At 34.8% G+C, this 72,089-nt stretch overlaps 3 protein-coding genes across 7 annotated transcripts; all 3 read left to right on the plus strand.

Moving 5' to 3' along the window:
• Positions 1-4,779: 4,779 nt before the first annotated feature.
• On the plus strand, positions 4,780-15,579 carry LOC132185455 (lupeol synthase). The gene is made up of 19 exons (XM_059599227.2): positions 4,780-4,892; positions 5,083-5,280; positions 9,894-10,079; positions 10,725-10,814; positions 10,926-11,123; positions 11,680-11,764; positions 11,877-12,043; positions 12,142-12,330; positions 12,441-12,554; positions 12,820-12,939; positions 13,044-13,166; positions 13,253-13,351; positions 13,838-13,894; positions 13,974-14,020; positions 14,112-14,255; positions 14,352-14,529; positions 14,693-14,773; positions 15,025-15,108; positions 15,469-15,579. Exons 2-19 carry the CDS (start codon positions 5,086-5,088, stop codon positions 15,577-15,579), a joined length of 2,268 nt encoding a protein of 755 aa, XP_059455210.2. The 5' UTR covers positions 4,780-4,892; positions 5,083-5,085.
• A 7,988-nt stretch (positions 15,580-23,567) lies between these two features.
• Positions 23,568-45,550, plus strand: LOC132184115 (lupeol synthase-like). Of its 5 annotated transcripts, none has more exons than XM_088518018.1 (19): positions 23,568-23,784; positions 26,079-26,081; positions 29,076-29,261; positions 29,887-29,976; positions 30,086-30,292; positions 41,635-41,719; positions 41,832-41,998; positions 42,097-42,285; positions 42,413-42,526; positions 42,791-42,910; positions 43,007-43,129; positions 43,216-43,314; positions 43,802-43,858; positions 43,938-43,984; positions 44,076-44,219; positions 44,315-44,492; positions 44,656-44,736; positions 44,990-45,073; positions 45,440-45,550. In XM_088518018.1, the coding sequence occupies exons 1-19, from the start codon at positions 23,590-23,592 to the stop codon at positions 45,548-45,550; spliced, it is 2,280 nt and encodes a 759-aa protein (XP_088374144.1). In that variant the 5' UTR covers positions 23,568-23,589. The 5 variants fall into 5 exon arrangements, with proteins under 5 accessions (XP_088374144.1, XP_088374145.1, XP_088374143.1 ...); XM_088518019.1 differs by lacking the exon at positions 26,079-26,081 and adding an exon at positions 26,342-26,344; XM_088518017.1 differs by lacking the exon at positions 26,079-26,081 and adding an exon at positions 28,278-28,323 and having other exon boundaries at positions 29,116-29,261.
• Positions 45,551-57,496: 11,946 nt separating this feature from the next.
• Positions 57,497-63,788, plus strand: LOC132184114 (lupeol synthase-like). The gene is made up of 18 exons (XM_088517989.1): positions 57,497-57,691; positions 58,355-58,540; positions 58,674-58,763; positions 58,882-59,079; positions 59,279-59,363; positions 59,480-59,646; positions 59,732-59,920; positions 60,037-60,150; positions 60,418-60,537; positions 60,627-60,749; positions 60,851-60,949; positions 61,119-61,175; positions 61,264-61,310; positions 61,401-61,544; positions 61,868-62,045; positions 62,787-62,867; positions 63,147-63,230; positions 63,678-63,788. Exons 1-18 carry the CDS (start codon positions 57,497-57,499, stop codon positions 63,786-63,788), a joined length of 2,268 nt encoding a protein of 755 aa, XP_088374115.1.
• The last annotated feature ends 8,301 nt before the right edge of the window (positions 63,789-72,089 follow it).

Consider the following 72,089-nt stretch of genomic DNA (forward strand, 5'->3'; position numbering starts at 1 on the left):
TTTTAGTTTGTTTTATGTCTGTTATTGGAGAGTCTACCTTTTTTTCGGTTTTAAAATTACTCGCTCTTTCTTTCTTTTAAATCAGAAGTGGTAAGTATCTTCTCTATAGCCATTTTTTTATTCAATTAAAAAAAAAAAAAAGGTGAGCTCCAAGGTCCATCCATAAAGAGTCAAAGAACCATCCATCAAATAATAAAAGCTCATAAAAAGTTAAATAAAAAAAAAAAAAAAAGAAAAAAGAAAAAAAGGAACTCATCAACCATCATACTGTCTCTATCTCTCTCCGTCAAACACATGATTTGACAGTGAAAAAGAGACAAAATAAAGAAGGATCAGAATGCTTTGTCTTTGTCTCTATCCTCTCTATATCTTCCCCAATAGTCAGAGCTGTGGTTCAGAAATATATATATATATATATGGTTAGCTGGATTTGTTGAATTCTTTGAGTTTGGTTCTTAATAAATTTCTTATTCATTAAAAAAAAGAAAAAAATTGCTCGAAGAGAAACCAAGGACCAATGTTTCCATTCTCATTAAGGGCATACTTGACTGTGCGTTTGGGGGTCATTTAAAAGTGCATTTAATACTTAACAAGTTCGTTTGAAGAAAAAAATACCCGCTTGATAAAAAAAAAAAAAAAACACTTTTAAAGGTCCAAAAAATTTAAAAATGACCAAAACACACTTTTGAGCATTTGGCAAATGCTTAAAAATAAAGCTTTTGTCAAAAAAATATTTTTTGACTTAAAAATTCTATTTCTTAAACACAATCTAAAACATGCTTTAATTTTATCCCAACATCATTGAGAGAGAGAGGGACTTGGTTGCATTTTACTTATTAATTTTTTATTTTTTATTTAAAAAAAAATTAAAGGACCGATAAGCACTATTGTCACCTCAACCAAGATAAATGTGATCTTAAAAAAAAAGAAAAAAAAAAAAAGAAAAAAAGAAAGAAAAGATAAATGTGTAATATTTGGCATTATTCTGTAAATTATATTGATGACTTGGGCATGATTTTTGGATAAAATTGTTGTTGATGCGTGGTACGTGTATGTCTACCTTGAACATAGAGTATATTAGCTCATGTGAATACCTTAGATTTACTTTAAAACATCCTAAGCCAAGTGCAAATGATAATTAGGGTTTAAATGAATTTCTAAGACCAATTACATGTAGTAACCCCAAATTAATTAATTAATTTGAGATGCTGCCATTACTAATTAATTTACTACCACATTATTCTTTTCCACTATATTACCATTAGCCATGGCCACCATATCACATACCCACCATTGATTTATTCTTGTCGGATACTGAAACTACAACCTTGTAACCCTTTTTATAAAGGGATTAGGAACCTAATTAATTAATTATATCTTGATTAGATGTTCTACAATCAATCTAATCTAAGATGATATGTGCTACCACCATGACTTGAGTCACAAGCTTCTTAATTTTATTTTATATAGGAAATGGAGAGTTAATTTGTCAACTTGAAATGACCATAAATCATTGAATTGGGACAATGATACAAGGCTTTCCACTTCCAAATGAATTGTAATGAAAATTCAAGCACCGCTTGTACTCATCTAATTGGTAGATTAATTTGTCTTATGGGTCCTAGCTAGATTATTTGTCTCCTTCACACCATTTACAAGCCTTTATTACTTTTTCTAACCTACTAACTTTAGTGTAACTTACTGGCTACCGACGGCTAAGCAATCATGATGGATGATAATTAAGATATTTTATCATTGGATCTGTGAGGTTTATATGTGGGACTTATATAAGTCCCACAAATTTAATAGTAATTTTGGATTGATTCTACGATATAAATTACCCAATTAAGTCAACAAAATCATAATCAACTAATTTGGAGTGTTCTTGATGTAGCCTTCTCCCTACGAATAAAACAACTGTGTTTGTTCCCATGCATGGATCATGCAAGTGAACTCGGTTGATATTTTGGGGCCTTCATCAGAATAATTGGAAGGATACAAGACCTAATTTCTAGGTCCATTGTGGAGCCGGGGTACAGCTATTATTTTAAGTGTTAGAATATATTAACTGAATAATTAATTTACAATCTTTTTTATAAACTTGAGAGTTTTTTTTGAAAAAACTGATGATTTAACATGATATTATAACAATAATCTTAAGTTCGAACTATGTAATTCTAATTCACTTTCCATCTTTTACTAGTTTCTATGAGCTTAAACATTTGAATAATAACCAATTACCTTAAAACGTTCTCGAAATTATTTTTATTTTTATGTCATGTCATAATATTTTTTGGGTTAAATATATTTTAGTCTTCTCAATTAATGATCTTTTTTTATAAAGCCTTACGAATTGACATGTGTGACACTTAGATCCATCAAACTACTATTCTATTTTAATTAAGCTCATTCTTTAGTGTTGACCATCTGCTTGGATGGAAAATCAATATTTGACCAAAGTATTCTTAAAATTATGATCTAGTGTTGACACTTTAAAAACCAAGAAAAAAAAGCAATTATGGTTAAAACTTAAAACCTAGTTTGTAGTTACAAGCTAAATTGAATTGTAAATATACTTTGAATTTACTGAATGTAACTATAAAAAAAACTAAAAACTGACTTAAATTATTTTCAAAATCGTATAAAATAGATAGTAATAAAGACCCAAAAAAGCCCCATTAACCACAATAACCGACCCAAACAACTGCATTTAATATCACAATAACCACGCCAATGCAAATATCTAAAATTGATTTTCATATCCGTAGCGTGGGCCGCCAAGAATTCATACTAAATGACACGTAACCGATGATTGGGTACATCCGGTTACCTATATACAGAATTGTGTGTAAAAACACAGTGCACCAGTGCAATAAGACAGGACAGAAAATGTGTGAGAAAATCTGGTAGCAGTGTGTGGTCGTGAAATACTTATACAACCCTCTGTATCTGGTTTTTTCAGTGTGCAAGGCAACAAGTCAAAGACAAAGAAAATGGGTGTGAAAAAATCTGGTATCGGTGTCTGGTCGGGTTTTCTCGGTGTGTACGGCACTTAGACTGGCGAATCAGGACCGAAAGCACGTGGAAAAACTGCATAAAATCCAATTTCCGTGCATACGAGGTATCCAATATTCTGTTCCTGTGATTTTTTTTTTTCGAGGATTGATAATTCCCATCACTACCGTGCATCTGCCATGTCAGCATTTCGCCGGCAGCAGATGAACCGCCGGAGTGGCGGCAGATGGCCTGCTGTGTGCAGCCTGAGCCTCGAGCATGCACCACCGTGGTGTCGCGCGGCCCTGAGCCGCAGAGAAGCGCGCGGCGGTGAGCTCCGGTGGGTTTCTTAACTGAATTAGCTCGGGCTGAACGGGCTTGCGGGCTGACCCAAGTGATTCGGCCCAGACCATGCTATTGGACTGGACCCATGAGGTCAGCCCACTCTGGACCCAACTGTCTTCTCTAACAATAAAAAGTGGGGTGGGGAGTTGTCGGTTGTCCTGTCTAAACTATCAAAACCAAATGTCAATGTCCTTCAATAACAAAAGTATCCTTTATAAACTTAAAAAATTCTTAAAATTATATATAAAAAAAATATAAAGAATAAAAAAAAAAATCTATAGGGTATTTTTTTTTTCTTTTCCTAACTTTGAAGAAGACGTTGTTAATTAAATAGTAGTTTAAGGGTATATAGAAAAAGAAAAGGCACTCATATATATGAAGGTGTGAGATTTATTCTCTAGTCACTCAATTTTAGTGTGTAGATATGAGATTTATTCCACTTGACTAAGAATAACAAGTAAATTGTAACCACCTTTCATAATTGACAACTACGATTATTCTATGTATATATATATATATATATATATATATATGATGAAATTTTTTTTTAAAAAAAGTATGGCCATTTTGTGTACCCATTTATGTTGGATAAATCTTAGATGATCAGATAAAATTCCGACTTTGCCGGTAGTCATAGCGCCAAAAAATTATTTGCACCTAAAAAAATAGGAACCGCATATTTGACGAGGATGCCACCACGATTAAGGCTTGATCTTGCGGCAACCCTTGGATTTAATTTTACTTGACAATGACAGCCTAGAACAAAAAAAGGTTTACATTAATTAACTAAATGCTAGTACTCGTGCCTTTGATTCTTTCAATTTTAGCTTTCTTGTTTTTTTTTTCTCAAGTTGCCACTAGAAAAGTTGATAAAAAAAAAAAAAAAAATCATAATAATTCTGACGACATGGTGATATGATCGAGAGTGGTCTCGTAGTAATTCTACTCTTAAATAATTTGACAGAAGAATGTCAAAAAAGCAAACAGGAGATGGTCAGGTGGGTTAGGTGGATATCAATAATCTATATATATATATATATTAAGTTCCAAAAATACGTACAATTTGATTAAAATGAAAGTGAAAAAGAGATTAAAATAATAATAATAATAAAAAAAGCCAATTATATCCGGCCAGAATAGTTTTGCAAAGTCAGTCAACTTTCTTATTGTTGAGCCAGTAGGCCAGGGGAGCTAGATTGCTTCATCACACAATCTCTTCTCCGGAGGCGAAACCACCTTAGCCCTTGGGGTCTGTAGTCCCCCAAGCCTAAGGTGGTCCTAAAACAAATTTATTTAAAAAAATAAATAAATTATTTTTTATAAAATAGACCTTAAAAATTATTTGTCCCTGCAATTATTATTATTATTATTTAAATTTTGTTCTTCAAACTAAAACTTCTAGTTCTGCCCGTGCAGTTCTCTGCTCCCCTCTCTCCTTATATATATACGCACACGGGAGACTCTTCTGCCTATCTTTCATCTCAGCGAAGTGTTCTTTTCTCTATACGTATCCACCCTTTTGTTTCTCTCGGGGGAACAAACTCACTTTCAAGGTACTTCTCTAACTCTAAGGCTAACTTCTTTTACCATGTTTTTTTGTTTGCTGCAAATGATCTCTTGTTTCATATATATATATATATATATATATATATATATATATATATGTATATATATATACTTGAAAATCATGTTGCATGTCTGAGTAGTAGTGTCGGTTAATATTTGTTACATTAATATATATAGAGGATGTGGAAGTTGAAGATAGCCGAAGGAGGGCCAGGGCTTGTCAGCTTAAACAACTTCGTCGGCCGGCAACACTGGGAATTCGACCCTGACGCCGGAACTCCTGAAGAACTTGCTCAAGTTGAAAAGGCCCGCCACGACTTCAAGAATAATCGGTTTTTGATGAAACAAAGCGCTGATCTTTTGATGAGAATGCAGGTACGTACATACCTTTATATATATATAGTTTCTCTTCTCTTCTTTTCTCGTATAGTTTATTTGAGAACCATGAGAGGACGGTTAATGTGCCACAAAAGTTACCGTTGGTGGTTACTTTTTTATTTAGGTGGTGTTTTTGTTAACTTTGGTTTGTTGTGGGTTAAACAAAACAAAAAAACCACTAAAAACAGGACGGAATTAGCGTGGCCGGTATAGGCAATGGCCTCAATCCAAGGAAAAAGAAATTTTATAAAGTAATTTATATTTATATTTTTTTACTTTTTATTGGCCTTTACTCACTAAAACTTTTGGCCTTACCCTCTGCCCATTCCAAACTCGAGTCTAAGAATAGCGACAACAGTCGCAACAAGACATGCATCAATAATAACAGCATTGTCAATGAAAATAAAGAAATGCTATGCATCTTAAATTTTTTTTTTTTTTTTTTTTTTTTAAAGTTGGTTCTCAAATGATATTTCACTATTTCATGAGTTGATGACACACTTTTCAAAATAATAAATTTCATGAGATGGTAACACATCATTTGAGAATTAGTTTTTTAGAAGAAAATTTAGAATGTGTATGTAACAGTTCTCATGAAAATTATAGCTAGCTGATAATATATATATATATAGTTCAAGAAAATCGAAAATGAACAAAAATATAACAGAAATCTCTAGGTTTGAAGGTGGCAAAATCGCATGCATTGCAGACGGACTCGGATGCTTCACGCTATTGGCCCCAGTGGTGGGTCAGTTGTGATGGTGATGGATTGATGTCCATTACTAGATGGGAGCCGCACCCAAATTGTAATTTAAAATAAATAAATATTATATTTATTATTAAAAAGTTTACAATTTAAAATATAATATAAGAATTTAACTAACAAAATTTATTTACCCTTGAAATTTAATTAACAGGAGCCACACACATAGATGACCACGCCATTAATTTTCCTTTCATGTTTCCATTTGTAATTTATCTGCCGTCATGTTCTTGGTGTATTGTTTTTATTTTTATTTTTTTATTTTTTATTTTTTAATTGTTCTTGGTGTATTGTTGTTATTGGTTCTTAGTTCTTTACCCTTGCTATCTTTTGTTTTTTGTTTCTCATGAATAATGTATTTTTTATACTTATTTATTGCATTCATTAAGTAATATGGCGTATTTAAAGTTTTTTATTTTTTATTTTTTTTATGTCAATCACTTCAAAAGAAAATTTTAAAATATAGAATAACGTTAGAAATTATTTTTTATTTCACAATGATAAAAATATATTACCTTTCTACTAAGCTTAATTGGTTCCAAAAAAAAGAGATCGAGTTTCTTATGTCATTAAAGACAAACTCATGGCATGTTACAGCCAACAAAAATGTATTTCACAATGGAGTGTTCCCATCAGCACCATTCCATTTGAATTCATTAAACACCATCTAGAAATAGAGACATAAACCTATATAAGTACCATATCATTTAAAGCACACTAAACACCATTAACTGATATAGAGCGATGAGTCTAGCTTATGAAAGCACAATGTACTAACAAAAAATTTAAAATTAACTTTACTTTTACATCACATCAAAATACTTTTTCAATTAAAACACAAAAAAAAACTTCTAACCCTTCGGAGTGTGACGGTTAGTATTCTTTCACTGCTCCAAGGCACAAGAATATGCCAAGCCCACATGGCATGCCCCATGGGATGCTCCACCTTTGACCTTAATTAGAGCCCAATGGCATCCATTTGTTTTTGAAATGTATTTTTCTCAATAAATATATTTCTAATAACCTTTTACCATTTGTCAAATGCCGGTGAACACAAGTATTAATGGAATTCCCACCATGTTTATATGAGACGAGTTAGCATCTTTTCTAGTTCAAATGAATACGAGAATATCCAGTTAATTATATTGGAGAAATATTTTTGTCCTATAAAAAAGTGAAAAGATAAAAATACTCATAAAATATAACGAACTGGCCGGTTCAAATAAACTGGAAGAGATGATCATGTTCCATATTGAACAATATACTCATAATTTTTTGGCTTTATCCAAAGAAAGGAAAAAGATTGTACTATTATTTTCTACAAATTTATGTGGAAATATTTGGATTATAATTTTTATTATAACTTCTTTCACAATGATCTTAACTTTTATCGTAGTAATTCAAAAAAAATTAAACAAGATTTCAAGTGATAATTTTTTTTTTTTTAATATTTTTTATGTTTATGTTTACACTTTACCCTCCGAAGTCATTTATGTTTACACTTTACCTTCGGAGGACATTTTCGAATGTTTTGGTTGAAAAAGGCACCAAATAGACGGATTTGATGGAAATATAGTATTTTTTGTGCCAACATCAGATATATTGTGGGGGGTCTTTCCTCGATTTTTAAACATTGAGCACCAAAACGCAAATGTGTAGATATTTTAGGGGTAAAGTGTATTTTTTTCAAAAAATAAAAAAAATAAAAAAAATAAAAAAGACCTACAAGAAATTTTCTATAGTTTTTTTATCGGTCAAGATTTAATTTCACTATTTCTTTCTTTCTAATGAAAACTTAAAATTAAATATGGACTATTAAAAATACATAATATATATATATACATATATATATATATATATATATATAACACTTCAGCCAAATCCAAATTTTCTGTATGAAACCTATTAGTTGAGTTTGTAATAGTGTCGCTCTACGTACATAGACGGCTCTTAAAACATGCTTTGTAGAGTGGGATTTCGAATGCCATAAAAAAGCTTTGACTTAATTCACTATACACCAATTAATTTTCAGATGAGATGGTTAAAGTTCCGATCCAACACTATAGATTATTAGATTCTTATAAACTTTGTATTGGGCCATTTGTTTGTAAAGCTGAGGGGAATATCCATTTATGTGGACCATAAAGCAATTAATCATAAGATAAAGTCGTTTCCAAAGCTGATGTGAAATTTCATTTTTGTGGACCATAAAGTAATAAATCATAAGATAAAGAAGATACGGACGATTGCGGCAAAGAAGATAGAGGTTGTTCGGAAAATTGACCTTAGTAATTGACAACACATTTTTTCAATAAGCTAAGATCCATTTTTTGTGGTAGAAAATTAACTTTAGCATAATGTCATTAATGATTATGGTCAATTTTTGTGGATCATAGCCACAAGATAAAATCAAAAACAACGTCTTTAGTAGTCTTCTCCAAAAAGTTATGAAGTATACAAATTACCAGTGCTGGGATGCAATTTTGTTCAAGTGGATAGTTTTTAGAATATGTCTTGCAGAGTGCGATTTCGACAAAGAATTACTTTCTATTATGTACTCCTTTAATTAACAAAGAATTACTTTCCAAGCAATAAGCATATAGTTGATGAGAGAAAACAAATAAATAAATAAAAAATACACACACAGAAATTTAAATCTATTTAGTGGTACCAACCACACCAGTTCCCTTTTCCCAATTTCCCTATGAATAATAAAGAAAAAAAAAAAAAAAAAAGCACTAGTTAACATGATGCACAACGGAACAGGATTTTCTCCAGTCCATTTTGGATTGGAGAATATCCAGTTAATGGTCAAGATCTTTTTAAGAGACCCTGAGGCCATAAATAGGACATTTGTCCCATTAATAAAAAAAATAAAATAAAATATTATATATTTTTTTAAAAAATTTATAAAAATTTTTTTAAAAAAATTAAGGGTGGCTGGCCACCCCATTGGGGGTGGTCGGACCACCCCAATTGGGGCTGAGGGTGGCTTCGGCCACGCAATACCGCCGGTCTGGGATGGCCAAAGCCACCCCATGGCCCTTTGAGGTGGTCCGGCCACCGCCAAGGGCCAGATCAAAAAAAAAAAAAAAAAGGTTCGCTTGGCCCTCCGGCCACCCCCACCGGGCACCCCTGGCCGGCCATTGGGGTGGCTCTCAAGCCACCCCATCTAAAATGGGATGGTTCGGCCACCCCCTATGGCCAAGATGGTGTGGCCAACCACCCCTTATTTTTTTATTATTTTATTTTTTATTTTTCTTAATCTAAAATATTGTATTTTTTTTTTTTTTTGTAGTGAGACATGTATCATATTTGTGACTCTAGGATTTCTAAGAAGAAATCCCAGCCATGAACTGGATATTCTCCGGTCCATTATAGATTAAAGAGGATCCTATTCCTAGCATAAGGGGCAAAGGATTAAGTTGGGCTTGGAATTAATTTTCCATATTCATTTTCAAATGTCACACGGGGATCATCACGTCAGTTTTTACTGGATTTATAATAAAACTAAATTATTCTTAGCAGCACTCATGTTTTTAAGTAAACATTTAGATATTGACAATGTTATGATATTTACCACGTCAGTCACCAACTAATTAAATTGACTGGTAAACTTAATTGTTTAGTGATTAACGTAATAAGTATCACACAAACTGTCAAGTCTATTTTGAAGGAACCTATAGTAAAAGTGTAGCACTCTTAGCGGCACTCATATTTTTATGTAGAAAATTAGAAAAGATCATATGGTTGTGATTTGTGTTAGAATCTAGAAAATTTCAATTGTGAGGACTTTTGACTTATTTTTCAATTGAACATTTCTCTGTTTGATATGGAAAACTCACAGCTTAGGAAGGAGAACCCATGTCCACCAATTCCAGCGCCAGTGGAAGTGAAAGAAGCAGAGGTGATAACAGAGGAAGCGTTGATTACTACAATGAGAAGAGCACTGAGCTTTTATTCCTCCATTCAAGCCCATGATGGCCACTGGCCTGCTGAATCTGCTGGCCCCTTGTTTTTCCTTCAACCCTTTGTATGTTTTTTTTCTCACCATTCAATATACAACTACATATGCATCTTTATTCTTTGTTTTATTTTTCTTTCACTAAGATATAAAAATGCTTGCATAAACTATTACACTTCTTAATTCTCACATGAATTTTTAATAAAGTATGTAATTTTATATGCATTTTGGCCATGTCAATTTGAAGGAAATTTTTATCGACATTACATTAATATTCCTTGCCAAAAAAAAGAAAAGAAAAAAGGAAACAAATAGCCAAATATATACTTAAAAAAAAAAACGTCATTTTATGCCTTTTTTTTAATGTCATTTCGCTCAAATGGCACAAAATCATAGTTTTTATGTTGTTTACGCAAACAACATAAATTTAAAATATTTTACACTGTTTACTGTACAAACGGCACAAATTATAGAATTTATGACATTTGTGTTTATTGTGCAAATGGCACAAATGTCAATAATATATATATATATATATATATATATATATATATATATATATATATATATATATATATATATTCTCCAAAATAACCTCAAACACACATGCACATGCACATGCATATATTTTGGGATTTATGGAATGGAGAAATAAATCAACCCAGTGACTTGTTTGTTAAATCTAACTTAATTTCGTATTATTATGATATGCAGGTAATGGCATTATACATCACTGGAGGTCTCAATGCTATATTTTTACCAGCACACCAAAAGGAAATTATTCGATACTTGTATAATCATCAGGTTTTATTCTTTTTTTTTTTTTTTTTTTTTTTGGAACACAAGTTTGTGTCTTTAAAGTCCTAAAAAACTAAAAAATTGGCTAATTTTTAAGTTTGTGTATTTGTTGGATAGAACGAAGATGGAGGTTGGGGCTTCCATATAGAGGGTCACAGCACAATGTTTGGGTCAGCATTGAGCTACATTGCATTGAGATTACTTGGAGAGGGACCTGAAGATGGTGAAGATGGGGCTATGGCTAGAGGCAGGAAATGGATCCTTGACCATGGTGGTTTAGTGGCTATTCCTTCATGGGGAAAGTTTTGGGTCACGGTATGACCATTTGGAGCCATTTCCTTATGTTGGTTATATATATCTAGCAAACACTTGAAATTTATAAGCACAGATTCACATTCCATAAATGAAAATTAAAATCAGTATTTCATTTTGGTTGCCAAGATTTCATGATAATATACATATGCAAGCGAACAATTATTAACGCAGCATATCTCTAATGTCCGGATAAAAGTCATTGAAAATGAACGGTTTAGATTGAGCCACGTAAGCATCTAAAACTAATAAAATAATTAAAAACAAAGGCGTGTATGAACCACCGCTTGTGGTGGTCAGCTAGCCTCTTGAGGAGTACCCTTTTGTGACCAGAATTGCGACCGAGAGTCTCCGATCTCAATTCTCACATTCAACAGCTATCGGCCGGCGAGCCAACTGACAGCTTATGTTCTTCAGCTTAGGGCACCAATTCAAGTTCCAACTGTATATAATCTTTAGCTTATTGTGAACTTGTGATGTAAAGTAGTGAGGTGCTTAAGTCTCATTGATTTATATATATCTGTCAAGTGAAAACTCAAATGTCTCTTCTCATGTGAAGGTACTGGGAGTGTATGAGTGGTCAGGCTGCAATCCACTACCCCCAGAGTTCTGGCTTCTTCCTAAAATCTTCCCCATGCATCCAGGTTTTTTCCACTCACATCTTTTTGTTGAAAAGCACATTTAATAAGATAAAGGTGTGTGTATCAAAGAGTTAGCCTTAGTGCTTTTATCTGATACTCAAGGTGTTCATTACAGGCAAAATGTTATGCTATTGTCGCTTGGTTTACATGCCAATGTCTTATTTATATGGGAAGAGGTTTGTTGGTCCAATCACTGGATTGATTCAAACACTAAGACAAGAGTTATATAATGAGCCTTACCATCAAATTAATTGGAATAAAGCCCGGAATACAATTGCCAAGGTTAGTTCAATCTTAATCCTTCTGCATTTCCTTTTGCAATCATGAAGATTCCTGGTGAAGTTAATGCATACATAAAACTCACCCATGTTGCTAATTAGGAGGATCTCTACTATCCGCATCCCCTCATACAAGATATGCTATGGGGATTTCTTCACCATGTAGTCGAGCCTATCCTGAGCTATTGGCCATTTTCAATGATGAGAGAGAAGGCACTCAAAGCTGCAATTGGTCATGTACATTATGAGGACGAGAATAGCAGATACCTTTGCATTGGAAGCGTTGAAAAGGTCAATTACCGGTGTGCAACTATTGCATATACAATCAATATATATATATATATCAAAGTATTTGATATTTTTATCAATGAACTGAATTGTCAAGGTTATTTTTATTGTAGGTATTATGCTTGATTGCCTGTTGGGCTGAAGATCCAAATGGGGAGGCATACAAGCTTCATCTAGGCAGGATTCCAGACAACTATTGGGTTGCTGAAGATGGCTTAAAAATCCAGGTTCTATATATTATCACCCATTGCCTTTCATCTAGACTAAAGAAGAGAATAAATCAGAAAATAAAATATTCTAACATGGTCTTATGTGGAACAAGAACAAACCAATTAATTATCACATCCAGAAACATGTGTTCATGTTAATGTAGTCACATATATACTTGAAGCATTTACCCAAAAGTCAAGCCTGCAAAATCTTGGTCCATTTAAAATCAAATATTTTATTTTGAAATGTAATAATAAATGATGCCTGGTTTATTTGATGCAGAGTTTCGGGTGTCAGATGTGGGATGCGGGTTTTGCTATTCAAGCAATTCTCTCTTGTAATCTAAACGAAGAGTATTGGCCAACCCTTCGTAAAGCACATGAATTCGTAAAGGCTTCACAGGTCAGAAATATATATATATATATATATACTCCTTACATTTTTTTTTTTTTTTTTTTTTTTTTATATCAAAGATAATGCTTTAACATAATCATGTTATTTTCTAGGTTCTAGAAAACCCTTCTGGGGACTTCAAAACTATGTATCGTCACATAAGCAAAGGAGCATGGACATTTTCCATGCAGGACCATGGCTGGCAAGTCTCTGACTGCACTGCTGAAGGGTTGAAGGTAATGCCTCAACTCTATCAAAATAAATTACCAAAAATTTGTTTCAAAGCAGAATCTGACATTTGGCAAAACCTTCTCTTTTGCAGGTTGCAATCTTGTTCGCACAAATGTCTCCGGACCTTGTTGGGGAGAAAATGGAGACACAGCGGTTTTATGATGCTGTGAATGTCATTCTTTCTCTACAAGTAAGAATTCAACCTTTTAAAATCTATTTTTGACCCAGTTAGCACTTAAGGCTAACTTTTGGAAAGCATTTTCTATTTTTTTTTAGTGTTTGGTACGATCGAAAATCATAGTAAAACCAAAAGCGTTTTTGTTTGACTAAGAAAATCTACTTCAATCCCTGTAATATGGTTTACAATTTTTAAAACTGTGAACAATTTTATGTGTTTGAGCTTCTTTTTTTGGCATGCTCTCTCTCAAGTAGTTCAATTTTTTCCACCACCAAAGTTTGCTAGTCATTGTTGATTTTCTGTACAAGGCAAACACTAGCTGAAATCATTTTTCTGAAAATTAATTTCACCGAAAACATTTTACATCAAAAGAAACGAAACCTAAGCAAAAGCTGTTTTCTAGCTAAATTGTCTACTTCACTTCTAAAACTTCATTATGTTTAAGCTTTCCCAGATGCTTCACATGAATAATTGACTTTCTTTCAATTGCCACTACAGAGTAGCAATGGTGGTTTCCCAGCATGGGAGCCTCAAAGAGCATATGCTTGGTTGGAGGTAACTTCTAAAAGCTTAACAAAAATCTTCATCTTTTACCCTGCACTCTTTAACATAATTTTTGTATCTATATTCTCAGAAGTTCAACCCCACAGAATTCTTCGAAGATACCCTTATTGAGAGAGAGTAAGAAATGTTTAGCACAACAACATATATATACAAAGGTATTGCTCATATTTGCTTCCTAACAACAAGGCTGTGTCATGTACCCTTATAGGTACGTAGAGTGCACTTCATCTGCAGTTCATGGTTTGGCACTCTTCAAGAAGTTTTATCCTAGGCACAGGAGGACAGAGATAGACAACAGCATTTACCAGGGAATTCAATACATTGAAGATGTTCAAGAACCTGATGGATCGTGGTAATATGTTTTTCTTTTTTTGTCTGTTGATGTTGTTAAATCGTACAGAGACAAAGTTCGAACTCGGAACCTTTGCTCTTATACCATTTTTTACAGGTATGGTCATTGGGGGATTTGCTACACCTATGGTACATGGTTTGCTGTTGGGGCACTGGCAGCTTGTGGAAGAAACTACAAAAATTGTCCAGCATTGCGCAAAGCTTGTGAATTTTTGCTATCAAAGCAACTCTCTAATGGTGGATGGGGAGAAAGTTACCTATCAAGCCAAAACAAGGTATATATGCAACAGTTTCTTTCAATTTCAACGTGGATTCAGATTTATAGCAATTTGTTTTTGGTGAACTTTTTAAGGGTTCTCTCACATTTGCTATCCGAATTGCTAACAATACGAACTTCAAAATTGCTAGAATCTCAAAGTTTGTTTCTTTGTGAAAAAGGTGTGGACGAATATAGAAGGCAATCGTGCAAATTTGGTCCAAACCGCATGGGCCTTGTTGTCTCTCATTGATGCTGGGCAGGTCGGTGCATCATTTTCTCTTCAAATATTTGACCATTGCTCTGCATTATAAGTTTATAACATAGCATTGCTGCATAAAAAGACCAAAGAATGTAATGTGTTATGGAAAGAAGAAATATGAAAGAAAAATTAAGATTTACACAAATGAAGTCAAGAAAATCTAAAGCTTAAGTATTCAATTGTGTCAAATTTTTGGAATTACAAACATATATACCCATAATATACTTATTTTGAATGTTTTTACAACTTTAGTCCGAGATAGACCCAACACCAATTCATCGTGGGGTAAAAGTATTGATCAATTCACAAATGAAAGATGGTGACTTCCCCCAACAGGTAATTCATGTTTATTTAGATAAATTGACAAAGTTTTCCTTTAGTCCTGTCAATTAAATCGATATATGTTTTTAAGGCACATGATTCTCATATGCTTTAAGAACAGATGTAGTAATGCTACTCTTCACACCGATTTACATGACATATTTTAAGTAGTTCTCCTTTTCTCTAAATGGCTGACATAGTAAGCCACTTAAAACACGTAACATCAGCTAGTATGAAATGAGCGTGATAAATAGGTGTGAAGAGTAACATTTCTTTCAATCCAATTTGAGGAAAACTTTATCCATTTAAGTGTCTTTGAGTTGGTCTTTTTTTTTTTTTTTTTTTTTTTTTTTTTTTTATTGTTATTGGCAACAGGAAATCACCGGAGTATTTATGAGGAACTGTACACTAAACTACTCTTCCTATAGAAACATTTTCCCCATATGGGCTCTTGGAGAATATCGAAGGCGAGTTCTGTTTGCATGATAACCTGAATGCGTAAGCAAATGATTGCATATTGAACTTCAGGAGCCCAATTTAGCTTGAAATGAAATGGTTATATTCCACTACATATATAACCTTCATGCAAAGTAGCAAATGTCGAGAATGCTTAGTTACCAAATAAATGCAAAAAATTCTCTACTACTTGAAAGATGTAAATTATGTCATAATTACTTTGATGTGAGACAAACATCAACTCAATCATGTAATGCAATTAATATAATATATGTGGGTGTTAAATGTGTAATATCATGTCATATAAACTTTATTAGAGTCAATATTTGAATTTGTGCAGATAAGTGGTGATTTAACATGATAATGTATGCATTGTCTTTTGAGATAATTGGTGATTTGAGACTTTTAATAATTTAAAGGAAAAAGTACACATACTTCATTCAAATTGCTACCCTATTGTTTGAGCATCTCCAGCAAGGCTTTTAAACTAACTTTTAAGTTAAATTTAGCAATTTTGGTGCTACAGCAAACCTCTAGAATAACAATTTTTCTAAAATTTGCTACAGTGAACTTTCATATTTAAAAGTTCACTGTAACACTTTCTAAACATTTTTTATTTTTTCTTTCTCTCATCTCCTCTCTCCTCTCTCTACCTCTCCCTCTCCCTCTCTCCTCTATCTATAATAAAAAATAGTATTTAAATAAAGTAAATTGTAAAATAGATAGTCTGCTGGAGTTTATTGTGCAAAGTAGTAGCTAAACTAAAAAAGTTGATTTTGAATGGCTGAAATAGCCATCAACTGCTGGAGATGCTCGATTAATGGTTGTTTTTGCTTGGTTAGTTGGGTTGTTTCATGTAGGGGTGTACAAATGTGGTGGTTATTAACTGCTAATAACTGCCTACATGCAATCTCTAACCGAATAACCGCATAACCAGAAATAACAGCAATCGGATAATCGCCTAAGCCAGTTTCGGTTACTGGTTATAGGCATTTAGAAATCCGGTTGTTTGTTATTTCTTTCACTGCGAGTTGGGATCTTGTTGGGTAAACTGTTACAACCCGTGTTGCTGTACTGAGATTTTCATGTGTTCCTTAATTTGTTGTGTTCAAAAGGAGGATTCATGATTTTATGTGAAAAAATTTATGATTTCATGAGATTGATTTTTACAAATACATGGTCAGACAATATTACACACACAGTCTTTTGTATGAATTGTTTTGAATAGTTTTATAGTCATCAAGGTAGAACCTTGACGCCTAAATGAGTTTTGTTTTTGGGACTTGTAGAGTATATAGGTAATTATAGAAATATGTAAATTTAATCAATAATTTAACTTGACAAACAAATTTTCTGGACATGAATTCTCTGTGTGGCAATAAAATTAATAGTGTATGCTTCCAAGCTACGAGGACATATTTGTAACTTGGAATGGAGGATATGTTTGTAGTTGTATGGGGCTATATTTTCCACGCTTAGATGCGCACAAAAGAAAAGGCAATGTTTAGGCAAAAACCGACATTTTTTTTGTACTATTGTCGGCGTTTTCTATTTATGCCAGTAAAAATGCTGTTTTGTATACTGGTGGCATTATTAGTAGTTTAATCAAATTTTATTCACTAAAATTGTTAGTTTTTAGGTTGACTAATTCGGTGTCCAAAAGTGTAATTTCTTCTCGGTTGAAGCTTCGATTGCAAGATAGGCGTTCGAATGGCTGCAAGACATAGTGAAACCCAAGAGCTCCATTCACTGGGTTGCCCGAACGTGATTAGTTACCCGAGAGCTTCATTGGCTTCACGTTTGCAAGTTCATCCGAATTGGTTAAGGGACGTCCAAATGAAAGTATGTTGTTGCCGCTTCCAAGTTCAGCTTGGATTTCTATAAAACCCTAGTTCCATTCGAATGAGACAGTCAGCCGTCCCAACGCGACCATAGATTTTCGACAATAAGGTTTTCTACTTTAGTAAGGAAACCTAATTCTCAGTTACCTATATATAGGACTCTATAGAGCACGATTTTTTTAAGCAACTAAGATGACAAATTTTATATTGTGCTAAGAGATGATTATTAGTATTCAGAGCTTCAAAGTTATTTGGGGCAATTACTTTTTCCCCCATCAACTACAATGCAGTGTCAATTTCCTCCATGAACTGCCAATCTTACTGACTAACCTTATTAGGCTACAATTTTCTTCCTAAAACCCCCATTCCGTTAGGCAAACTTGTTAAATTGGATGAAATATTCTATTTTACACGTTAAATCTCATTAAAAGATAGAAATGCCCCCAAATAAAAATTCAAACAAAAAATATAAATATATAAAATTTATAATTTTTTTTTAAAAAAGAAGATAACTTTATACCCCTAAAATTTTTTAAAATTTCAAATTTACTCTTATTTATAAATAAAAAATTATTATTATTATAATGATTATATTAATTTTTTTTACAAAAAAGTGACCCACGGCGGGTCACCTTGGTGACCCCTGGCGGGTCACAACCGTGGGTCTTTGTGACCCAAGGGAGGGTTTGTGACCACAATGGGTCACAAGTGACCCTCCGATGGGTCATTTGTGACTCAGTTGGGGTCAGAAAGTGACCCTCCGGAGGGTCACAGGGTGACCCTCAAAGTGGGTCACCTTTGGGTCACAAGTGACCCTCAGTTTGGTCACAAAGACTTACTGTGAGTCACCAAGGTGACCCGCCGGTGGGTCAGAAAGTGACCCACGATGGGTCTTTTTTTTTTTTTTTTTTTTTTTTTTTTTTTTTTTAAATAATAAAAATTTGTTTTTAATAAAAAATGAGTGTATTTTAGGAATTTCACACCTCTCTGTTGGGATTTCATAGAAAATCCTAACGGAATGGGTATTTGAAACGAAATAAAAGTTCGATACACCAAAGTGAGAGATTTTAAACTTTGAAGGGTGTTTGCAAAAGGAGCATGAGTTCAAGGGTAAGTGAAATTTCTCTCTTCCCTTTTTTTTTTTTTTTTTTTAGTTTAAGTCTTTTTCAACTGTTTTTTAGTATTTTTAATTGACTTTTTTATTTTTATAAATTAATTTATAAGTGTTTTTTAATTTAATATATTAATATTTTTTGTTTGAATTTTTATTTATTTTTTTAATTTTGATTTTTGATCTGTTTAATTTTAAGGGTATTATATGTAATTTTTGTTTATATAGTTAGGGTATTTAGGTCATTTCAAATTTTTTAACGAGTTTGACTGACGGAAGGGGGTTTTGGGAAGAAAATAGTAGTATGCTAGGGTCGGGCAGTAAGGTTGACAGTTTATGGGGAAAAATTGACAATGCGTTGTAGTTGATGGTGGGAAAAAAGTAATTACCCCAAGCTATTTTCTCTTAGAGTGTTGTATTTGAGAAGCTGTTTTATTCACCAACGATAAGAAGTTTATCGGACGATCCGATAAAAGGGAATCACTGCAAGACCACCCCTAGACCGGCCTTGGGGGTGGCCGACCGGCGACCACCCCATAAAATTTTCTCTTTTTTATTTATTTTTTTTAGGTTTAGTTTTTTTTTTTTTTTTTTTTTTTTTTAATTATTATTATTTTTAATTTTTAGGACATATGGCGTCTTATGGGAGTGACACGTGGAAACTCCGTTAATTGGGACTGATGGAAACTAACGGAAGTATTGATTTTGTCTTTTCCCATAGGTGAGGTACCAGATTTGTCTGGTTTTAAAACTTTAGCAGAAAAATAAAAATGTTAAAACCGAGGTACCAAAAAAGTTACTAACCCTAATTTTAATTCAACATTTATTTTTCTTAAACACCTATTCATCCCCCCTCTAGGTATATTTTGGAGTCTAGTTTATATTTTAAAAAAATAGCTAAAAATCACTTTTTTTTTTTTTTAATTATTATTATTATTAATTTTTAGGACATATGGCGTATTATGGGAGTGACACGTGGAAACTCCGTTCATTGGGACTGATAGAAACTAACAAAAGTATTGATTTTGTCTTTTCCCATAGGTGAGGTACCAGATTTGTCTGGTTTTAAAACCTTAGGAGAAAATAAAAATGTTAAAACCGAGGTACCAAAAAAGTTACTAACCCTAATTTTAATTCAACATTTATTTTTCTTAAACACCTATTCATCCCCCCTCTAGGTATATTTTGGAGTCTAGTTTATATTTTCAAAAAATAGCTAAAAATCACTTCTTTTTTTTTAATTATTATTATTTTTAATTTTTAGGACATATGGCGTATTATGAGAGTGACACGTGGAAACTCCGTTAATTGGGACTGATGGAAACTAACGGAAGTATTGATTTTGTCTTTTCCCATAGGTGAGGTACCAGATTTGTCTGGTTTTAAAACCTTAGGAGAAAAATAAAAATGTTAAAACCGAGGTACCAAAAAAGTTACTAACCCTAATTTTAATTCAACATTTATTTTTCTTAAACACCTATTCATCCCCCCTCTAGGTATATTTTGGAGTCTAGTTTATATTTTCAAAAAATAGCTAAAAATCACTTTTTTTTTTTTAATTATTATTATTTTTAATTTTTAGGACATATGGCGTATTATGGGTATTATGGGAGTGACACGTGGAAACTCCGTTAATTGGGACTGATGGAAACTAACGAAAGTATTGATTTTGTCTTTTCCCATAGGTGAGGTACCAGATTTGTCTGGTTTTAAAACCTTAGGAGAAAAATAAAAATGTTAAAACCAAGGTACCAAAAAAGTTACTAACCTTAATTTTAATTCAACATTTATTTTTTTTAAACACCTATTCATCCCCCCTCTAGGTATATTTTGGAGTCTAGTTTATATTTTCAAAAAATAGCTAAAAATCACTTCTTTTTTTTTTTTTAATTTTTAATTTTATTTTAACTACTAACTTTTTTAAAGTACTCTCAGAAGCTAGAACTTTTGTTCATAGGGGGCAAAATATAACTAACGAAATAAAAAATAAAAAAAATAAAAAAAAAAATATCAATTTTAATTATATATTTCAATAGTAAGTGATTGAGTTCAATCTAATTGGGTGGTAGTATGAGAAATTTCAAAATTTATTTACTGGATGAGATGTCTTGCGGTTAGAACTCACTGTACATTAATGAATTACCTCTTTTTATTTGAATCAATAAATTAAATCTATTGACGGCTTCAGGACCATCAAAGTATCATCTTATGAGTTAAGAGTTTCTAGATGCACAATGATCATCCATTTTTAATGCAATATGCATGCTGAAAGGAATTTTTTTAAAAAGGAAAAAATATAAAAAAAGCCACCCAAACTACCAACTGTTTTCGATGTAGCCCCCTAATGTTCTAAAAGTGATAAAGTAGCCCCCCAAACTATTGCATTTTGGCTACTCCGTTAGTCAAAACCGTTAGTTTGGACGGAAACTGCAAAGCGACGTCGTTTGTTATGGGTAAGTTACTACAATGCCCTTTTATGAAAAAAAAAAAAAAAAAAAAAAAGAAGAAAAAAGGGAAAAATATAAAAAAGCCCCCCAAACTACTAGCCATTTTCATTTTAGCCCTCTAATGTTCAGAAAGTGATAAAGTAGCCCCTCAACAAAACGACGTCGTTTTGAATTTCCGTCCAAACTGACGGTTTTGACTAACGGAGTGGCCAAAATGTAATAGTTTGGTAGTTTGGGGGGCTACTTTATCACTTTTGAAACATTAAGGGGCTAAATCGAAAATGACTAGTAGTTTATGAGGCTTTTTTATATTTTTCCCTTTTAAAAAAGAGTTGTTTCCAGATAACATCTAAAAAATCAATTTTTCTTAATTTACTTTAAAGTTTAAACTGTGTATATCCAACAATTAACTAGGGAGTAACTTTAATTAATTTTGGTGCCACATTTATCCATCTTCGAAAAGGAAAAAAAAAGCTATGGGCGATTCAATTTAATTATTATTTCTTTTAAATGCCAAATTTTGAATTATGATATGTATGGTAGTGTTGTTGTCTAAGTTTTGGCTTGCATTTTTTTTTTTTTTTGGTAAAGTTTGGCTTCCATTTCTAAAATAAAGACTAGCGACAAATAAGTCTCGTGGCTTGTGCATTGTGAATATGTGATGTCTTGTAATTGTGAACAATGTCTCATCACGTAAAAAATATCTTGATGACTTTAAACATCCCAAACACACTCTTCCTTTTTCGTTCCTTTTTTTTTGTATTTTTTTTTGGGCCATTCCTTCTTTTCTGAGCTTGAAGTCGAAGAATGAAGTAAGTTTCTCTTTATTTGTTGTAGATCGATTTTTTTTTTTCTTTTCTTCTTTTTTGAGCTTGTTCTTGAAAGACTTAAAGGCTGATCTTCCTTCTTTGTTCAATTGTTCATCTAAGTTTTAATTTACTAAGGGCTCTAAAGAGTGAAGATTGAAACAGTAGCAACAAATTTGCTGCTTTAACGTCAATAGTTACGAGAGGATCCTAGAAGAAGTTCTACTAAGGGTGCCCCTGAATTAGTTGTTGAGAGTTTTTAGGATAGGCAAATTCAGGGCAAACAAAAAAATTTCACTGGTAAAAGAAGTTTTTGGGGGTTCAGGGGGGTGGGGGGCATGTGCCCCCTCTAAACCGAGCCGGCTCCGCCACTGCTCTTCCCGCAGTTTTACCATTTTAACTATTCACTTTCATAATTCCATTTAAATATTCTTTTATAAAGATTTATTTATTATTTCTTGAACATTTATATTTTAGAAGGTTTGTATTTTCTAATGATCATATTTTTTGAATTTTTGTCTTTTCCTAATGTCCATATTTTAAAAAGTTGTTTTTAACGATCATATTTTTTTAAAAATGAAACATGCTTTCACTGCAAATATCAACATTTCCTCTCCAATTATCACTCACCTCAACCAAGGTTCATTTTCCATTCAATACAATTTTTCTTTTTGGTGAGAAAACAAGGATCAGCTTGAGTCGGTTGAAGAGACATTTATTTTATGGGGACAAGGATCAAATATTGATTAAATGTTTTTCAGCCACGTCTCCGTTTGGTTTATTTTCAACTACCACCCGTTTGGTTTGTTGTCAACCACTGCCAGTACGTCGTTTGATTGATCATTACTCACTAGTTAAATGTCTTGCATGCTATCCTTGACAGTTTCATTATTTTAACTATTCACTCTCATTATTTCATTCAAATATTTTCTACAAAAAATTTGTTTATTAATTCTTCAATATTTATATTTTAGAATGTTTGAATTTTTCTAATGGTCATATTTTTTTGAATTTGTCTTTTTTTAATGTCTATATTTTAAAAATTTGTTTTTGACGATCATATTTTAAAAAAAATGAAAGATATATGCTTTCATTGCAAATATGAATATTTTGAGTAAACTGCTATAAGTTTTCTTAAAGTTTTTGTAGAGTCATTCTAAATGTGATGTGGTTTTTAAAATTACTAATAGATCAAAAGTCAATAAATCACATTTTAAATTCAACAGTAATTTTAAAAGCTACTTCACATTTAAAAAAATTCTAAAAAAACTTATAGCATTACTCAAACATTTCCTTTCCAATTATCACTCACCTCAACCAAGGTTCATTTTCCATTCAAGGCAATTTTTTTTTTTTTTTTTGGTCTTGGTGAGACTTGAGAGAACAAGGATCAGCTTGACTCGGTTGAAGAGACATTTATTTTATGGGTACAAGGATCAAATATTGATTAAATGTTTTTCAGCCACGTCTCCGTTTGGTTTATTTACAACTACCACCCGTTTGGTTTGTTGTCAACCACTGCCTGTACGTCGTTTGATTGATCATTACTCACTAGTTAAATGTCTTGTATGCTCTCCCTGAGTCCCTGTCAATTCATGCTGACTTTTCCAATTGATAAGAAATCCATCCCATTGATTTTTATTTATTTATTTTTTTGCCTTTTACAGTTTTTAATTGAAAAGAAATAAAGGGGCTCAAACATTTTCTGAAATCAAGGTTCACGATATTATTACTGAGTTTCATACATTAATTATAGTTGTTCCGGGCATTATATATATATATATATATATATATATATATAGTAGTAGTGTCGGTTATTTGTTAGAACAGAGAGGATGTGGAAGTTGAAGATAGCCGAAGGAGGGCCAGGGCTGGTCACCGGAAACAATTTCATCGGCCGGCAACACTGGGAATTCGACCCTGATGCCGGCACTCCTGAAGAACGTGCTCAAGTTGAGAAGGCCCGCCACGAGTTCAAGAAAAATTGGTTTCGGATGAAACAGAGCGCTGATCTTTTGATGAGGATGCAGGTTAATACCTCTCTCTCTCTCTCTCTCTCTCTCTCTATATATATATATATATATCTGACGTCTCTTCTTTCTCATGTATATATATAAAGCATATTAAATATTAATTAAATTAATGATTAAATTTATTACGAATAATAGATCTATAGTTGAAATTTTGAATAATTAAATATTTTATCGGTTGAGTCTCACTTATTTAAAAAGAATTTGAGATCATACATTACATGATAAGAAAAAAGTGTTAGAATATTAATTAAATAATTATATTTATTATTATTTATTGTTAACTTAAGTTTTTGTAATGAATAATGGTTTAACATGATATTAGCTAAAGCATAAATTTTGGATGCTAGGGTGGGTGGTCGACCATCATATGCTTGGAGGAGTATTCATAGTTCCTGTGAAGTACTCAAAGAGGGTTTATTTTGGCGTATTGGGAATGGATCCACAGCACGTATTTGGAAGGATAGGTGGCTTCCAAACCCCTCTACTTTCCGTGTGGTATCTCCCATACGGGAACTTCATCCGGATGCAAAGGTGCGGGAGCTCATTGACGAAGATTTGCATGGGTGGAATTTGAATAAATTGGAGCGACTTTTCTCACCGGAGGAGGTCCAAATTATTCTTTCCATCCCAATCAGCAGTACGAATCAGCCAGATACCTTGATTTGGCGTGGGACGGCAAATGGTATGTTTTCTGTAAAAAGTGCGTACCATATGCAACTTGAGCGTGGGGTTATGGATCTGCCCGAGAACTCTTCTCACAGGGGAACCACTGCTGTATGGAGGCAAATATGGGCTTTGACAACTCCAAATGCAGAAAAACATTTTCTCTGGAGGGCTTGTCACGACATTTTGCCCACCCGGGAAAATTTGCTGAAGCGGAAGATTATTCAGGATCCCATCTGTCCCCTGTGTGGCTTTATGGTGGAGACCTGTTTCCATGTATTATGGCAGTGTCCTGCAGCGCTGGACGTATGGGGTATGGGTCCAGTAAAATTTCAAAAAAGTCATTATGAAGGCCCAAGTTTTATGGAAGTGGTGGTAGATTTGTTTCAGAAATGCACAGCAGAGGAGAGGGCCCTGTTTGCTGGATTAGCTTGACATATCTGGATGCGGCGAAATGACATACTGCATGGGGGCTCGTTTTCTCATCCCACAACTCTGCTACAGATGGCTCATCGGGCACTTGAGGAATTTCAGGAAGCTCAGGTCTGCAGACCTGTTTCTATCCCGGAGCAAGCTGTTGGAATTTTGACTAGATGGATGGCTCCGGAGCAGGGATGGGCGAAAGCGAACTGGGATGCTTCCCTTAATAGTGATACTGGATGCTTGGGCTATGGCGTTGTGATCCGTGACTATCAAGGCCGTATGATTGAAGCTCGATGTATATCGCGTCAAGGTAAGCTCACGCCGGCTGCAGCAGAATCATTGGCAGCTCTTTTGGCGATTGATACGTGTTCAGCTTTGAGCTTAACACATGTTCAACTAGAAGGGGATGCCAAAGGTATTATTGATGCTGTCAACTGTGATGAGCTTGATTGGAGTCGGTTGGGGCACTTGGTGGCTGATATTAAGGTGAAGTTACAAGTGTTTACCAGGTGGAAGATGTGTTTTGTGAAGAGAACAGCAAACCAGGTGGCACATCTTTTATCAAGATATGCTGTGAAACAGAGGATTGATACTGTTTGGAGAGAGCCTCCTGAATGTATCTGTGATACTATTTTGCTGGAGCAATTAGCTCTAGTAGAGTGAATTCAATAAAAATCGATCTTTATTCAAAAAAAAAAAAAAAAAAAGCTAAAGCATAAATTTTGAATAATTAATTGTCGAGAAAACTTCACAAACGACCCTTGAACTACTAAATGATTTGAAAAGATCTTTCAAATTTTAAAAAATCTCAATTTTACCTCTCAAACTTTTAATTTGATGTAATCTACTCCCTCCTTCAATTTTTGACATTAACCCCTAACGGAAATGATTAAAAAGACCAAATTACCCTTCAACTTTCAATTTTTTTATTTTTATAAAGGGTCCTTTGACCCACGGTCACGGGTAAGTAGACCCCAACTGGGTCGCAGCCAAACCCAGCCGTGGGTCAGGCCATGACCCACGCTGGGTCGCGGTCATGATCCCAGAGTGGGTCTGCTTACCCGTGGCGGGTCTTTGGCCGACACCCACCATGTAACAAAAATACCTTTTACCAAAAATACATTTATTTTTATGTCACGTCAAAATATCTTTTCAATTAAAACACAAAAAAAAAAACAAACATCTAACCCTTTGGAATGTGACAGTTCGTATTCTTTCACTGCTCCAAGGCACGAGGTTATGCCAAGCCCACATGGCATGCCCCATGGGATGCTCCACCTTTGACCTTAATTAGAGCCCAATGGCATCCATTTGTTTTTGAAATGTATTTTTCTCAATAAATATATTTCCAATAACCTTTTGCCATTTGTCAAATGCCGGTGAACACAAGTATTAATGGAATTCCCACCATGTTTATACGAGACGAGTTAAGATCTTTTCCTGTTCAAATGAATACGAGAATATTCAGTTAGTTATATTTGAAAGATATTTTTGTCTCACAAAAAAGTGAAAAGATAAAAATACTCATAAAATATAACGAACTTGATACTCTCCAGTTCAAAGAAACTGAAGGAGAGGATTATGTTCCATATTGAACAATATACTCATAATTTTTTGGCTTTATCCCAAGAAAGGAAAAAGATTGTACTATTATTTTCTACAAATTTATGTGGAAATATTTGTATTATAATTTTTATTGTAACTTCTTTCACAATGATCTTAACTTTTATCATAGTAATTAAAAAATAAAAAATAAACAAGATTTCAAGTGATAATTTTTTTTTTTAATATTTTTTATGCTTATGTTTACACTTTTCCCTCTGAAGTCATTTATGTTTATACTTTACCTTCTTAGGGCATTTTCGAAAGTTTTGGTTGAAAAAGGTACCAAATAGACGGATTTGATGGAAATTTAGTATTTTTTGTGCCAACATCAGATATATTGTGGGGGGTCTTTCCTCGATTTTTAAACATTGAGCATCAAAATGCAAATGTGTAGATATTCCAGGGGGTAAAGTGTACTTTCCCCCCCCCCCCCCCAAAAAAAAAACTACAAGAAATTTTCTATAGTTTTTTTATCGGTCAAGATTTAATTTCACTATTTCTTTCTTTCTAATGAAAACTTAAAATTAAATATGGACTATTAAAAATACATAGTATATATATATATATATAACACTTCAGCCAAATCCAATTTTTCTGTATGAAACCTATTAGTTGAGTTTGTAATAGGGTCGCTCTACTTACGTAGACGGCTCTTAAAACATGTTTTATAGAGTGCGATTTCGAATGCCATAAAAAAGTTTTGACTTTTTTCACTATACACCAATTAATTTTCAGATGAGATGGTCAAAGTTCCGATCCAACACTATAGATTATTAGATTCTTATAAACTTTGTATTGGGCCATTTGTTTGTAAAGCTGAGGGGAATATCCATTTATGTGGACCATAAAGCAATTAATCATAAGATAAAGTCGTTTCCAAAGCTGATGTGAAATTTCATTTTTGTGGATCATAAAGTAATAAATCATAAGATAAAGAAGATACGCACGATTGCGGCAAAGAAGATAGAGGTTGTTCGGAAAATTGACCTTAGTAATTGACAACATTGTACACATTTTTTCAATAAGCTAAGATCTATTTTTTGTGGTAGAAAATTAACTTTAGCGTAATGTCATTAATGATTAAGTTCTATTTTTGTGGATCATAGCCATAAGATAAAATCAAAAACAACGTCTTTAGTTTTGAAAACTTTCTTTTAGTCTTGTCCAAAAAGTTAAGAAGTATACAAATTACCAATGTTGGGATGCAATTTTGTTAACGTGGATAATTCTTAGAATATGTCTTGTAGAGTGCGATTTCGATAAAAAATTACTTTCTAGTATGTACTCCTTTAATTAACAAAGAATTACTTTCCAAGAAATAAGCATATAGTTGATGAGAGAAAACAAATAAATAAAAAATACACACACAGAAATTTAAATCTATTTAGTGGTACCAACCACACCAGTTAATCCCTTTTCCCAGTTTCCCTCATGAATAATAAAGAAAAAAAAAAAGCACCAGTTAACGTGATGCACAACGGAACAGGATTTTTTTCAGTCTATTTTGGATTGGAGAATATTCAGTTAATGATCAAGATCTCTTTAAGAGACCCTGAGGCCATAAATAGGACATCTATCTCATTAATAAAAAAAATAATAAAATATTATATATATATTTTTTAAAAATTATAAAACAAAATTATAAAAAATTATAAAAAAAATCAAGGGTGGCTGTCCACCCCATTGGGGGTGGTCGGACCGCCCCAGTTGGGGGCTGAGGGTGGCTTCGGCCACGCAATACCGCCAGTCTGGGATGGTCGAAGCCACCCCATGGCCCTTTGGGGTGGTCCGGCCACCAGATCTTAAAAAAAAAAAAAAAAAAAAAAAAGTTTGCTTGGCCCTCTGGCCACCCCCAAGGGCCATGGGGTGGTCTGGCCACCCCTAGCCGGCCATTGGGGTGGCTTGAGAGCCACCCCTTCTAAAATGGGGTGGTCCGGCCACCCCCTATGGCCAAGATGGTATGGCCAACCACCCCTTATTTTTTTTATTAATTTATTTTTTATTTTTCTTAATCTAAAATATTGATTTTTTATTATTTTTTGTAGTGGGACATGTATCCTATATGTGACTCTAGGATTTCTAAGAAGAAATTCCAGCTATGAACTGGATATTCTCCAGTCCATTATAGATTAAAGAGGATCCTATTCCTAGCACAACAGGCAAAGGATTAAGTTGGGCTTGGAATTAATTTTCCATATTCATTTTCAAATGTCACACGTGGATCATCACGTCAGTTTTTACTGGATTTATAATTAAACTATATTATTCTTAGCAGCACTCATGTTTTTCTATAAGTAGACATTAGATATTGACAATGTTATGATATTTACCACGTCAGTCACCAACTAATTAAATTGACTGGTAAACTTAATTGTTTAGTGATTAATGTAATAAGTATCATGCAAACTGTCAAGTCAATTTTGAAGGAACTTGTAGTAAAAGTGTAGCACTCTTAGCGGCACTCATATTTTTATGTAGACATTTAGAAAAGATAATATGGTTGTGATTTGTATTAGAATCTAGAAAATTTCAATTGTGAGGACTTTTGACTTATTTTTCAATTGAACATTTCTCTATTTGATATGGAAAACTCACAGCTTAGGAAGGAGAACCCATGTCCACCAATTCCAACGCCAGTGGAAGTGAAAGAAGCAGAGGTGATAACAGAGAAAGCGTTGATTACTACAATGAGAAGAGCACTGAGCTTTTATTCCTCCATTCAAGCCCATGATGGCCACTGGCCTGCTGAATCTGCTGGCCCCTTATTTTTCCTTCAACCCTTTGTATGTTTTTTGTTTTCTCACCATTCAATATACAACTATATATGCATCTTTATTCTTTGTTTTATTTTTCTTTCACTAAGATATAAAAATGCTTGCATAAACTATTACACTTCTTAATTCTCACATGCATTTTTAATAAAGTATGTAATTTTATATGCATTTTGGACATGTCAATTTGAAGGAAATTTTTATCGACATTACATTAATATTCCTTGCCAAAAAAAGAAAAAGAAAAAAGGTAACAAATAGCCAAATATATACTTAAAAATAATAATAAAAAAAACGTCATTTTATGCCTTTCTTTTAATGTCATTTCGCTCAAATGGCACAAAACCATAGTTTTTATGTTGTTTACACAAACAACATAAATTTAAAATATTTTACACTGTTTACTGTACAAACGGCATAAATTATAGAATTTATGACATTCGTGTTTACTGTGCAAATGGCACAAATGTCAATAATATATATATATATATTTCTCCAAAATAACCTCAAACACACATGCACATGCACATGCATATATTTTGGGATTTATGTCTGGCTATATTGGAATGGAGAAATAAATCAACCCTGTGACTTGTTTGTTAAATCTAACTTAATTTCGTATTATTTTGATATGCAGGTAATGGCATTATACATCACTAGAGGTCTCAATGCTATATTTTCACCGGCACACCAAAAGGAAATTATTCGATACTTGTATAATCATCAGGTTTTATTCTTTTTTTTTTTTTTTTTTTTTGGAACACAAGTTTGTGTCTTTAAAGTCCTAGAAAACTAAAAAATTGGCTGATTTTTAAATTTGTGTATTTGTTGGATAGAACGAAGATGGAGGTTGGGGTTTCCATATAGAGGGTCACAGCACAATGTTTGGGTCAGCATTGAGCTACATTGCATTGAGATTACTTGGAGAGGGACCTGAAGATGGTGAAGATGGTGAAGATGGGGCTATGGCTAGAGGCAGGAAATGGATCCTTGACCATGGTGGTTTAGTGGCTATTCCTTCATGGGGAAAGTTTTGGATCACGGTATGGCCATTTGGAACCATTACCTTATGTTGGTTATATATATCTAGCAGACACTTGAAATTTATAAGCACAGATTCACATTCCATAAATGAAAATTAAAATCAGTATTTCATTTTGGTAGCCAAGATTTCTTGATAATATACATATGCAAGCAAACAATTATTAACGCAACATATCTCTAAGTCATTTAAAATGAACCGTTTAGATTGAGCCACCTAAGCATCTAAAACTAATAAAAATATTAAAAACAAAGGCGTGTATGAACCACCGCTTATGGTGGTCGGCTAGCCTCTTGAGGAGTACCCTTTGGTGACCAGAATTGCAACCGAGACTCTCCAATCTCAATTCTCACATTCAACAGCTATCGGCCGGTTAGCCAACTGACAGCTTATGTTCTTCAGCTTTGGGCACCAATTCAAGTCCCAACTGTATATAATCTTTAGCTTATTGTTGTTGGCGTTTTGTGACTTTCACCATAAAGTTGGTGGGACCCAGCATCATTAAAGGAGAAATCTTTTGGCTCACGTTTTTCTTTTATTCCCAATTGCTCTTGGAATTGGTTTTCCTTTACAGAGCATGAATTGGACTTGAAGTCCTTCTACAATTTGGAATTGGAGGAGCCTTGCTTACCCAACTTTTATGTCCTATAAATAGGGGTGTCCACAGGACATAAACGTACAGAGAAAAATCAAAGTAATATTTGCTTTGTGTTTTGGTGAGCCAACAATAGAGAGAAAAAGTGAGAGCAAGAAAGAGAGTGTTTTTTTCCCTTTTGTTATTATTCTCCTTTGGGTAAAGTGAGAATTGGGTGTATTTGGGGCTTTGGGTTTGAGTGGTTTTCTCACCCTGTTATTCTCTTGTTGAAAAACGCTATGCCGACTCCAAAAACTTGTTTATCACAATTTATGCGGAATTAGTATTATGAAGCAACAAACAATTCAATCACCCAAAATATATAAAGCAATAAAGAGGCAGACACAGATATTTTGGTTACGAAGAGGAAACCTTTTAGAAACCGATCTAAAACTAAAACCTCTCCGGGGCAGCCAAACCCAGGAAATCACTATCAAAAGATTATCTAGAGATTACAGACACTAGGAACACTTACAACCCTTTGCAAGACCTTGGCTCTGTAAGATCGACAAGCCTACAACTCGTCTCCTTGATCACAATCTTCTTCAACGTGATTCTCCTTTACCAGACCCTTCCGATAGACTTCTCAACCGTAGATTTATCAAAGAAATAACTAAAACTCTAAGAGATTTAATTTAACGCTCACCACATATGATCTCTCTTAGCACAGCCTCCGACAAACTCTTTGGGGGTAAAAATTCGTACTTCTCTATTCTATAATGATGTATATATACCCCCGATAAAACCCTAGACCTAACCCACTTAAAATCACGTTTTTGGGCCTAAAACTTACGGGGTGTCCGGACATGTTAATGGGCGGTCCGGACACGGCTTTGCGGAGCAAGATTTTAGTCTCTGGAAATGAGGTCCGGACCCGGCCTGTCCAGTCTTGATCAACAGCTCTGATTGATGGGTGTTTGTGGTCTGATTGAGCTGAAATTTTGCAGGGACGTTCATAACACATGAATCTACATTATGAACGGTGGAGATTGGATTCTGAGCATTCTATATCAGTGTTTGAGCCCATGAACAGTAGCATCTGCATTTTGGAACTGAATTAAGCCAACACAAGAACTAACAAACTCCCTTTTTGGCAATTCAGTGACAAAACCAAAATGTCGAGCCAATCCCATCATCTCCCCATATTTACTCCCCCTTTTTGACACAGAATGACAAAAGGTCTTCATGTTTCCTGAAACACTTCACAAAATACATCAAGGCATATGTGGAACAAGAAGACATAAATAAAACTCATGAAAAAAAATGACGTAGAATGCGTGATCATAAAGAAACATCAGCGAAACTCCCCCTCAATGTATGACTCAATTAACAACAGGAAACTGGAAATGCAAAGCATGTTTCTCCCCCTCAAAAGTTAAATGAACACACATGATAACACATCAATGACTCATGTATTGCACAATGGATATCCAAACATGCTCCAAATATGCAAAATATACATGAGACTAAAAATGGCAAGAAACTCATATTGCTTAACCCAAGCAAAGAAAAATGTTCCATTCATCCCATGCTTGTATAGTGTGTGTGTAGGCCATCTAAAGAGAAAAAAATTTTAACTTACAAAATGAGGAGAAAGTTTCACCACCATGAGGTTTTGACAAGTATATCAAATCAAAAGTCAAACCTTATCATACTAGGGCCTAGCCACTCTCATCCTATACATTTCTCTTTGTAAAATATTTTGCACAAGTTTGACACAGTGAAATAAATTCTTTTTGGAATATGATCTTTTGATTTTATTTGTTTCACTATTTTGTTTATTTTTCTCTTTGAGAAAGTGTATTTAAACTTTTGGTGCTTATCACAAAAGAGAAAGCATGAATTTTTAAGCCCTAGGTTCAACTAGCATATGGTCAATTTGAAAAATATGACTAGTCAAAAGCCTCATATGGCTACCTAACAGACCTCACAAATAAAGTGAAACAAAACCTCAATTTAAGCTTAAATGTGTATAAAAGATAAAGCATAGGCAAAATGTACCACATAAGCTCAGGCTTTAGGTAACCACAAAAACAAGTCCATTGACACAAATTTTCATCTCATGCATATTAAGAACATTCCAAGACGTAAGGAATTACATCCATAAAACGCAACATGAGAAATTAATGAACTATCTAGGTGCATAAGACAAAAGCAAGAAAAGGAAACAATCAGAGTAACATATTTTTGTCTTTTTGAAATTTTTCACAAAAGAAATGCACACAAAAGAAAAACAAATGCAAAACAAAACAACATGCTTGAATTGAGATTACAACAGGCAAGACATGAATGTCTTTTAGCATTAAACTTTCATCACTTCTTATAGGTCCCACTACAAAATAATGATTTGGTTTAATAACTACTTCTAGGTCTTCACAAGACATTACACATTCCTGAACATTTGATTAGCAAGTAAACAAAAATCTTGGTTGTCCGCACACAATATCTCATCTATAAGCTTTTCAAAGATCATGATATATGAATTTCTTGAAAAATCCTTTATGAATATGCCTCAAAAGATGAATCTCAAAACAATCATGTATATACTCTTCATACAGAAAGTGTAACAACAAAAACAATGCAGTGCATAAACAATAAAGCAAAAAAAAAAAAAAAAATGCAAAGCAAAGAAAAATAACACGCTCTAGGATATTCAAAAATAAGCAAAACAATCAATCCTAGGCATGTTATTGACTCACCTAACTTTAGGTGAGATCACTACCACTCACCCTCAATGGGTGAATGGTATAATCCTTTCTAACCCAAACCTTCTTGAATAAAGGTGTAGAGACGTGAACATTTTCAAACTTGTCTACTCTAGACACACCTCCCATCATCATTACCAAACCCTCATAATCTTTCCTAGAAACAGAATTTTTATTTTTATGCACATGAGGTTTCAATTTAAAACAGTTGGGTCGAATGTGACCAACTTTTCCACAATGATGACAAGTAGGGATAAACCTTTTAGGAGGTAGATTCCTAGGAGGATGGACGACTCTAAATTTGGGGTAAGATACATAAGGTTCAACATGAATTTTCTTAACTTTCTTACCTTGTGAGGTCGAGGCAGCTTCTATTTTTCTTTTAACCATAGAGTCTTCTACTTTTTCTGATTTAACAAATATTATCTCAAAAGTAGAATCATTGTTAGAAGACAAAGCAACATGACAATCAAAACTTAACTCAGATTTATCACAATCAGAATTCTGAGTATGTAACATATTCTCAAGGGAATTGCTAGAGAATTTTTCCAATTGAATTTCTGACTCTTTAAATTTATTCTCTAACAAATCAACTTTAGAACCTAAAACAGAATTTTAAGATTTTAAAGAATCAATTAAAGCAAATTTCGTGTCTGGCGGGTCGACCCGCCAGACCCGTTTTGTTTTTTGATTTTTTTGTGCCTCGCGTGAGGAGAGTCAGACGACTCACAGCTCACTCACGAGTCTCATGTCAGTTACTTAACTTACTTTACTCTTTACCATTTTGATTTTTGAACAAAAAATCTTTGCAACCTAACCCTCTCCCTGACTCCCTCTCACTCGGTCTCCCACTCTCCCTCCGTCACCAACTCACCGTCTCCCACTCGGCCACTCTCCCGATTCTCCCTCTCTCTCTCGGGTCTCCACTCTCCCTCCTCGTCGTGGGCCTCCTCGCCGTTAGGAACTTAGGCGTTAGCAAGAGCCAAGCCGCCAAGGCATCCTCACGGACCTCACCGTCGCTGACTCGCCATCCTCACCGAGTCACCGTCGCCGTCAGCCACGTCTCCTCGCCATTAGTCGCAGCTCTCTGTCTCTCGTATGGCGGTATGTCTCTTACTCTCTCTAGTCTCTGACTCTGATTTTTTTTTTTTTTTTTTTGTAAGTCTAGACTCTGATTTTGATTGTTTGAATTTTTGATATATATTCTAGACTCTGATTTTGAATCTTTGATTGTTTGAATTTTTGATATATATTTGTCTTTCAGGCAAATATGTGATATTATACGGTTTAGGGTTTATACCTTAATGGCTTAATTACATTTTTTTACTATATATTAGTGTACATAATTTTGCTAAATCATTGATTGAATTTGCTTTGTTGAACAATTTATGGCAAATATGGCCAAAGCAATGATTTTTTTTTTAATTAAAAATAAAGATTTTAAAAACTTAAAATTGAAAATAAAATTGGGGGATTAAAAGTAGAATGGAACTTCATAAAGAGAGAGAGAGAGAGAGAGAGGAAAATAAAAAAGATATTTAGATTAACCGACAGTAAAATGACAGCAAAATAGAATGGGTGTTGTCGGATAATGCCCGCGACGTGACTGCTCTGTAGGCTGTAGCAGACAGACGCAATAGTAAAAATTCTCCATTTGATATATATCACATAGTTGCTTATTGCAAGATTTGGGTTTGATTATTTTATTTCACTTAGCTATATAGCTTTTCATTTATTCTTAAATATTCAATTTATAGTTATATAGCATATAGTCATTAGTCATATACTTTAATAGTTTAACTAATGATTATGTAATTTATGTGTGTAGATGAATATTGAAGAAGTTGTTGAAGATGCATTCGACATTGATGACGATGTGGTCGAATTACCGTCACTAGAAGGTGACTCTGTTTCTGTGGGGACTGGGAGTAACAAAAAGGGAAAGAAGCGGAGGAGGACCTCAATTGTTTGGCAATATTATAATGTCATTCCTAATGCTGATCCAAATGACCCGGAGGTATGGGCAAAATGCAAGACATATGGTAGTAAATACAAGGATCGAAAGACAATTTATTAACAATAGATTCATTCACATGTTTAAGATCTTGAAACTCCCCCAAACAATTTGTGTATTGATGTCTCAAAAGAGTGAATTTTTCCAACAAATTGTTGAAGGAGTTTATAAGATCATATTCCTCCTAAGAAGTATTCATAGCAAACAGGAGTCAACAGATCTCACTCAAGAATTTAATCCAAACAGAGTGAACCCGCTTTAATACCAATTGAAAAACGCTATGCCGACTCCAAAAACTTGTTTATTATAATTTATGCGGAATTAATATTATGAAGCAATAAACAATTCAATCACCCAAAATATATAAAGCAATAAAGAGGCAGAAATAGATATTTTGGTTACGAAGAGGAAACCTTTTAGAAACCGATCTAAAAGTAAAACCTCTTCGGGGCAGCCAAACCCAGGAAATCACTATCAAAAGATTATCCAGAGATTACAGACACTAGGAACACTTACAACCCTTTACAAGACCTAGGCTCTGTAAGATCGACAAGCCTACAACTCGTCTCCGTGCTCACAATCTTCTTCAACGTGATTCTCCTTTACCGGACCCTTCCTATAGACTTCTCAACCGTAGATTTATCAAAGGAATAACTAAAACTCTAAGAGATTTAATTTAACGCTCACCACATATGATCTCTCTTAGCACAGCCTCCGACGAACTCTCTGGGGGTAAAAATTCATACTTCTCTCTTCTATAATGATGTATATATACCCCCGACAAAACCCTAGACCTAACCCACTTAAAATCACATTTTTGGGCCTTAAACTTACGGGGTGTCCAGACATGTTAATGGGCGGTCAGGACACGGCTTTGTGGAGCAAGATTTTAGTTTCTAGAAATGAGGTCTGGACCCGGGGAATTGCGGTCCGGACTCGGCCTGTCCAGTCTTGATCAACAACTCTGATCGATGGGCCTTTGTGGTCCGATTGAGCTGAAATTTTGCAGGGACGTTCATAACACATGAATCTACATTATGAATTGTGGAAATTGGATTCTGAGCATTCTATATCAGTGTTTGAGCCCGTGAACAGTAGCATCTGCATTTTGGAACTGAATTAAGCCAACACAAGAACTAACACTTGTACTCATCTTTTGATAGTGAATTTTCTCTGGGTCGTCTCCGCCAGTGAATGTAGGCTTGTTAAGCCGAACTACTTAAATCTTTGTGTCGTGTGTGATTGCTTATCTTTGTTATTCCGCATTCTTCTTATTTTTCGCATCTCATGGGTCTTGGGAAATAGGATTAATTTCCTAACAACTAGTATCAGAGCTGTTGGTTCGAGTGGGAGCGATGGCAGGTGAAGAAGGAAAGATGGGAATCGAGAAATTCGACGGCAAAGATTTTGGGTATTGGAAGGTACAAATTGAAGATATTCTTTATGGGAAGGATCTTCATCAACTTCTTTTGGAAGAACAACCCGACGACATGTATGATAGGGAGTGGGCTCTGCTTGATCGTAAGGCCCTAGCAGTTATCAGGCTATCACTGTCAAAATCAATTGCACACAACTTTGTGAAGGAGAAGACCACAGCAGGTCTAATGGTGGCTTTGTCAAGCATGTATGAGAAGCCGTCAGCTAACAACAAGGTGCATCTGATGAAGAAATTGTTCAACCTAAAGATGGCGAAAGGAGCTTCGGTGGCACATCATCTCAATGAGTTCAACACCATCACAAATCAATTGTCCTCGGTGGAAATTAATTTTGATGATGAGGTTTGCGCGTTGATCGTCTTGGCATCTTTGCCAAATAGCTGGGAAGCAGTGAGGATGGCTGTGAGTAACTCTGTAGGAAAGAGTAAATTGAGCTATGAAGACGTCAGAGATTTGATTCTCAGTGAAGAGGTTCGCAGAAGTGATGTAGGTGAAGCCTCTTGTTCTGGTGTTGCTTTAAACCTCGAGACTTGGGGCAGAGGACAAGAAAGAAACTCTGTGAGGGGCAAATCTAAGTCTAGAAAAGGTAGGAGCAAATCCAGGTTTGGACGACAACCTGAGTGTTGGAACTGTGGCAAGATAGGCCACTTCAAGAAGAACTGCAGAGAATTGAAGAAGAAGACCGAAAATGACATCGCAAATGTCGTGGCAACAGAAGAAGTGCACGATGCCCTACTTCTATCTGTTGACAGTCCTCTTGATTCTTGGGTCTTGGACTCAGGGGCTTCTTTTCACACCACACCGATTCGTGAAGTTCTCAAAAATTATGTAGCTGGAGATTTCGGGAAGGTGTACTTGACTGACGGAACGGCGTTGGATGTTGTGGGTATAGGCAATGTTCGCATTAGAGTCCACAGTGACTCAGTATGGAAGCTGCAAAATATCAGGCATATCCCAAAGCTGAAAAAGAACCTGATTTTAGTAGGACAGCTTGATGATGAAGGGCATTCAATTCATTTCCACGGTGGAAAGTGGAAGGTCAGCAAGAGAGTCAGGATTTTGGCTCGTGGTCATAAGACGGGTACTCTCTATATGACGACGAATAGCAAGGATACAGTTGCTGTTGCAGATACGGGTGCTGACTCAAAATTATGGTACTTAAGGCTTGGGCACATGGGCAAGAAAGGGATGAAGGTACTTCTGTCAAAGGGGAAACTACCGGAGTTGAAGTCAGTTGAGTCTGATTTGTGTGAAGGCTGCATCTTAGGAAAGCAGAAGAAGGTGAGTTTCGTGAAAGGTGGCAGAACACCGAAGCCGAGAAAGCTGAAGTTGGTACACACGGACTTATGGGGTCCCGCACCAGTGGCATCTCTTGGAGGCTCGCGGTATTACATTACATTTATTGATGACTCAAGTAGGAAGGTATGGGTTTACTTCTTAAAGCTTAAATCTGATGTATTTGAAGTTTTTAAGAAGTGGAAGGTCATGGTAGAGACAGAAACTGGTCTAAAATTGAAGTGTCTAACAGTTTTGTACGGCGAATGGGATTAGAATGGAGAAAATTATTCCGGGAACGCCACAGTAGAATGGCGTGGCTGAGCCCATGAACAGGACCCTCAATGAGCGTGTTAGAAGTATGAGGTTGCATGTTAGACTACCGAAAACTTTTTGGGCGGATTCAGTAAGCATTGCTGCTTACTTGATAAACAGAGGACCATCAGTTCCTTTGGGCCATAGACTACCTGAAGAAGTCTGGAGTGGAAAGAAGGTAAATATTTCTCATTTAAAAGTTTTTGGTTGTGTTTCATATGTCTATATTGAATCTGATGCTCGTAGCAAGCTAAATGCTAAGTCTAGAAAATGTTATTTCATTGGCTATTGGGATAAGGCATTTGGGTATAGGATTTGGGATGATCAAAACCGGAAGATCATTAGAAGTAGAAATGTTCCTTTTAATGAGATGGTTGTGTATAAGAATAATTCAAGTGCAGAACCAGTAAGTACAGAGTCAGAGGCTGAGAACCTGAATTTATCAACCTAGATGGAATTTCTAAAGGTGTAGCTCAGATAAGGAATTCAGAAGTTGATAAGGATTCAGAAACTGAAGATGGTCTCGAAGTTGAAGAAACAGTAGATCAAGAGACTGAACAGGGTACACTGATAGTGGCTGTCCGTAGATCTACTAGAACCATTAGATCTCCACAGCGTTTTTCACCCTCCCTATTTCATATTTTGTTGACGGATGGCGGTGAGCCAGAGACATTTGTTGAAGCCTTGAAGGTTGAAGATTCAATCAAGTGGGAGTTAGCCATGAAGGATGAGATGGACTCATTATTGACTAACTAGACCTGGGAGCTGACTGAGTTGCCAACAGGTAAAAAGGCTTTGCACAACAAATGGGTGTTCAGAATAAAGGGTGAACATGATGGTAGCAAACGCTACAAGGCAAGATTGGTAATCAAGGGATTCCAACAGAAAGAAGGAATTGACTACACAGACATATTCTCTCTAGTGGTGAAGATGACAAACATCAAAATTGTGCTGAGCATTGTGGTTGCAGAGAACTTACATCTAGAGCAGCTAGATGTGAAGACGGCGTTCCTTCATGGTGAGTTGGAGGAAGAAATTTATATGTAGCAGCCACAGGGATTCGCAGTGCAAGGGAAAGAGAGTTTAGTATGCAAACTGAGAAAAAGCTTGTATGGCCTAAAACAAGCTCCAAGACAATGGTACAAGAAGTTTGACAGTTTCATGTGCTGTACTGGGTTCACAAGATGCAATGCAGATCATTGCTGCTATGTCAAGAGTTTTAAGAACTCTTACATTATTCTACTCCTGTACGTAGATGATATGCTCATTGCAGGGGCCAGTATGGAAGACATCAACAAATTGAAGAACCAGCTGTCAAAGCAGTTTGCAATGAAGGATTTTGGTGCTGTTAAACAAATCCTTGGAATGAGAATCATCAGGGACAGGGCCAATAGTACACTGAAGGTTTCACAGACAGAGTATGTGAAGAAGATTCTCAGCAGATTTAGCATGAATGAAGCTAAGTCAGTAAGCACACCCTTGGGGAGTCACTTTAGACTAACCAAGGATCAGTCACCAAAGACGGATCAGGAGAAAGCATACATGAGCAAGGTACCTTATGCCTCAGCTATCAGAAGTCTGATGTATGCAATGGTTTGTACTAGACCGGATATTGCACATGCAGTGGGATTTGTGAGCAGGTACATGAGTAATCCAAGGAAGCAGCATTAGGAGGCAGTCAAGTGGATTTTGCGATATCTGGGTGGAACTTTAGATATGTCCCTTTGCTTCACAGGTTCAGAATTGAAGCTGTAAGGCTACGTGGATGCTGATCTAGCGGGTGATGTTAATAGCAGGAAAAGTACAACAGGGTTTGTATATACTCTAGGAGGTACTGCTGTGTGTTGGACTTCAAGGTTACAGAAAATTGTAGCCCTTTCCACTACCGAGGCGGAGTATGTGGCTATGACAGAAGTTGGAAAGGAGAAGGTTTGGCTACAAGGTTTTTTGGATGAGTTGAAAAGAAGAATGAGAAGGGCGTTCTACACAGTGATAGTCAGAGTGCCATTTTTCTTGCGAAGAACCCTGCGTATCATTCAAGAACAAAGCATATACAGTTGAGGTATCACTTCATTCGATCTCTTCTTGAAAGTGGACAATTGTTACTTGAGAAGATTCATGGAACTGAGAATCCAGCAGACATGTTGACAAAAGGTGTGACTATTGAGAAACTGAAGCTGTGCGCAGCTTCAGTTGGTCTTCGAGCTTGAAGATAGGTGGAGGAGACATCCGAAGGACATTCACTATGTTGCAACTTGATGGGATTCAAGTCAAGTGGGAGATTGTTGATGTTTTGTGACTTTCACCATAAAGTTGGTGGGACCCAGCATCATTAAAGGAGAAATCTTTTGGCTCACGTTTTTCTTTTATTCCCAATTGCTCTTGGAATTGGTTTTCCTTTACAGAGCATGAATTGGACTTGAAGTCCTTCTACAATTTGGAATTGGAGGAGCCTTGCTTAGCCAACTTTTATGTCCTATAAATAGGGGTGTCCGCAGCACATAAACATACAGAGAAAAATCAAAGTAATACTTGCTTTGTGTTTTGGTGAGCCAACAATAGAGAGAAAAAGTGAGAGCAAGAAGGATAGTGTTTTTTTCCCTTTTGTTATTATTCTCCTTTGGGTAAAGTGAGAATTTGGTGTATTTGGGGCTTTGGGTTTGAGTAATTTTCTCACCCTGTTACTCTCTTGTACTCATCTTTTGATAGAGAATTTTCTCCGGGTCGTCTCTGCCAGTGAATATAGGCTTGTTAAGCCGAACCACTTAAATCTTTATGTCGTGTGTGATTGCTTATCTTTGTTATTCCGCATTCTTCTTATTTTTCGCATCTCACGGGTCTGGGGAAATAGGATTAATTTCCTAACAATTGTGAACTTGTGATGTAAAGTAGTGAGGTGCATGAGTCTCATTGATTTATATATATCTGTCAAGTGAAAACTCAAATGTCTCTTCTCATGTGAAGGTACTGGGAGTGTATGAGTGGTCAGGCTGCAATCCACTACCCCCAGAGTTCTGGCTTCTTCCTAAAATCTTCCCCATGCATCCAGGTTTTTTCCACTCACATCTTTTTGTTGGAAACCACATTTAATAAGATAAAGGTGTGTGTATCAAAGAGTTAGCCTTAGTGCTTTTATCTGATACTCAAGGTGTTCATTACAGGCAAAATGTTATGCTATTGTCGCTTGGTTTACATGCCAATGTCTTATTTATATGGGAAGAGGTTTGTTGGTCCAATCACTGGATTGATTCAGACACTAAGACAAGAGTTATATAATGAGCCTTACCATCAAATTAATTGGAATAAAGCTCGGAATACAATTGCCAAGGTTAGTTGAATCTTTATCCTTCTGCATTTCTTTTTGCAATCATGAAGATTCCTGGTGAAGTTAATGCATACATAAAACTCACCCATGTTGCTAATTAGGAGGATCTCTACTATCCGCATCCCCTCATACAAGATATGCTATGGGGATTTCTTCACCATGTAGTCGAGCCTATCCTGAGCTATTGGCCATTTTCAATGATGAGAGAGAAGGCACTCAAAGCTGCAATTGGTCATGTACATTATGAGGACGAGAACAGCAGATACCTTTGCATTGGAAGCATTGAAAAGGTCAATTCCGGTGTGCAAGTCTTGCATATACAATCAATAAATATATATATATATATATATATATATATATCAAAGTATTTGATATTTTCATAAATGAACTCAATTGTCAAGGTTATTTTAATTGCAGGTATTATGCTTGATTGCTTGTTGGACTGAAGATCCAAATGGGGAGGCATACAAGCTTCATCTAGGCAGGATTCCAGACAACTATTGGGTTGCTGAAGATGGCTTAAAAATTCAGGTTCTATATATTATCACCCCTTGCCTTTCATCTAGACAAAAGAAGAGAATAAATCAGAAAATAAAATATTCTAACATGGTCTTATGTGGAACAAAAACAAACCAATTAATTATCACATCCAGAAACATGTGTTCATGTTAATGTAGTCACATATATACTTGAAGCATTACCCAAAAGTCAAGCCTGCAAAATCTTGGTCCATTTAAAATCAAATATTTTATTTTGAAATGTAATAATAAATGATGCCTGGTTTATTCGATGCAGAGTTTCAGGTGTCAGATGTGGGATGCGGGTTTTGCTATTCAAGCAATTCTCTCTTGTAATCTAAACAAAGAGCATTGGCCAACCCTTCGTAAAGCACATGAATTCGTAAAGGCTTCACAGGTCAAATATATATATATATATATATATATATATATACTCCTTACATTTTTTTTCATATGAAAGATAATGCTTTAACATAATCATGTTATTTTCTAGGTTCTAGAAAACCCTTCTGGGGACTTCAAAGCTATGTATCGTCACATAAGCAAAGGAGCATGGACATTTTCCATGCAGGACCATGGCTGGCAAGTCTTTGACTGCACTGCTGAAGGGTTGAAGGTAATGCCTCAACTCTATCAAAATAAATTACCAAAAATTTGTTTCAAAGCATAATCTGACATTTGGCAAAACCTTCTCTTTTGCAGGTTGCAATCTTGTTCTCACAAATGTCTCCAGACCTTGTTGGGGAGAAAATGGAGACACAGCCGTTTTATGATGCTGTGAATGTCATTCTTTCTCTACAAGTAAGAATTCAACCTTTCAAATTCTATTTTTGACCCAGTTAGCAATTAAGGCTAACTTTTGGAAAACATTTTCTATTTTTTTTTTTTAGTGTTTGGTACAACCGAAAATCATAGTAAAACCGAAAGCGTTTTTGTTTGGCTAAGAAAATCTACTTCAATCCCTGTAATATGGTTTACAATTTTTAAAACTGTGAACCATTTTATGAGTTTGAGCTTCTTTTTCGGCATGCTCTCTCTCAAGTAGTTCAATTTTTTCCACCACCAAAGTTCGCTAGTCATTGTTGATTTTCTGTACAAGGCAAACACTAGCTGAAATCATTTTTCTGAAAATTAATTTCACCGAAAACATTTTACATCAAAACAAACAAAACCTAAGCAAAGTTGTTTTCTAGCCAAATTGTCTACTTCACTTGTAAAACTTCATTATGTTTAAGCTTTCCCAGATGCTTCACATGAATAATTGACTTTCTTTCAATTGCCACTACAGAGTAGCAATGGTGGTTTCCCAGCATGGGAGCCTCAAAGAGCATATGCTTGGTTGGAGGTAACTTCTCAAAGCTTAACAAAAATCTTCATCTTTTACCCTACACTCTTTAACATAATTTTTGTATCTATATTCTCAGAAGTTCAACCCCACAGAATTCTTCGAAGATACCCTTATTGAGAGAGAGTAAGAAATCTTCAGCACAACAACATATATATACAAAGGTACTGCTCATATTTGCTTCCTAATAACAAGGCTGTGTCATGTACCCTAATAGGTACGTAGAGTGCACTTCATCTGCAGTTCCAGGTTTGGCACACTTCAGGAAGTTCTATCCTAGGCACAGGAGGACAAAGATAGACAGCAGCATTTTCCAGGGAATTCAATACATTGAAGATGTTCAAGAACCTGATGGATCGTGGTAATATGTTTTTCTTTTTTGTCTATTGATGTTGTTAAATCGTACAGAGACAAAGTTCGAACTCAGAACCTTTGCTCTGATACCATTTTTTACAGGTATGGTCATTGGGGGATTTGCTACACCTATGGTACATGGTTTGCGGTTGGAGCACTAGCAGCCTGTGGAAGAAACTACAAAAATTGTCCTGCATTGCGCAAAGCTTGTGAATTTTTGCTATCAAAGCAGCTATCTAATGGTGGATGGGGAGAAAGTTACCTATCAATCCAAAACAAGGTATATATGCAACAGTTTCTTTCAATTTGAACGTGGATTCAAATTTCTAGCAATTTGTTTTTGGTAAACTTTTTAAGGGTTCTCTCACATTTGCTATCCGAATTGCTAACAATACGAACTTCAAAATTGCTAGAATCTCAAAGTTTGTTTCTTTGTGAAAAAGGTGTGGACGAATATAGAAAGCAATCGTGCAAATTTGGTCCAAACCGCGTGGGCCTTGTTGTCTCTCATTGATGCTGGGCAGGTCGGTGCATCACTTTCTCTTCAAATATTTGACCATTTGCTCTGCATTATGAGTTTATAAGATAGCATTGCTGCATAAAAAGACCAAAGAATGTAATGTGTTATGGAACGAAGAAATATGAAAAGAAAAATTAAGATTTACACAAATGAAGTGAAGAAAATCTAAAGCTTAAGTATTCAATTATGTCAAATTTTTGGAATTACAAACATATATACCCATAATATACTGATTTTGAATGTTTTTACAACTTTAGGCCGAGATAGACCCAACACCAATTCATCGTGGGGTAAGAGTATTGATCAATTCACAAATGGAAGATGGTGACTTCCCTCAACAGGTAATTCATGTTTATTTAGATAAATTGACAAAGTTTTCCTTTAGTCCTGTCAATTAAATCGATGTATGTTTTTAAAGCAAGTGATTCTCATACGCTTTAAGAACAGATGTAGTAATGCTACTCTTCACACCGACTTACATGACATATTTTAAGTAGTTTTCCTTTTCTCTAAATGGCTGACATAGTAAGCCACTTAAAACACGTCACATCAGCTAGTATGAAATGAGCGTGATAAATAGGTGTAAAGAGTAACATTTCTTCCATTCCAATTTGAGGAAAGCTTTATCCATTTAAGTGTCTTTGAGTTGGTCTTTTTTTTTTTTTTTTTTTTTTATCAAAATAAATATTTATTGTTATTGGCAACAGGAAATCACTGGAGTATTTATGAGGAACTGTACACTAAACTACTCATCATATAGAAACATTTTCCCGATATGGACTCTTGGAGAATATCGGAGGCGAGTTTTGTTTGCATGATAACCTGAATGCGTAAGCAAATGATTGCATATTGAACTTCAAGAGCCCAATTTAGCTTGAAATAGAATGGTTATATTCCACTACATATACAACCTTCATGCAAAGTAACAAATGTCGAGAATGCTTAGTTACCAAATAAATGCAGAAAATTCTCTACTACTTGAAAGATGTAAATTATGTCATAATTAGTTTGATGTGAGACAAACAGCAACTCAATCATGTAATGCAATTAATATAATATATGTGGGTGTTAAATGTGTAATATCATGTCATATAAACCTTATTAGAGTCAATATTTGAATTTTTGCAGATAAGTGGTGATTTAACATGATAATGTATGCGTTGTCTTTTGAGATAATTAGTGATTTGAGACTTTTAATAATTTAAAGGAAAAAGTACACATACTTCCTTCAAATTGCTACCCTATTGTTTGAGCATCTCTAGCAAGGCTTTTAAACTAACTTTTAAGTTAAATTTAGCAATTTTGGTGCTTCAGCAGACCTTCTAGAATAACAATTTTTCTAAAATTTGCTACAATGAACTTTCATATTTAAAGGTTCTCTGTAACACCTTCTAAAAATTTTTATTCTTTCTTTCTCTCATCTCCTCTCTCCTCTCTCTACCTCTCCCTCTTCCTCTCTCCTCTATCTATAATAAAAAATAGTATTTAAGTAAAGTAGATTGTAAAATAGATATTCTGCTGAAGTTTATTGTGAAAAAGTAGTAGCTAAACTAAAAAAGTTGATTTTGAGTGGCTAACATAGCCATCAATTGCTGGAGATGCTCGATTAATGGTTGTTTTTGCTTGGTTAGTTGGGTTGTTTCGTGTAGGGGTGTACAAATGTGGTGGTTATTAACTGCTAATAACTGCCTACATGCAACCTCTAACCGAATAACTGCATAACCAAAAATAACAGCAATCGGATAATCACCTAAGCCAGTTTCGGTTACTGGTTATAAGCATTTAGAAATCCGGTTGTTTGTTATTTCTTCCACTGCGTGTTGGGATCTTGTTGGGTAAACTGTTACAACCCGTGTTGTTGTATTGAGATTTTCATGTGTTCCTTTATTTGTTGTGTTCAAAGGGAGGATTCATGATTTTATGTGAAAAAATTTATGATTTCATGAGATTGATTTTTACAAATACATGGTCAAACAATATTACACACAGTCTTTTGTATGAATTGTTTTGAATAGTTTTACAGTCATCAAGGTAGAACCATTAATGAATTTGTATTAAAGGTAGAACCTCGACACCTAAATGAGTTTTGTTTTTAGGACTTGTAGAGTATATAGGCAATTATAGAAATATGTAAATTTAATCAATAATTTAACATGACAAAAAAAAAAAAAATTTGGACATGAATTCTCTGTGTGGCAATAAAATTAATAGTGTATGCTTCCAGGCTACGAGGACATGTTTCTAACTTGGAATGGAGGATATGTTTGAAGTTGTAGGGGGCTATATTTTCCACGCTTAGATGTGTGGGGAACAAAAGGCAACGTTTAGGCAAAAACCGACATTTTTTTTTACTATTGTCGGCGTTTTCTATTGATGCCAGTAAAAATGCCGTTTTGTATACTGGTGGCATTATTAGCAGTTTCATCAAATTTTATTTACTAAAATTGTTAGTTTTTAGGTTGACTAATTCGGTGTCCAAAAGTGTAATTGCTTTTCGGTTGAAGCTTTGATTGCAAGATAGGCGTTCGAATGGCTGCATGACATAGTGAAACCCAAGAGCTCCATTCGCTGGGTTGCCCGAACGTGATTAGTTACCCGAGAGCTTCATTGGCTTCACGTTTGCAAGTTCATCCGAATTGGTGAAGGGACGTCCAAATGAAAGTATGTTATTGCCGCTTCCAAGTTCAGCTTGGATTTCTATAAAACCCTAGTTCCATTTGAATGAGACAGTCAGCCATCCCAACGCGACCATAGATTTTCCACAATAAGGTTTTCTACTTTAGTAAGGAAACCTAATTCTTAGTTACCTATATATAGGACTCTATAGAGCATGATTTTTTTAAGCAACTAAGATGACAAATATTATATTGTGCTAAGAGATGATTATTAGTATTCAGAACTTCAAAGCTATTTGGGGCAATTACTTTTTTCCTATCAACTACAAGGCATTATCAATTTCCCCAATGAATTGCCAATCTTATTGACTGACCCTATCAAACTACAATTTTCTTCCTAAAACCCCCCTTCCGTTAGGCAAACTTGTTAAATTGGATGGAATATTCTCTTTTAGACGTTAAATCTCATTAAAAGATAGAAATGCCCCCAAATAAAAATTCAAAGAAAAAATAGAAATAAATAAAATTTATAATTTTTTTTTTTTTTAAAAATAACTTTATACCCTAAAATTTTTAAAAATTTCAAATTTACTCTTATTTATAAATAACAAATTATTATTATAATGATTATATTAATTAAAAAAAAAAGTGACCCATGGCGAGTCACCTTGGTGACCCCCGGCGGGTCACAACCATGGGTCTTTGTGACCCAAGGGAGGGTTTGTGACCACGATGGATCACAAGTGACCCTCCGATGGGTCATTTGTGACCCACTTGGGGTCAGAAAGTGACCCTCCGGAAGGTCACAAGGTGGGTCACAGACCCTCAGTTGGGTCACAAAGACCTACTGTGAGTCACCAAGGTGACCCGCCGGTGGGTCACAAAGTGACCCACGATGGGTCTTGTTTTTTTTAAATAATAAAAATTTGTTTTTAATAAAAAATGAGGGTATGTTAGGAATTTCACACCTCTCAGTTGAGATTTCATAGAAAATCCTAACGGAATGGGTATTTGGAACGAAATGAAAGTTCGATACATCAAAGTGAGAGATTTTAAACTTTGAGGGGTGTTTGCAAAAGGAGCATGAGTTCAAGGGTAAGTGAAATTTCTCTCTTTTTTTATTTTATTTTATTTTATTTTATTTTTTTATTTTTTTATTTTTAGTTTAAGTCTTTTTTAACTGTTTTTTTGTATTTTTAATTGAATTTTTTATTTTTATAAATTAATTTATTAGTGTTTTTTAATTTTAATATATTAATATTTTTTGTTTTAATTTTTATTTAGTTTTTTAATTTTGATTTTTGATTTGTTTAATTTTAAGGGTATTATATGTAATTTTCGTTTATATAGTTAGGGTATTTAGGTCATTTCAAAGTTTTTAACGAGTTTGACTGACGGAAGGGGATTTTGGGAAGAAAATAGTAGTATGATAGGGTCAGGTAGTAAGGTTGACAGTTTATGGGAAAAAATTGACAATGCGTTATAGTTGATGGTGGGAAAAATGTAATTACCCCAAGCTATTTTCTCTTAGAGTGTTGTATTTGAGAAGCTATTTTATTCATCAATGATAAGAAGTTTATCGGATGATCCGATAAAAGCGAATCACTGCAAGACCACCCATAGACCGGCCTTGGGGGTGGCCGACCACCCCATTAAATTTTCTCTTTTTTTATTTATTTTTTTTAGGTTTAGTTTTTTTTAATTATTATTATTTTTAATTTTTAGGACATGTGGCGTATTATGGGAGTGACACGTGGAAGTGTAAATAAAAGCAAAAGTATCTAATTTGCCACACGGTGGTAGTATGAGAGGTCCTAATGTCACGTTTTAAAGTTTGGAAGTGTAAATAAAAAATGGGTAATAGTTAAGGGGCTAAGGTTTGAAATATTTTCTTTTATTTCAACCAAAATCATCTTTGCAAAGAATTTACTCAATTTCGTAGAGAAGAACCATTTCTGTAGTACTGAATAAGAAACCTTTTGGGAAGTAAATTCTTTTTGACTTTCTCGATAACATGCCATATTTTTAATACGTGGCATTTTCTAAGTGTTTCAGTGTAAAGAAACGGCTTAAATTCTATAATTTAAGAATCTACAATTTATTTGAAATGGTAATAAATCCTAATCCCTTTTGAGACTATTTACAAATTGTTTTTACCATATTTAGAACATAAAACAATCTTTTATTGAAAAAACTTCTATTGTATAATTATTGATTAGAGGCTTTAAATGACGGACAAGGATCCTCTCCAGTCCAAAATGAACTGGAGAGGATTCAGTTCATGGCTAGGATATATTCTTAAAGATCGTAAGGCCATCGACCTGCCACGTGGCACATTAAAAAAAAATTATTATTTTATTATTTTACTTTTAAAAATAAATAAAAAACAAAATAATAAAAAATTAAAAACAAATATAAAAAAAAAAAAAAGAAGGGTGGCCGGCCACCCCATGTTGGCCACAGGGGGTGGCCGGCCACCACATTTTGGTGCATGGGGGTGGCGTCGCCACCCTCATGGGCCGATTGGGGGTGGCCGAAGCCACCCCCCATGGCCCTTGGGGGTGGTTCGGCCACCCCCAAGGGCCAAATCAAAAAAATAAAAAAATTTGCTTTGGCCCTTGGGGGGGGCCGAACCACCCCCAAGGGCCATGGGGGTGGCCGAAGCCACCCCCAACCGGCCCATGGGAGTGGCGTCGGCCACCCCCAAAGGCCCTTGGGGGTGGATCGGCCACCCCCAAGGGCCACCGCTTGGCCTTTGGGGGTGGCCGACGCCACCTCCATGGGCCGGTTGGGGGTGGCCAAAGCCACCCCCATGGCCCTTGGGGGTGGTTCGGCCACCCCTAAGGGCCAAAGCAAATTTTTTGATTTTTTTGATTTGGCCCTTGGGGGTGGCGGAACCACGCCCAAGGGCCATGGGGGTGGCTTCGGCCACCCCCAACCGGCCCATGGGGGTGGCGTCGCCACCCCCATTCACCAAAATGTGGTGGCCGGCCACCCCCTATGGCCAACAGGAGGTGGCCGGCCAGCCTTCTTTTTTCTTTTTCTTTTTTTATATATTTGTTTTTAATTTTTTATTATTTTGTTTTTTTATTTATTTTTAAAAGTAAAATAATAAAATAATAATTTTTTTTTAATGTGCCACGTGACTGGTCGATAGCCTTAAGATCTCTACGAATAGATCCTAGCCATGAACTGGATCCTCTCCAGTTCATTTTGGACTGGAGGGGATCCTTGTCCTTAAATGACTGCCTAAGTCACCTAAGGTTGAACCGGCCTGTGAATAGGTTTTTTTTTTTTTTTTTTTTTTTTTTAAGTTCTGTGAACAGGTTTTATCAATTCTCACGGTCACGGATAGGCTGAGAAGGACGCCTCATGGACGAGCCTTTCTTCCTCTTTATTTTCTTCACAAGAGTCTTCTTAGCATATGCAACGAGTGTGACATGGAGTGAAGTAAGTCAAACTGAAATGATGGATTTGACTTATTTGAACGAGTAATGCTACATATCACTCTCATATTTTTCTTATATCTCCTTAAAATTAAAATTATAATTTGATTTATGATAAATCACTATTAAATTTTGATCTAATAATAATTTTAAAAGTCATATTAATTTTGAAAAGATTCCAAAAAAAAAAAAAAAAAAAAACACAGGGTAAAATTTAGAATTAATCCGATTAAACCACTGCAATGTGATGACACGTCGTCAGACAACAAGACCTAAGAAGACAATCTTGTTCAAATACCTATTCAAACAAGTAGGTTCTATCAAATCAAGATCTCTCTCATTAAGGGTTGAATACCTACTACGTATTCCTCCAATCAAAACTTTTCTCATGCATTAAAGACAGTGGCGGAGCCAGACAATTTATATTGGGGGTGTCGCTAAAATTATTTTTTTAGCGTTCTAAAAATTTTCTCCACCCTAAAAATTTGGTAATTCTCACAATATATGCATCATAAAAAAATATCTATAAAAGCTCATAAATATGTGCTCAAATTGATATATTAGAAATGTAACATGTCGGCAGTACTATATCAAAAAGATAGAAATACAAAAAAAAAAAAAAAGTGTCTAGAACTGCAGTTTACCGTCTCATAGAAGTACAAAATTATCAAGTATCGAATCTTTGAGATAGAAAAAACGAAAGAGAGTGAGTCCTTGACTTTAGGGCGCTGTGTCTTGGATAGGTAAAAAGAAATATATATAATTTTGGGGGTGAAAAAAAAATATTTAAAAATCTTTGGGGGTGCCGTGGTGGCTCCGCCACTGATTAAAGATTCAAGTTATCCAAATATCTTGTCCAAACAAGTAAGTTCTATCAAGGTCTCTCTCATTACACTAGATTTCATATTTATATTTTGAAATAAACTTAACCAACTGAATACGTTATTAATACTTGTGATGTACAAATTTAATTGTACTCGCAAGCGCACGAGTCATGTGCAATATAGTGTGTGTGCAAGTGCGAGGTCGATCCACAGGGAATTATGTTTGTGAAATTTAATTTCTATCTAAATCAATTATATCTTAAGCTAGTTCCGAATGATTTTGATTTTGAAAATAAACTAACATAAACTAAATAAAATAAAAATAATCAAAAGATAAACAACTAAGGTTTTAGAATTCACCTCACCAAATCAAAGCATACATTCTTATGTTTTCATTCATGCATCCGACAAACAATTAAACCCTATATATATGTTCTATTGTTTTTTTATAAACCAATTGAATCATTCGATGAATCCATCTCTATTACAAATCACAACGAATATCCAATTGAGATCAAATCATCCATTGTATCCGTAAATCACAATGGATATAAGTCTCAATCAAATCATTTGATGTATCCGTTGGATGAAACACAACGAATATCCAACATTTTCACGATTTATAAACAACAATCAATCACAATTTTGTCACACAATTGAACTGAAACGAACATACATTACATTAAACGACGGATTTGTATGAACGAAACATAAAAATATAAAACTAATCAATGGTGAGGCTTCATCTTCAACCTTAGTTGAAGAATTAGCCTCTCATGACAAAAGAAATCATAAAGAAACTAAATTACTTCATTAAAATTAAAAACTTACAAAAGAATTCGACTTCCAAGCTACAAAAACCCAGAAAACATGGAAAGCGACCAAGAACGGCGCCCCCGACGCGTCTTCGTCTGATCCCCTCAATTGTGAGGTTTAAAGGTCTATTTATAGGGCTTAGGAGAGTCCTAGAAGCCCTAGTAATCCTAGGAATTTCGGAGATTTAAGTTCAAGCCCAATTAGGTTAAAGAAACCTAAGCCCAAATCGGAATAGGATTCGCCCAGAATTGCGGTCCTATCTTGCGGCGTGATTTTGGCCTTGCGGCGCTCCGAATTGGGAAAATTCTATTTCACAATAAATTGTATAATTTTGAGTTATCTTTCCAATGCCGCTTGAATCACCTCACTCGGATATCTGAGCTGAAAGTTATGGCCAAAATACCGAGACGTATTCAGAATCCAATTTTGCATCCAATCCGATTTGACTTCAAATTGAGAAATTCCGAATTAATCATTTCTTTTATTTGATTAAACTTTAACCATGATTGGTTAAGCTTAACCATATCTTCTAGATCTTCCCAATTTGCCCTTTAAGCTTGGAATTTTTCCAGAAATGCTTTATTTTCTTCCAAAAGCCTATAAAACAAAGAAAATATAAAAAGGAAGTAAAATGGCCTAATTAACCAAAACTAAAGGATTAAAACATGCAAGTTAAGGGCTGAAAATATGAATATTCTTGCACTTATCACAGTAAACCCTAAAAAATGTTGGAAAAAAGCGTTTGAAATAGACTTTTATCTCATTTTTATTCCCCAAAAGTGATGCGATTTTTAAAATTATTATTGGATCATCATTCAGTTTGGAATAGATCAATGTTAAATTTTGATCTAATGGTAATTAATTTTTTTAAAAAAAAACACATCATTTTTAAGAGATAATAGGAAAATAAAAGTCCTACGGATAACATTATTGTGACATATATATTAATTTAATCCGAATGCCATAATTGATTATCAACTTAATTAACTCAAGCAAGCTAACGAGCAATGGTTATAAATCTTAAGGGATCGAAAAATCTCGTCTGCTTACTTTTCAAGTTGATATTTGTTACTTGTCAGTAACAAATTAATATGACAGGAAAGGAAGATAGAGATTTTTCAAAGCAAACTACAAATTGGCACCTTGTGGTGGATGTTGAACCCTTCTGGGGAAAGCTGGATTTGTTGTACGTATTCTTTGAGTCACATGCAAGCTTCATAATTTCTTATTTTGTCAACTTGAAATGACCAGAAATCATTGAATTGGGGCAATGATGCAAGGCTTTCCACATACAAAAGATTGCAATGACAATTCAAGTACCACTTGCACTAATCTAATTGGTGGATTAATTTTTATATGGGCCTTAGATTATTTGTCTCCTTCACACCATTTACAAGCCTTTATTACTTTTTCTAACCTAGCAACTTTAATGTAACCTACTAGCAGAGACCGAATCAAGATTTTTTTTATGAAACCATAAACAAAAATATATTAAGATTTACATTTAAATTAATATATAAAAAATAAAACTAGTATCCATTCGATGTTAAAAAATATATATAAACAACATAAAACGAATAATATAATTATTTCTTAATGTATTTCAATTTTCACCTTAATTATCTATCAAAATGCAATCTATGATCTTTTTCTTTTGCTTGATAAGTGAAGAAAGGTAACACCTTTTTCGAACTCCTGAACTTGTCGAATCGCCTAATAATTGGCTACCAAGCGTACGTGATAGTATTTGCAAGAGAATTTTTAAAAGTTAGTTCTACCCGATATTTGTATTTCTGTAAAGCTCGAAAAAAAGGAGTTAAGTACTATATATATTCAAAACGAATGTTCTCTCGTGCTACTCAATGATCAAGGGGCAGTTACAAGTATGATAACCCTCAATCATTATACTTAAATCGATGAATGCATATATGTATGGCCAACAGAATGCCTACCAAATTTGATGATCAGATGGGCTAGAGCTGGTTTTTGGACAGACTCTATAATATAAATTACCCAATAAGTCAAAAAAAATCATGATCAACTAATTTGGAGTGTTCTTGATATAGCCTTGATCTCCCTACGAATTAAACAACCATGTTTGTTGTTATATTTGGATTACCCTAAAGTTAAGAATTTGATGAGATTAATGAAGATTAGATTACCCAAAAATTAAAGATTTGATGGCTTGATGTGATTGAATAACCCTAAATTAAGAGATTTGACATTCATTAATCTGATCAAATCCCTAACTTTAGGGTCATTCAAGTAAACTCTCACATTTGTTCCCATGCATGGATCATGCAAGTAATTTGGGTTGATTTTTTGGGGCCTTCATTAGAATAATTGGAAATTTGAAAGGCTACAAGATTGACCTGGTCTTGTTGTCCACTGTCGAGTGGTATTATTGTTCTGAAAATAAGTTAGAATATTAATTAATAATTCATTTATCATTTCTTATAAACTAAGCTTTTAAAATAATTGACATTTTCAATGATTTCGTACAAGTAATCTTGAGTTTGACCTATCCCTCCCTAATTTACTTTTCAGCTTTATCAATCTCTGCAAGCTTAAACATTTGAAGAACTGGCAATTGAACAAAAGCAATAAATGAATAAATTAAGAAATACAGAAAGATAGTGGGACTTTAAAGATAGAAAGCCATGCAATATGAATTGTAAATTGAGTAAAATTCTTCCCCGAGTAACTATCCCATAATATACTTTGACACTCGCTGGCTGTTTATTAAATGATCCTTCTAGTCTTTGTAGCTTTAATGCTTTTTGATTGTTAGTTCCATGCATCACCACAAAGCTGCTCCAAATTTGGCTTGGTTCCAAGATGTAGAATCTATTTAGCTGAAAAGCACTATACTAAAGGCAGTAGAGAAGAAAGAAAGATAGGGCATTATAGCTTCAACTCAAGAAGTAGCATTCCCATATGTATCCGTTGAAGAACTATATTACAATATTGACGTGGCAATCCCAATTAATCAGCTACGTAGACAGCAAATCGCAATAAAATATCTCTGAGTAAAATTCATGGTTCTATGACTGCAGGCTTTTTGCAACTTGAATTTCAAATACCCACTTGAAAGTGTGCACAATGGGAACAACTAAGTGAGATGAGCACAAAAAATATCCAAACTAGGGGCGAGAGTGTGGTGACCTGTTTATCAAGACTTCAAAGCTAAAACCGATAAATTTTTCTCTAAATTCGATTAAAGGAATTTTTTTCAATTCAATCTATCAAATTGAGATATATTTAAAATGCATGTGAAAATCAAATATATTTTTAACACGTCAGTTTAATATACTGAATAGGAGATATGTGGTGATCTCCAAATTAACTCCAATTCTTTTGTGACTTCTTATGCCAATAAAATGCATGTGCAATAAGACTCTTAACCACACTTATCTCATAAACAGGTAATTGAGTCATATGCCCGGCAGAATTAGGAATTAGGATTGTTCTGTTAGAGTATGATTGCAGGAAAACTTAAGAATTGAAAATTGAAAAGAGAACTCATATGGAAAAATGATACGCTAATTATACCATGGGGTATAGTATGATGGGTAAGGAAGCTGAGAAATTAGAAGTTTTCTCACTTATGAGAACTCTCTCCTTTATTTAGTGAAGTCAAAACATCTTCTAAAATTAATCTATTAATCCAATGTTTGCGCCTTAATTACTCTAAGGGCATGACATTAGAAATCATCTCATCGTATAAATGTAAGATGGTTAAAATTAATTTTCTCACAAATTCTAAATATTTTGTATGGACATTTGTTGGAGAAAATTAGTAGAATATATATATATATATTGAGTCGCATCAGTGAAAAGTATAAGGTTTTGAAAACTTTGCTAAAAACTTATATGATGAGAACAATTAACACGTAATATTGTGACTACCTTGCTGAGAACGTACGGTATGCATGTTAGGTTGATAATGGCGCAAAATATTAGCCTCACGACGGTATATTTTATGTATATTTCTAACCCTAAACCACTCAAGTCTAAGAATACGAATAATAAGTTCTTTGTTTCATATATATATATAATATTGGCCCATTCGGCCATGTGGAGCATGTCATCCACAGCCTAGAACAAATAAGGTTTACAATTGAACTAAAATGCTAGTATTCCCGTCATTTGATTCTTTTAAATATTTTAGCTTTCTGTTTTACTCAAGTTGCCATTATAAAAGTTGATAAAAATAAAAAATAAAAAAAAATCATAATAATTCTAACAGTGTGATATGATCGAGAGTGCCCTTGTAATAATTCTACTCTTAGGCTCTGTTTGGTACGTATTGAGCTTTGGCCTTTGTTTGGCCTTTTCCTGTAGCAAGATTTTTATTGATGTAAAAAAAACAAAGTAAAAATTTTTTGTATAAAAAAAAATATATATATATTTTGGAGTGATTTTTTTATTTGAATAATAGTAAAAAATGATTGATATAATGTAAAAAGTAAAAATATTGAAAATAAAAATAGTATAGAGCCATTTTTTGGCCATTTCCAAATTTGACAGTAGAATGTCGATCAAACAAGCAAACAGGAGAAGATTAGGTTAGGTGGATTTAAAATAATAGTAATAGAATAATCTATAGAAAAACATATATTAGAAGTTTGATTCCACTCACCAAGCAAACTTCTTTACCTACCACACGATCTCTTCTCCCCTCTCTTTATATATATACAGAGAGAAAATCTTCTGGCTTTCATGCATCTCAGTCGAGTGTTCTTTTCTCTAGACGTACGTGCCAGTACTGCCACCCTTTTGTTTGCCTCTGGGGAACAAACTCAGAATTTATATTCCTCTTAAAAAACACTTTCAAGGTACCTCTCTTTCTTTGTTATATATGATATATAAGGCCATTTCAGCTGCAAACACATGGCTAACTTCTTTTACCATGTTTTTGTGTTTGCTGCATAATTTCTTTCCGACACTGCAAATGATCTCTTGTTTCACATATATATATACAATATACTTGAAAATCATGTTGCATGTCTGAGTAGTAGTGTCGGTTAATATTTGTTACATTAATATATATAATATAGAGGATGTGGAAGTTGAAGATAGCCGAAGGAGGGCCGGGGCTGGTGAGCGTAAACAACTTCGTCGGGCGGCAACACTGGGAATTCGACTCTGACGCCGGCACTCCCGAAGAACGTGCTCAAGTTGATAAGGCCCGCCACGACTTCAAGAATAATCGGTTTCGGATGAAACAAAGCTCTGATCTTTTAATGAGAATGCAAGTAGGTTAAAGTATTTGATTAAATAATTAAATTTACTTTTTATTATGAGTTCAAATCTTTAATTAAATATTTTACGTGTTAGGTGATCTCACTTATTAAAAGGAGAATTTGAGTTCACAAATGAAACGAAATGTTAAGTATTGATTGTACGATTAAATTTATCTCTTTTTACCAACTTCAACTTTTAAAACAAGTGATAATTTAATTAACGATACATAGCTATATATCTCTACATGCATGCCTCTTCATTCTCATATAGTTTCTTTGAGAACCATGATAGGCTGTTAGTCTGTTACGGTTAACGTGCCATAGAAGTTACTACTGTTGGTGGTTACTTTCTATGTGGGTTGTATTTTTGTCAACATTGGTTTGTAGTAGATCGGTGAAAATGTATGAATTTAGTGAACCCACGTGTGTGTGTGTGTGTTTTAGAAACTAGTATTCTCAAAATTAGGTTAAAGGCACCTTGTCTGAAAGTTGCTGCAGAAGAAAATCAGATAAGAAAGACATGAGAGCCAAGTATGTTTACCTCATCGTCCCCGGTTCTTTGTATCAATGATAAGATCATATGGTTGTGATTTGTGTTAGGATCTAGAAAATTTTGTGAGGACTTTGACTTATTTTTCACTTGACATTTCTATGTTTGATATGGAAAACTCACAGCTTAGGAAGGAGAATCCATGTCCACCAATTCCAGCGCCAGTGGAAGTGAAAGAAACAGGGGTGATAACAGAGGAAGCAGTGATTACTATACTGAGAAGAGCATTGAGCTTTTATTCCTCCATTCAAGCCCATGATGGCCACTGGCCTGCTGAATCTGCTGGCCCCTTGTTTTTCCTTCAACCCTTTGTATGTTTTTTTCTCACCATTATGTATATAAATATTCTTTGTTTATTTTTCTTTCACTAAGATATAAGAATACCTATGCCTGCATAAATTGTTTGCTAAATCTAACTTAATTTCATAATATTATGATATATAGGTAATGGCATTATACATCACTGGAGGTCTCAATGCTATTTTTTCACCAGCACACCAAAAGGAAATTATTCGATACTTGTATAATCATCAGGTTTTATTCTTTTTTTTTTTTTTTTTTTTTTTTTTTTTTGAACATAAGTGTCTTTGAAGTCCTAGCTAGACAACTAAAAAAATTGGCTAATTTTTAAACTTGTGTATTTGTTGGATAGAACGAAGATGGAGGTTGGGGCTTCCATATAGAGGGTCACAGCACAATGTTTGGGTCAGCTTTGAGCTACATTGCCTTGAGAATACTTGGAGAGGGACCTGAAGATGGTGAAGATGGGGCTATGGCTAGAGGCCGGAAATGGATCCTTGACCATGGTGGTTTAGTGGCTATTCCTTCATGGGGAAAGTTTTGGGTCACGGTATATATGACCAGTTGAAAGTTGAAACCATTACCTTCTGTTGGTTTTATCTAGCTGACACCTAAAATTATAGTCACAAATTGAAAATTAAAATCAATATTTCATTTTGTTTGCCAAGATTTCTTGATAATATGCATATGCATGAGTCTTATTGTTTTATCTGTCGAGTGAAAACTCAAATGTCTCATCTCATGTGAAGGTACTGGGAGTGTATGAGTGGTCAGGCTGCAATCCACTACCCCCAGAGTTCTGGCTTCTTCCTAAAATCTTCCCCATGCATCCAGGTTTTTTCCACTCACATCTTTTTGTTGGAAACCACATTTAATAAGATAAAGGTGTGTGTATCAAAGAGTTAGCTTTAGTGCTTTTATCTGATACTCAAGGTGTTCATTAATTATAGGCAAAATGTTATGCTATTGTCGCTTGGTTTACATGCCAATGTCTTATTTATATGGGAAGAGGTTTGTTGGTCCAATCACTGGATTGATTCAATCACTAAGACAAGAGTTATATAATGAGCCTTACCATCAAATTAACTGGAATAAAGCCCGGAATACAATTGCCAAGGTTAGTTGAATCTTAATCCTTCTGTATTTCTTTTTGCAATTATAAAGATTCCTGGTGAAATTACTCACCCATGTTGCTAATTTAGGAGGATCTCTACTATCCGCATCCCTTCATACAAGATATGCTATGGGGATTTCTTCACCATGTAGTCGAGCCTATCCTGAGCTATTGGCCATTTTCAATGATGAGAGAGAAGGCACTCAAAGCTGCCATTGGTCATGTGCATTATGAGGATGAGAACAGCAGATACCTTTGCATTGGAAGTGTTGAAAAGGTCAATAACTAGTGTGCTAGTGTTGCATATGCTATATATATATATATATATATATATATCAAAGTATTTGATATTTTCATCAATGACCTGAATTGTCAAGGTTATTTTTATTGTAGGTATTATGCTTGATTGCCTGTTGGGCTGAAGATCCAAATGGGGAGGCCTACAGGCTTCATCTAGACAGGATTCCGGACAACTATTGGGTTGCTGAAGATGGCTTAAAAATTCAGGTTCTATATATATGATCACCCCTCGCCTTTCATCTAGACTAAAGAAGAGAATAAATAAGAAAATAGAATATTCTAACATGGTCTTATGTGGAACAAGAACAAACCACTTAATTATCACATCCAGAAACATGTGTTCATGTTAATGTAGTCACATATATACTTGAAGCATTTGCCCAAAAGTCAAGCCTGCAAAATCTTGGTCCATTTAAAATCAAATATTTTATTTTGAAATGTAGTAATAAATGATGCCTGGTTTATCTGATGCAGAGTTTCGGCTCTCAGATGTGGGATGCCGGTTTTGCTATTCAAGCAATTCTCTCTTGTAATCTAAACGAAGAGTATTGGCCAACACTTCGTAAAGCACATGAATTTGTAAAGGCTTCACAGGTCAGAAATATATGAGAAATATATGATATACTCCTTACATTGTTTTTCCAAAGATAATGCTTTAACATAATAATCATGTTATTTTCTAGGTTCTAGAAAACCCTTCAGGGGACTTCAAAGCTATGTATCGCCACATAAGCAAAGGAGCATGGACATTTTCCATGCAGGACCATGGCTGGCAAGTCTCTGACTGCACTGCTGAAGGGCTGAAGGTAATCCCTCAACTCTATCAAAATACATTACCAAAACTAAACATTCTCCAGGTTTCTTTCAAAGCATAATCTGACATTTGACAAAACCTTCTCTTTTGCAGGTTGCAATCTTGTTCTCACAAATGCCTCCGGACCTTGTTGGGGAGAAAATGGAGACACAACGGTTTTATGATGCTGTGAATGTCATTCTTTCTCTACAAGTAACAAGTCAACCTTTCAAATTCTATTTTTGACTCAGAAATTAAGGATACATAAAATGTTGTCTGGTTTCTAGCTAAATTATCCAATTCACTTCTGAAAATTTATTATGATTAACCTTTCCCAAATGCTTCACATGAATAATTGAAATTGTTTCAATTGGCACTACAGAGTAGCAATGGTGGCTTCCCAGCATGGGAGACTCAAAGAGCATATGCTTGGTTGGAGGTAACTTCTTAAAGCTTGACAATTACAAATCGTCATCTTTTATATACTCTGCACTCGTTAACATAATTTTTTGTATCTATTTTCTCAGAAGTTCAACCCCACAGAGTTCTTTGAAGATACCCTTATTGAGAGAGAGTAGGAAATCTTCAACACAACAACATATATATACAAAGCTATTGCTCATATTTGCTTCCTAACAACAAGGTTGTGTCATGCACCTTATAGGTACGTAGAGTGTACTTCATCTGCAGTTCAAGCTCTGACACTCTTCAGGAAGCTCTATCCCAAGCACCGGAGGACAGAGATAGACAGTACCATTTACAGGGGAATTCAATATATTGAAGATGTTCAAGAACCTGATGGATCATGGTAATATGTTTGCTTCACACATTAATTCTGCTCTATATTAAATTTGGAGAAAATGTTCGAACTCGATCAAAACATTTTCTTTAATATCAAATTGAAAATCAGTTGTCTCCATACACCTAAGATGATGTGACAGTAAAAAGCAGTCATTGATATATATATTTTTTTATAAGATCTGATCTAAGGGCTGATTTTCACTACCACATCATCAAATTTTATGGTAATTATATTACATTCTACTAAATAGCATTACTCTATAGGAAATGAATAATTAATATTTTAACCTATATTAAGCATTATTGAAGGAGAAAATATCATTTTTACAGGTATGGTTATTGGGGTATTTGCTACACCTATGGTACATGGTTTGCTGTAGGGGCACTGGCAGCCTGTGGAAGAACCTACAAAAATTGTCCAGCATTGCGCAAAGCTTGTGAATTTTTGCTATCAAAGCAGCTACCTGATGGTGGTTGGGGAGAAAGTTACCTATCAAGCCAAAACAAGGTATGGAACAGATCTATTCAGTTTGAATTTAGATTCCCGAGCAGTAAATATAAAAAAGTTTCTATTGAGTTCATTTGTCCGAACAAAGAAAGCGTTATCCAAGACTAGAGGCGGATACACAACACCTACCCCTGGTAATTTTTTTTTACAATAGAAAATTTTTTTAAATTTTTTTTTAAAAAAAATATTTTGATGCCCAAATTTTCTACTAGCTCCTATAAAATAAACTCAAATTTCATATCTTTGACACTTTTAGCCCCTATAAAACTCAGCCTAGCCCAAATTTCATCCCACAAATCAGAGTAAATTGAAGAAGAGTGTGTTTTACACTACTTTTTACCTACGAGGCTACAACAATTTTTTTTTTTTTTTTTGCTTGTTCATTACTTTTGGCTATTACTATACGCCTTGATTCTGTTCTATAAAGCCTGTGATGAAAGTTCTTCTGTCTAAACAGTGTGTCGTCTTTCACAGGCCGCATCTTCATTATATTTTATTATTTTATTTCTGCCCCTATTAAGATAAATTCTTAGATTTTTCACTCTCCAAGACCTGTTCAAACAGATGGGTCACATAAGAGCTCTCTCATAAATAGAGTCGGAATTACTAACAAGTCAGACAACAAGATTGTTGAGAATTTCTATCCCATAAATATGTATACTATATACGAAAACATATGACGCAAAAAAAAAAAATGGAGAATGAAAGGAAAGAACTCAAGTTTGTTTCTTTGTGAAATAGGTTTGGACGAATATAGAAGGCAATCGTGCAAATTTAGTCCAAACCGCGTGGGCCTTGTTGTCCCTCATTGAGGCTGGGCAGGTTGGTGCATCATTTTCTCTTCAAATAGTCAACTATTTGCACTGCACTATAACATAGCATTGCTAATGCTGCATCTATAAGAAGACCAAAGAATATAATAATATTTCGTTATAGAAAGAAAAAATATTACCAAAAACTCTACGTGCATGCATATGAACAGAAAAATTAACATCATTTACACAAATAAAGCCAAGAAAGTATGAAGCTTAGATATTCAACTTTTAGGAAATACAAACATACCCATATGTTGATTTTGAATGTTTTCACAACTTTAATTAGGCCGAGATAGACCCAACACCAATTCATCGTGGAGTAAGAGTATTAATCAATTCACAGATGGAAGATGGTGACTTCCCTCAACAGGTAATTCATGTCTGTATATTTAGAATCCAACACATTTAGATAAGTTCACAAAGTTTTCCTACGGTCCATGCTATTAATTAATTAACATATGTCTTTAAATTAGCAACGATTCTCACGTGCTTTTGAAGACATGTGTCAATTTAATGAGTAATGCTACTCTTCACACTAATGTATTTTAAATAGCTTTCATTTTCTCTAAATGGTTTACATGGAAAGCCACTCAAAACACTTAACTTTAGCTGGTATAAATTGAGTGTGATAAATAGGTGTGAAGAGTGGCATTTCTTTCAATCCAATTTGAAGGAAAACTTTATCCATTTAAGTGTATGCAAGTTGGTCTCTCTTTTTTTTTTTTTTTTCCTTTTCTTCTTTATCAAAATAATTTTTTACTTATTAATTTATTTTTTCAAGCATGGTATATATATAATCGATGGCTATTGGCAACAGGAAATCACTGGAGTGTTTATGAGAAACTGTACACTAAACTACTCATCATATCGAAACATTTTCCCGATATGGGCTCTTGGAGAATATCGAAGGCGAGTTATATTTGCATGATAACCTGAATGCTTAAGCAAATGATTGCATATTAATTGAACTTCAGGAGCCCAAGTTAGTTTGAAAGAGAATGGTCTCTCTCCAATGCATATGTACAACTTTCATTCAAAGTAACAAATGTTAAGAGTGCTTACCAAATAAATGCAGAAAATTCTCTGCTACTTCAAAGGTGTAAATTATGTCGTAATTAGTTTGGTGTGAGACAAACAGCAACTCAATCATGTAATGCAATATAATATTAATATATGTGAGTGTTAAATGTGCAATATCATGCAATATAAACCTTATAGTTTTTTTCAAGTTTTTTTTCCCTTTTTGTTTCTCTTCTAAATTTTGCATGAGGACCATGTTGCATCAATATCTTTGCATATTCAACTTTCAAATAAAGCGCTTGTAATATAGTTACTTTTATTAAAGTATTAATTAAATAATTGAATTCATTATTTTTTATCAATTTAAATAAATAAGTAGTGATTTAATATGATATTAGAACTTAGGTACTTTTGAATTTAAATCTTAACTCTACAAATTAATTTCTCATTTCAATTAAAATAGTGCATGTTGTCTTTTGAAATAAGTGGTAATTTGACACTTTCGATATTTTAAATTATGCCCTTCTTCCCAAAAAAAAAGAAAGTTCTCGTGTTCTCTTTTTTCTTTATGAGTTATAAAAGCAAACGTAAAGGTAATTTTCCTTTTTTTAAAAAAAATAGCAAAATCAGTCTATATATGTAAGTATGTAACTACATTGATTTGCAATAAGCTTCATGCATGTGGTATGCAAAAATAACAAATAAGTCACTACTATTAACTTATGTACAAAATCTTGGTGGATTCCGTTAGTGAGCCACGTTAGATTGAATTTTATAACGACACTTGTTACCCGTAATGCACATGACACCTACTTAGACCTGATATTATATATACTTATTTGAAATATTTTCTCTTCTTCCACTCTATTTCAACCAAAAATCTATTATTCATACCACATAATTATTTGTAAGCCTTAGCTAAATAAATAACCCAACAAAACCTAATAATAAAACACACTTCTTCATTAAAGTACTCTGTAACTATCAAATACAATAAATCAGAAATCCAAATACGTCTCTAAAATATATTCCCCCATGCAGCAGCAAAGTTTGGGTCCATTAATATTTAAAAACTATAACTTCAATTGTCTCGAATTCCAACGAATTAAACAAAAACAAACACAACACACTCATTGAAACCTCTAATTCTAATTAGACTCCAAGAACTCCCTCCAAGAGCTACCTGATCGAGTATCTCAACTCGAGGAACCACCAGCTAATTCTGAAAAAATTACAAGAAACAAGGATGAGCAAACAAAATTATTGTTTGTTTAAACAAACTAATTAATGTTTATTAAAAAATTAATTATTGTTTGTTTAAACATTAATTAATGTTTGTTTAAACAAAATTATTGTTTGTTTACAAGAAATGGGATTAGGGGATTTGTCAGTTTAAACAAACTAATTAATGTTTCATATTCCAAATTATTGTGAGTGAAAAACCTAAATACGACTCCAAAAGACACCTATTCAAATGTCTAGGTTTTTCACAAAGATTATGCGAAATAAGATCTAACCTAACAGTTAATATTCAACCAAATACAGACATGTAATGAACATTCAAAAACACAGATATTTGGTTACTAAGAGGAAACCATTTAGAGAACTCACTAAATGTAAAACCTCGCCGAGGCAGCCAAACTCAGGAAATCAATCCACTATATAAGAAGAATAAGGAATACAAGAAGAATTACAAAACCTTTGCAATTAACTCTTCCTTGCACACGACAAGCGACCCACTTGACTTATACCGCAGTAGCCCTTTCAAGAAAATCTGGCACAATTCTTCTATAAGATTTCTTTTCACCGGAACTCCGATTGGCTTCATGTATTTAATCTTTACTCACATAAACTAGCACAATTTCTCTCTCTAAGACTCTGTTTTAGCTCTCAAAATACGTATATGTATTAGTCAAAACAGAATGTTTAAATAGAAAATAAAACAGAAATTTAGCAGCCATGTCCGGATAGGGATAAGTGGTTGTCCGGACACAGCTAGGGTTACATATGCGTAACCACATGGTGTCTGGACAGCCAAGTCATGTGTCCGGACAGGCCATGCAAAATGGGCTTGCTGGAAATTGGATCCAGACCCAACTTCTGGCAGTCCAGACATGCCCCTCAAATGCAGCTTGCTGGATATAGTGTCCGGACCCGGCTTTTGACGGTCCGAATAGGCCCTTCACATTAGACTTGCTAGATATTGTGTTCGGACCCGGCTTCTGACGGTCCGGACAGGCCCTTCAAGTGTTTGCTGGTTATTGGGTCCGGACCTGGCTTCTGGCAGTCCGGACAGGGCCTTCTAGAATCCTGCTTTCTCGAAATGCTAAGGTGCTCATTTTCAACAACTTACATGCAAACGGAATATGCCAAAACATAAACTAACAAACTCCCCCTTTGGCCATTCAGGGACAAAAAATTATACGTGAAAATGACACATCAACTCCCATTTTTTGTCTCTAAAGGACAAAAGGAAGCACACAAAAAATAATGGAATTCTAGAGTTAAAGAAAAACAACCAACCCATTAAATCTGAAATAAGGAGACACAATAAACAAAAATAGTCCCATCACATAATGGCATTCGATTTGTAAGCAAAGCAAACAAAAAATAAAAATTAGTCTTGCCAAAAACTGTCCTTGATTTGCTTCACATCTTGCTCCAAAGTCTTCAGGCGTTTGTTGATAGCTTCGATGCTTTGGCCTTGAGCTTGAAGTAAGTCAATTATTTTATTTAATAGACTGGAAACATCTGATGATCCCGAGGAGGACGCAGCTGGAGGATCTTGAATAATTGGAGCAACATGGTCAGCTGGAGCGAGAAGCCTATGAAGTTGAGCATTGGATTTCATCACTGTTGCTTTTCCAAAGTAACCTTTAGGAGATTCCACATGTTCATTTGCAGCAATTTTAGGCAATGTGGCTTGCAAGATCTTTGTGATGAGGCCGCTGTATGGTAAGGCAATAGAATGGTGTTCATGAAGCTCAATAGTCATGTGACCATTCAACACCATATGAGTACATAAACAGAACTCAACATGTCGAATGATGCCATATATCATCATTGCTCGTTCAATGGTCACATGACTATTTCGAGATATTGGCCAGATATTTTGCAGCACAATCCGGGTTAACAGCCTCTCTGGACCCCGCACATATCCAATGGAAATTTTGTTCTTGTCTTCGTCCCATACAAGCTCCCTACTCGGATTAAGAACCGCCATGATTTCAGCTTTAGTTGGTTGTGGATCGGTCTCCAGAAATGGAAGCGGCTACTCATTCATTAATGGAATCCTAGTAACTTCACTTATGAAATCAGGAGTGATAGTGAGAGTTTTCCCGGAGACCTTGGTCTTGAATGACGGGTCACCAACCAAGTCAATATCTTCGATGTTGTAGTAGAATTCCCGAACTAACCGAGTGTATGCATTAACAAGAATGAACATGGATGTCCATTGATTGGCCTGGAATATCTCATAAATGAACCGAAAGGGTTCAACTCGAAGATCATTTTGCTCCACTCCACGCTCAATCACAATATTGTGTGTCCAAATTTTGTCTTGTAAGATTGATTTTTCTTCTCGAGTGCGCTTCCTCATAGGTGTGGATTCCGACATTGGATACACCATTTTCAGCAGTCACACCCCAAAGCGAGGAAGTAAAAGACAAAATAATAGCACAAATTACTTGAAGTAGTTATTTTGTCAAAAAAAAAATGATATGATATGAAGCATGTGATCCCACAAATGAGGTATATGCACCATAAACAGATTCTAAATGTTGGACACAACAAAAATAACTTATTTCAAGATGAAAAACTGAGATAAATGCAAAAAGATTTCATTTAGACATTCTATTGAAAATGTGATAGGCATTGAGGTATTGATTATAACATTATGAAAAGATTTCATGAATAGTGAAAATACCTTGCCTAGGGACGTCCCAACCAACATCTAAAGACCAATAACATTGAACTAGAGCAATTTAATTAAAGAAATGTAGCAAAATTGCAAAAAAAATCTTTGAGGCATTTTATCAAACACATGTTAAAAGATTTGGGCTTGGAAAACACATGTTAAGATGAGTAACCCATTCCTAAATACATCATAGTTTATGTATTTTGCTACAATCATATGAGAAAAAAAGAATTATCAATACCAATCAAGCAATTCGGAATATCACTTTGGAACCCAACATTCAAACCCTAGGATTTGATTCTAAACCAAATCTGAAAAAAAAATAAAATAAATAAATAAAATAAGGTAAGAAGACATACCTTGTGTGATGGAAGTTTTGAGCCTTTAAGTTGAATGGTGGAATCACATAAACAAAATAACACAACGAAATAAAAAATAAAAAAAAATTGAGGAATGAGTACTTCGGCTGAGAGAGAGAGTGGGGAAATGGGAGGAAAGAAAAGTTCAGGTTTTTTTAAAAAAAAAACAAACGCGATAGGCATGTCCGGACAGGTAAGTGCCGTGTCCGGACATCCTCCCCCTCAATTTTAAAACAAAACTAAAAAATAAAACTTTTTTTTTTTTTAATTTAAAAATAAAACACAACTTGTATAGATATCCAATAATCCATGCATGTCCTGATGAATATCTTAACAATCCGGAGTGATCAACATACTATACACACACCATAAATGTACCATATGCATGAAGCATCCTTTTTCTGTGAATTCAGCCAAGTAAGCAATAACTCAGAAAACTCATGCGAGGGTGTAGTATGTGAAAACTCCCATTAAATAAGATTTCATCAGTGGAAGGTAAATCTAGACATACATTTAGTAAATGAAAGAGAAACAGTCTGATTCAAGCCACAGTCAAACCTTATAATGTTAGGACCTAAAGTCCCTCATCCGATACACTCCCCCTGAGACTAATCATTTGCTTTTCACCATGTCCTTTAGTAACCATCTATTTCCGCAATGATTTGATCACTGATTCTTTCTATAGGGACATATAGAAACAAACATAAGTCATTTGAGCATATTTTATGCCCCTTTTTTTTTATTGAAGAAAATGTCAGAATTTTTAGGAGTTAGGTTCAATTGACGAGTTGGTCAAGTGGATAGAAATGACACTACCTATCTTCCAAAAAAAATGTTTGATCCGAATTCCCAAACACATATCAGAAATACAAACTTAATGGGGGCAAATAGTGCACTACTTTGAACATGAGAAAAACTGACTCTTACTCCCTCAACAGTCTTCAGAAGAATAAGGTAGATCATAAAACATGTGAAGCATTAGATGTAAATTGCAGAATTATTAACCCCACTCATATGTAAAATATTCATTTGAAAACAATACATGAGAAATTGACTACTGAATAAGAAAAAAATATCACAAAAATGACACACAACCAAAGAAAAACAAAAGGCAAACAAAATGCCCTAGAACAGCGACAGAAAAATATCAATATGCTTAATTTCTAGGCATGTTCTATATATACGATCATGAAAGATCGCATACACCAATAGCATTCCTGAGATACTCAAACCTAGATCCATCTAGGGGTTTAGTAAACAGGTCAGCTAATTGATGTTCAGTAGGCTTAAATTCAAGAGATACCACCTCGGTCTCCACCAAGTCTCGGATGAAATGATGACGAATGTCAATGTGTTTCGTGCATGAATGTTGGACCGGATTCTTCGAGATGTTTATGGCACTAGTATTGTCATAGTAGACAATCATCTTCCCTTGAGCAAATCCATAGTCTGCAAGAAGTTGCTTCATCCAGATTAGTTGTGTGCAACAGCTCCCAGCAGCTATATATTCAGCCTCAGCAGTAGAAAAAGAGATGGAGTTTTGTTTCTTACTCATCCAGGCGACCAAGTTTGTACCCACATAAAAACATCCGCCAGATGTACTCTTTCGATCATCAGCATTACCGGCCCAGTCAGCATCAGAATATCCTGCAAGTTCAAGATTTGTGTTAGTAGAAAAATAAATACCAAAATTGATAGTGCCATTTACATACCTGAGGATCCGTTTAACTGCTGTCAGATGCGATTCCTTTGGATTAGCTTGAAATCGAGCACATACACCCACATTGAAAGATATATCTGGTCGACTAGCTGTAAGGTAGAGTAGACAGCCTATCGTACTTCTGTACAAGGTTTGGTCAACGGATTTCCCAGCCACATCTGCACTCAGCTTAACACTCGTACTCATGGGTGTGTGAGCATGACTTTTTCCATCCAAACCAAATCTTTTCACAAGATCTTTGGCATACTTTGATTGAGACACAAAGATACCTTTGTTGGATTGTTGGACTTGAAAACCTAGAAAGTAAGTCAATTCACCAATCATACTCATTTCAAACTCTTGTTTCATTTTCTTAGAGAATTGATGAGCATGTGAGTCGACTGTAGAGCCAAAAATAATGTCATCTACATAAATCTAGACAATGAGTAGTTGGCTGCCTTTCCTACAAATGAACAAGGTACGGTCAGCTTGTCCTCGGATGAACCCATGTTCAAGAAGATATGTTGTCAGATGTTCATACCATGCTCTCGGAGCTTGTTTCAAGCCATAAAGTGCCTTTTTCAGCTTGTAAACATGTTCCGGATATGTTGGATCCTGAAACCCTTTAGGCTGAGCTACATACACTTCTTCTTGAAGAATGCTATTAAGAAAAGCACTCTTGACGTCCATCTGATACAATTTGATATGGAGATGACATGAGATGCTCAACAAAATTTTGATGGATTCCAATCTGGCTACTAGTGCAAATGTCTCATCGAAGTCCACTCCTTCAACTTGAGTGTATCCTTGAGAAACCAATCGAGCCTTGTTTTTTACCATTGTACCATGCTCATCAGATTTATTCTTGAATATCCATTTAGTGCCAATGATATTTTGATCTTTTGGTCTTGGAACCAAACTCCATACATCATTCCAAACAAACTGATTGAGTTCATCATGCATAGCAGCAACCCAACTCTCATCTTCTAATGCCTCATTAACTTTCTTTGGCTCAATCTGAGAAAGATAACAGGAATAAGAGACTTGATTAACCACCATGTTTCGCAGTCGTAAACCTTCATTAACATTTCCTAGCAAATTTTCTCTAGGGTGATTAAGTTTAACTCTGGAGGATGGTACATGAGAAACCATGTTTGGAACTGGTGAAGGAGTCATGTCTTCTGCAGCTGAAGATATTGACGTACAGACTGCTGAAACATTCGGACTAGGAGGTTCATGAGTCTTATCAGAAATATCAACTTGTTCCCCTTCAACATGAGGTTCTTCTTCCGCAAGGTGATCCTTAGTAGTTTCATCGTCGATGACAACATTGACTGATTCCATTACTGACTTGGTCCTTGTGTTATACACTCGACTAGCTTGACTTGTAGCGGAATACCCAAGAAAAATTCCTACGTCACTCTTCGCATCAAACTTCCCCAAGTTCTCCCTGTCACGAAGAATGTAGCACGTTCTTCCGAACACCCGAAAGTATTTAACAGTGGGCTTCTTGCCTCGCCATAGCTCATACAGTGTCTTGGTAGTGGTTGGTCTAAAAAAAACTCGATTTTCAATATGACATGCCGTATGGACTGTTTCTCCCCAGAAATGTTGTGCCAAATTCTTAGCATGTATCATGACTCTAGCCATTTCCTGAATGACTCTATTTTTCCGTTCGACTACCCCATTTTGTTGAGGAGTTATGGAGATGAGAATTCTTGTTTGATACCTTGTTGAGCACAAAAATCTTCAAAATTGGAATTCTCAAATTCTCTGCCATGATCACTACAGATTCATTTGATGACACAGTCTTGTTCATTTTGTATCGTATTGAACAAGATCTGAGCTTGTTCAAATGCCTCAGATTTATCTCTTAATAAAATTACCATGTATATCGAGAGAAGTCATCTATGACCACCATAATGTATTTCTTGGCTCCCATACTAGCTGTCCGTGTAGGCCACATAAGATCCATGTGAAGAAGCTCTAAGTTTCTAGAGGTAAAAATAACTGAAGTCTTTTTGTGTGCAGTTCTAGTTTGTTTTCCCAACTGACATGGTCCACACTTTCCTTTATTAGCCTGATGAATCTTGGGTAAATCAGCTATGGCTTCTGTCTTTAAGACTTTGACCAAATCATAAAAATTTAGATGCCCCAACCGTTGATGCCCCAATTCTCCAGTGTCCAGGGTTGCCTTGTTGCATTTTATTTGAGAATTTGAGGAGAGACAGTAAC

The sequence above is a fragment of the Corylus avellana genome, chromosome 7, assembly GCF_965113065.1.
Source record: "Corylus avellana chromosome 7, dhCorAvel1.hap1.2, whole genome shotgun sequence".
NCBI classification, from domain to species: Eukaryota; Viridiplantae; Streptophyta; class Magnoliopsida; order Fagales; family Betulaceae; genus Corylus; species Corylus avellana.

Coding starts and splice junctions, on each gene's coding strand:
- LOC132184115 (XM_088518017.1), top strand. CDS start 23,590: ATGTGGAAGTTGAAGATAGCCGAAGGAGGGCCAGGGCTGGTCACCGGA. Junction 23,785..28,277: donor ATCTTTTGATGAGGATGCAG/GTTAATACCTCT, acceptor TCCGGCCACCAG/ATCTTAAAAAAAAAAAAAAA. Junction 29,977..30,085: donor GATACTTGTATAATCATCAG/GTTTTATTCTTT, acceptor TTTGTTGGATAG/AACGAAGATGGAGGTTGGGG.
- LOC132184114 (XM_088517989.1), top strand. CDS start 57,497: ATGTGGAAGTTGAAGATAGCCGAAGGAGGGCCGGGGCTGGTGAGCGTA. Junction 59,364..59,479: donor AATCTTCCCCATGCATCCAG/GTTTTTTCCACT, acceptor CATTAATTATAG/GCAAAATGTTATGCTATTGT. Junction 63,231..63,677: donor ATGGTGACTTCCCTCAACAG/GTAATTCATGTC, acceptor TATTGGCAACAG/GAAATCACTGGAGTGTTTAT.
- LOC132185455 (XM_059599227.2), top strand. CDS start 5,086: ATGTGGAAGTTGAAGATAGCCGAAGGAGGGCCAGGGCTTGTCAGCTTA. Junction 10,815..10,925: donor GATACTTGTATAATCATCAG/GTTTTATTCTTT, acceptor TTTGTTGGATAG/AACGAAGATGGAGGTTGGGG. Junction 12,044..12,141: donor CCCGGAATACAATTGCCAAG/GTTAGTTCAATC, acceptor GTTGCTAATTAG/GAGGATCTCTACTATCCGCA.